We start from the raw sequence: 63,577 nt of genomic DNA, 5'->3' as shown, positions 1-63,577 counted from the left end.
ACACAAATATGAATATTTGTGAAGTATTATTTTATTATCATAAAGCAAAATTACAGAAATTTGAGGCTCTTTGCCTCAATCTTTAAACGTTCTTGCTCTTCAAAAATCTGCATGCCTCTCCTATCTAAAGGAGTAGCAACTCGAAAAGAAGAGTTAAGCAAAGATTTTAAATCTCCGTTCTCTCGCTTTACTGCTTCTATCTTCATGTTGGATTCCATAAGAAGCCTCTGAAGGATAGAAATTTTCTGGTGGAGTTTGTCAACCCCACCAGTCCTGGATTGCAGTCGCTGAGAATATGCGACAATGGCTGATGAGTATCGAGTACCGAGACTCACAAGCTCGTAGATAAGTTCATTATCTGACTTATTAGTCAGATCATTATTGGATTGCATTATAGCACCTACGGAAGAAGCATAAACAACTGGTAAACGAGGTGCAGAATACCTTATGTTTTGGCAATGAGAAGATTGCTGAGCTATTGCAAAGTGAGTAAGCAGAAAGAGATTGCAGAGTAAGAATGCAGACTAATTTCAGAAAAGTGAAGAAGATGAGATGAGAAAGAAGATGAACTGAATAATTCTTTTATAGAGAAAATTATGACGAATCATCTCTCGTGAATCATTTCTCTACAAGAGACAAGAGCAATGTAGTATCATAGCTGCGGTGCCTGACAATTACAGAAGAACAAAGTAGTGTCGTAGCTATGCGGCGCCTGACAACTACAGAAGACCTATAAAAATCATGCGCATCAGAGTTGTCTGGTCTAAAACAGAGGGCCACCGATTTAAAAAAAAAAACAGAGAGAGAGAGAGAGGATAACGGCTTAATTTTGATGAATTCTCTACTAACTTTGGTATTTACAGGAACACTTAAAGTATATCGCCTATGTTTTTCTAAAGAAGAGTTTCGGAAGATTATTTACTTGAAATTTTAGGTTTGGAGAGTGTGTCGATACAACTTGGCCAACCTTGTGGAAAGAAGTATAATATAATTGTTGATTAAAATAAGAGAGTTAAGGAATGTCATAATCTCAGAGGCAAATATATACGGGATAGACACCAGGTTAGTAAGCAACACATATTCCTTAACTTGTTATTTCTTACTTACTTCGATTTCGAGGACGAAATTTTTTTTTTTAGGAGGGGAGATTGTAACAGCCCGCTAGAAATTCAATTGTGAAATTTCTATTAACTTTAGGAATCTCGTGAAAACCTCATAAGTTTTCACGAATCCATTAATCGTATAGGTTTTTGTCTAACTATATAGTTAGTGTTATTATTTACTATGGTATCATAAGTGTATTTTTGATTATTGGAGATAGTTAGAAGTGTCAAAATGTATTATGGTTTGTGCCATTAGACTCGGAGGATTATTTAAAGTCTTATGGCGCAATAACATTTTTTTCATATTTTCGGACAAAACGTCTGTTCAAAACTGTAGATATTATTGGATAAAAAGAAATATCTTGAGGTAATTTTCGTGAATATTATTGGGTAAAAATATTTTGAGTTGATAGATATTATTAGATAAAAATATCTTAAGTTGATTTTTTTTAGATATTATTTGATAGAATATTATAAGATAATCATTTATAGATTTTTTTTGGGTAGGAGAAAACTACACTCAACTCTCAACTCCAGCCTCATCTCTTCCATATCTCATCCATAAGTATCTCCAGCCACCTCTCCTCACGAAATTATCTTCATTTACACTTTCCATTGAAAGAATATCAAACACTCTCTCTCGGACAGCTTTTAGGAGGCCTTTTGTACACCCATTTCGAAGCTTTTGTAAGTGTTTTATCATAAAGTCTCCTTCATATAAGTTGTTCCTTTTTGAGTCTAGTTTACATGGATATCTTATTTGCCCTATTTGAAGATCATTTGGTCAGTCCAATATTATGTAAACTATAGAAAGGTCATTCTGGGAGATAAACTGGAGAATATGTTATAGTTTGGAGTTTTTGACCAAGCTAATGGATAGATATTGATCCAAAATTTTTATGGAGTATTGTTAACATGTATATGTGGCTATTGGTTGATGATTTTTGCATGATTAAAGGTTTTGATGAAAGATTTTCTTAGATTTAGAAACTTAGAAACTGGAAGAAGAAAAACAGTTTCTGTTTTGAGAAAGTTTAACTCTTTGGTGGTCTAAACCTATTCTAATGACTTTAATAATTTTATTGGAGGATCTTAAGTATCTTATATACATGTTATATTATTATTTTGAAAATATTTGATGTTAGTGTCAAAGATATGAAATTTTATGCAAAGAGATATTCAAATAAGCCAAAGTGTGTATATTCTTGGCTAAATTTATGTTTTGGTTAATTTCTAACCATGTGATCTTGAATTAGAAGCTTATATATGTTTTAGGACATCTTTTTAAACCATGTGATGGTTTAGTTTGAAGATCATATATTTATAAGTCATAGATCAAGAGATTTATCACAACTAGTTGAGGAAAAAGTTTCTGTTTTTGGACTAAGTGTAAAACCAAAAACTCCAAATGTTATTTTGTGATTTTGGTGACTTTAGTTTAATGATTTAAAGCATGGTTGATGTTAGGATGATATTATGAATATGTTAGAAGTAAGATTTGATTTTTGAAATTCTTGGAGATGTTTTGATTTAAGGTCAAAACTTGTGATTCAAGTGTTTGGATCTTTTTACAAAAAAGTTTGGTGTTAATTATTATCTTTTTCTAAATGGATGTTTTAAATATGGTTTTGAACTTAAGATTGGAAGATGTTTGTTGCAAAATTTTGGTTTAAGCATGAGTTTTGAAGTTGGAAGGAATTGTAACAAAAATCAAGGGAAATGGCCTATGGATGTTTTGGCCATAGTGTGTTCTTCATAGTTGTGTTTTGTTTTAAATTTTTCTGAGTTGATTTTTAAATTTAGGACAAAATTTACATTAGAAATGTAAATTTTGGAAACTTTTGGAGTTAGTATGCAAAATCCTTAAGTTATGGGTAAAACGGTCATTTTCCCACATGTAGAGAGTAAAATGAAAATTTTACTCTTTAAGTTAGTATTTTTTTATATTTCAAATTTTTAGTGATTTAGTTCTAACTTTTAGAATCACTAATTACAGTTCCTCGTGATCGCACTTGAAGTTTTATAAGAAACACGGAGATTGAGGTAAGTTAGCTTCTAACTTACTAGCAGTCTACTGTGTATGTGTGCTAAGTAAAAAAACTACAGTGTATGTATGTGTGTTATCATATATGTCATGCCATGCCAAGTTATCACGTAATTGTCTATTATACAGAATTTATTCTGTCATCAATTTTTATCTGTTACATAATATATTCTGTTATGTATTACTGTACATTACAAGTACGTCATGCTAAGTATGCCATCTATTACATGTAACAGCCCGCTAGAAATTCAATTGTGAAATTTCTTTTGACCTTAAGAACCTCGTGAAAATTCCGTAAGTTTACACGAATCGACTAATCGCATAGGTTTTAACCTGTCAACATAGTTAGTGTTATTACTCACTATGGTGCCAGAAATGCGATTTTAATTATTTGAGATAGTTAGAAGTGTCAGAATACATTATAGTCTACACCACTAGGCTTAATTGAATATTTAGGATTTTTCAGTACGAAGTTTATTACGTTTATTTTTGGAGTGAATAGTAATCTCAGTAAACATACTAAACGCTATGTTTTCAAAATCACAGTGTGAAATGTCCAAATTAGGTTAGCGAAATTTTATTTGGATACTTGGCAAGATCTTAACCACACATAATAAATAGTATTAGATACTTAGTACAAAGAGAAACCATTAGATGGAATTGTGAAGGAAATCAAGGTGTGAGATCATGACACCTAAGCAAAATACACAATTGGAAAATATCTTAAGAACATAGATTTAAAATACACATGGAAAGATTTTAACCACCTTACTCTTCCAAGTCTACTCCACATTTAGAAAATATTTTAAGCTAATTTCGTGGATATTATTGGGTAAAAATATCTTGAGTTGATTTTTGTAGATATTATTAGGTAAGAGAGTCCTACACTCCACTCTCACTCCGGTAAGAGAGTCCTACACTTAACTCTCACTTTGGGTAAGAGAGTCTTACACTTAACTCTCACTCCAGCCTCATCTCTTCCATATCTTATCCACAAGTATCTCCAGCCACCCCTCTCCACGAAATTATCTTCATTTATGCTTTCCATTGAAAGAATATCAAACACTCTCTCTCGGACAGCTTTTAGGAGTTCTTTTGCACACCCATTTCGAAGCTTTTGTAAGTATTTTATCATAAAGTCTCCTTCATATAAGTTGTTCCTCTTTGAGTCTAGTTTTCATAGATGTATTTTTCGTATCATTCCATGGTCATTTGGTCAGTCAAAAGTATTTTTAACCATAGAAAGGTCATTCTGGGCGTGAATCTGGAGAGTATGTTATAGTTTGGAGTTTTTGACCAAGCTAATGGATAGATATTGGTCCGAAATTTTTATGGAGTATTGTTAACATGTATATATGACTATTGGTTGAGGATTTTTGCATGATTAAAGGTTTTGATGAAAGATTTTCTTAGATTTAGAAACTTAGAAACTGGAAGAGGAAAAACAGTTTCTGTTTTGAGAAAGTTTAACTCTTTGGTGGTCTAAACCTATTCTAATGACTTTGATAATTTTATTGGAAGATCCTAAACATCTTATATACATGTTATATTATTATTTTGAAGATATTTGATGTTAGTTTCAAAGATATGAAATTTTATGCAAAGAGATATTCAGATAAGCCAAAGTGTGGATATTCTTGGCTAAATTTATGTTTTGATTAATTTCTAACCATGTGATCTTGAATTAGAAGCTTGTATATGTTTTAGGACATCTTTTTAAACCATGTAATGGTTTGGTTTGAAGATCATATATTTATAAGTCATAGATCAAGAGATTTATCAAAACTAGTTGAGGAAAAAGTTTCTGTTTTTGGACTAAGTGTAAAACCAAAAACTCTAAATTTTATTTTGTGATTTTGGTGACTTTAGTTTGATGATTTAAAGCATGGTTGATGTTAGGATGATATTATGAATATGTTAGAAGTAAGATTTGATTTTTGAAATTCTTGGAGATGTTTTGATTTAAGGTCAAAACTTGTGATTCAAGTGCTTGGATCTTTTTACAAAAAAGTTTGGTGTTAATTATTAGCTTTTTCTAAATGGATGTTTTAAGTATGGTTTTGAACTTAGGATTGGAAGATGTTTGTTGCAAAATTTTGGTTTAAGCATGAGTTTTGAAGTTGGAAGGAATTGCAACAAAAATCAAGGGAAATGACTTATGGATGTTTCAGCCATAGTGTGTTCTTCATAGTTGTGTTTTGTTTTAAATTTTTCTGAGTTGATATTTAAGTTTAGGACAAAATTTACATGAGGAATGTAAATTTTGGAAACTTTTGGAATTAGTATGCAAAATCCTTAAGTTATGGGTAAAACGGTAATTTTCCTACATGCAGAGAGTAAAATAGAAATTTTACTCTTTAAGTTAGTATTTTCCATATTTCAATTTATTAGTGATTTAGTGCTAATTTTTAGAATCACTAATTACAGTTCTTCGTGATCGCGCTTAAGGTTTTATAAGAAACGCGGAGATCGAGGTAAGTTAGCTTTTAACTTACTAGCAGTCTATTGTGTATGTGTGCTAAGTAAAGGAACTACAGTGTATGTATGTGTGTTATCATATATGTCATGCCATGCCAAGTTATCACTTGATTGTCTATTATACAGAATTTATTCTGTCATCAATTTTTATCTGTTATATAATATATTCTGTTATGTATTACTGTACATGATAAGTACGTCATGCTAAGTATGCCATCTATTACATGTAAGTCAAGTCATGTAATATTCACTGTTGCAAGTATGTCATGTTAAATATGTTGTCTATTATATGTTATGCCATGTTACGAAATGTTTCTATCTCAAGTTGATCATGTATTCTAAGTTATGTTCAAGTCACGTTATGTTACGTCAGGACTTCAGTCCTTTCGTATTCCAGTCACATTTCATATTGAGTACATTATGTTATGTAGAATACATGGGGCCACAATAACTGTGGAGTATGTATTTAACTACAATTGTGATGCGTAAAATACATGGGGCCACAACAACTGTGGAGTATGTATTTTTCATGTTAAGTCAAGTTTGTGTAGAATACATGGGGCCACAACAACTGTGGAGTATGTATTTTTAAATGTTAAGTCAAGTTTGTGTAGAATACATGAGGCCACAACAACTGTGGAGTATGTATTTAACTACAATTGTGATGCGTAAAATACATGGGGCCACAACAACTGTGGAGTATGTATTTTTCATGTTAAGTCAAGTTTGTGTAGAATACATGGGGCCACAACAACTGTGGAGTATGTATTTTTAATGTTAAGTCAAGTTTGTGTAGAATACATGGGGCCACAACAACTGTGGAGTATGTATTTACACGTAGAATACATGGGGCCACAACAACTGTGGAGTATGTATTTTTCATGTTAATTCAAGTTTCAGAGCAAGTTCATGCTAAGTCAAGTTCAGTTCATGTTTCAATTTAAGTTATGTCAATTATGCTATGTTGTACGCTAAGTTATTCTTTAATTACTTATGAATTTGATTATGCATTTATGCTTTTACTGTCATCCATGCATCATTAGTCTGTGTGGAAGTTTTTTGTTAACTTGCTGAGATTTGTAATCAAATTTCACTGTGGTAGTCCCAACTACCATTCCCCCCGAATGGTAGATCTTGTTACAGGACCTGAAGGAGGATCAGAAGCTGATCAACTAGACACAGTCGACTGAATGACGGTGCGTCGTTAATGTTAATATAGTAGTTAAATTACTACTTGTACGATGGAGTTGCATCTCCAGTACTATTGGATCATAACTATTTTGGAATAGTGCTGTGATCTTAGTTATTCAATGGATCTTTATGTATGAAGTATGTTTTAAGTATTGAGATATTTTCAGTTTGGTGCATAGTATTGCTAAAGAAAAAAATTATCCGCTGCGAATATTGCATAATGTTAGATGCATGTTAGGATTATTGCATCTTATGTGTCATGAACGGGGGCAGGTAACCTTGTGTTTCATGTCTCGACGCTTCAAATGTCCGTCCGATCCCAAACGGAATTTAGGGGCGTCACATTACATGTATGTCAAGTCATGTAATATTCACTGTTACAAATATGTCATGTTAAATATGTTGTCTATTATATGTTATGCCATGTTATGAAATGTTTCTATCTCAAGTTGGTCATGTATTTCAAGTTATGTTCAAGTCACGTTATGTTACGTCAGGGCTTCAGTCCTTTTGTATTCCAGTCACGTTTCATCTTGAGTACATTATGTTTGTGTAGAATACATGGGGCCACAACAACTGTGGAGTATGTATTTAACTACAATTGTGATGCGTAGAATACATGGGGCCACAACAACTGTGGAGTATGTATTTACACGTAGAATACATGGGGCCACAACAACTGTGGAGTATGTATTTTTCATGTTAAGTCAAGTTTGTGTAGAATACATGGGGCCACAATAACTGTGGAGTATGTATTTATACGTATAATACATGTGGCCACAACAACTGTGGAATATGTATTTTTCATGTTAAGTCAAGTTTGCGTATAATACATGGGCCACAACAACTGTGGAGTATGTATTTACACGTAAAATACATGGGGCCACAACAAGTGTGGAGTATGTATTTTTCATGTTAATTCAAGTTTCAAAGCAAGTTCATGCTAAGTCAAGTTTCAGATCAAGTTCATGTCAAGTCAAGTTCAGTTCATGTTTCAATTTAAGTTATGTCAATTATGCTATGTTGTACTCCAAGTTATGCTTTAATTACTTATGAATTTGATTATGCATTTATGCTTTTACTGTCATCCATGCATCATTAGCTTGTGTGGAAGTTTTTTGTTAACTTACTGAGATTTGTAATCAAATCTCACTTTGGTAGTCCCAACTACCATTCCCCCCGAATGGTAGATCTTGTTACAGGACCTGAAGGAGAATCAGGAGCTAATCAACTAGACACAGTTGACTAAGTGACGGTGCGACATAAATGTTGATATAGTAATTAACGTAAATTACTACTTATACGATTGAGTTGCATCTCTACTACTTTTTGGATCATAACCATTTTGGACTAGTGTTGTGATCTTAGTTGTTCAATGGATTTTTATGTATAAAGTATGTTTTAAGCATTTGGGATATTTTCAATTTGGTGCATAGTATTGCTAAAGAAAAAATTTATCCGCTGCGAATATTGCATATTGTTAGATGCATGTTAGGAATATTGCATCTTATATGTCATGAACGGGGGCATGTAACCTTGTGTTGCATGTCTCGACGCTTCAAATATCCGTCCGATTCCAAACGGAATTTGGGGACGTCACATCACCTCTGCCTTCCATTCTTTCTCTCTCTCTCTTGCTCTCTCACTGAAAAGCCATTTGATTCTCTCACCGTAAACCCTCTCATTCTCTCATCCTGAAGCATCACGATTCACGAATCAACACCGAAAAAACATATTGTTTGAAGGATTTTTCAGCCCCAGTTTCGGTTTTCAAGTGGTGAGATTTATTTTCTCATAATTTTTCCTTTATTATTTATTTAACTTAAGTATGTCTAGTTTCGGTTTTGAGCCCCAGTTTCGGTTTGAGGTTCGAAATTAGGATTTTCTTAGTAACAAAGAACCAAGAAATTCCTACTAACAAGCATTCATTTTGAAGATTATTACTCAATTATTTTGCTGAGGATTAGGGTTTTATTTATTTTTATTCTTTTCCTAATTTTCATTTCGGTGGGAATATTTTCGTAATGATCTTTGTCTTTGTTTTTGTCGTAGGGTTTTGGCTTAGCTTCGATTTACCATTGTTCGCACATTTGGCACAGTCAACAGCTTGGTATTAAATTTGTTTGGTTTTCTATTGTTTGCTTACAGTTCTCTTTTTGTTGTAATCTAGAATAAAATTTGTGAATTAAATTAATTTGATTAATATCTAAATCTATGTCCATCTAACTCAGCAATTAAATAATTAAAAACTGAAAATAGGTTGGCTGGATTGGTAGATAAAATTTTTCAAACAAAAGGGTGATGGGTGTTTAGTAAATGAGTCTTCATAATCACGCATTTTTTTTATTTTGCATAATATTATCTTAGTACATGCAGAATAAGGTTTTGAATATTTATTTAGAACCTTTTGAGGGGCATATGCATTTGGCTATTAAAAAGCATTTTTTTTATATGTTATTTTAAGGGATTGATATTTTATTGATTACATTGTTTTATGTTGAGACGAAAGATTTTAGGTGGAGTTCGGATATTGATGACGTTGAGATAGTGACAAGTAGAAACTGTCCACAAGGCATTGTAAATGAAGCTATTGAGGATGAAACCGTGGAAGAGCAATGTGATGTGAGCATCGAAGATGGATTGGATGTGGGAGATGACGTTAATTTGGGAGATGGTGATGGAGATGGAGTGAATGAGGGAGATGGTGATGGAGATGGAGTGAATGTGAGAGATGGAGATGGAATCAATTTGATTTCCACCTCCAGTAGTGGAAATCTTGAACCGTTTGTTGGGAAGGAATTTGATGAGGTTGAGGACGCCCAAGGATTTTACAAGGCGTATGCAAGACGAGGTCTTCTGCCAGTGTTTGAAGTTGTATGGACTTTATATTCGCCAAACATCTTGTTAAATGATGGTTCACTTGAAAGTAGAGATTATGATTTGCATAAGAAACCCATATTAATAGATAAGTTTTGCCAGGTTCTTATTTCTTGGTTTTTTTAGTCATTCAGTACTCATTTCTGTACATGGTATCTTTACTTATTTTAACAGCTTAACTTCAAGTCCTCAAATCGGTACTGGAACTATGGTAAAAGGAGATAATTTTATATTGCTTTTTATTTTTTTATAGTGGGGTGGGTGACATTGTGTAGAGTAGAGGAGTTATTGGCCTGTTGGATAAGTCAAGTAGGACAATTTAGTGTGGAGGTTGATTCTGTTTCGTGTAATGTTGTGTGTGAGGAAGGCATACCAACGAAAGGCTTATACGCATTCTAGTTATTTACTTATCAAAATAATAGTAATTTTTCTTGTTTTTTATCTCATAACACAGGTTTTGTTTTTATTAATAAAAATGGACTTATATAAAAAGGCACCTATTTCTGTACATGATTTATCAATTTTTCGTCACCAAAGGAGATCCAATATATTATTTAGATGCACTATCCGGCAAGCAAAAGGACTCAAAAAACGTTAACTTCAAGCTTATCCATTAACATTACATCACTGGCTTTGTTTAGCCATAACAACATTAACTTCAAACAAACAACATCAAGCTCATTTACTTGAGCAGTTACATTCAGATTGATGGTCCCGAACACACACAGATCCTACCAACATTAGCATTGGGGCTGACATACATGATTATCGTTCAAATTATAAATAATTACAGCACAAAACACAATGGTACATAACCATAACAAGAATAATGTTCCCTTGTACTTCTTTTCCAAAAGTTTAAATTTTGCTTCTTCAACCATTACACACTCTTGGTTGATCCTGTCGTTCATTCTTTAAGCTAACTCCAATGTCATTTTGCAACAATGGTTTAGTTCTTGTTCAAAATCAACCCATTGAAAAAATGAGCATTGTCTCTTCATCTTATAGTTTGGACAATTTAAGAACCGTCTGCCAAAACTAGTATCTTTGACAGAGATCCTTAGTTTTGCTGGAATCCCACAATGGCAATGTGGTACTGCACCACTGTCATCATCATCATCATACTGCATCTTCATATTGATTAATAATAGACAGTCCAAGCAATAAGCATGCATATCAATATTTATTAACAGCCAATACACAGTCCAAGCAATAAGCATGCATATTAATATTTATTAACAGCCAATACACAGTCTAAGCAAAACTATTCAGATTTACACAATATATTGCCGAAATTATCTGCAGAACATTTAGTACATGCACTTTCTTATCATAAAATCCATTTTAAATATAACAATGTTAAAACATGAATATACATAATTCCAAACATCAGGCAAATATTATGACAGCAAATAATATACGAGTTTCGAGCTAAATATGTAACCATCAGGCATTGAAATTTACTCTTCAAACCTTTAAATGTAACAAATTATACAATAAATTCAATTCAGGTACTAAATAATGGCAGCTGCTACAATAGCCTTGGTTTATTAAGAAATATAAAATTCAGAACCGAAATGACTCAAACAGACTCAAACAGAACCGAAAATTTACCTTAATTTTGTTGTAAAATGGAAGCTGCGATTTTTTTTCCCTTTTTCCTTGTTGTAAAATGATGGAGGGTTAAAGTTTTTATAGGTTTCAGTTTTTTGGGGGAGGGACGGAGGGATTCGAATAATCACAGATCACGTATGCCTGCGACGTAGAGAGATCGGCGACTTAGAGAGATCGATTTCAAGCAGGCGTGGGTTCTGGGTTTCTGGGTTCTCGAAGGAGGAGTGGGTTCTGAATAGAGAGAGGGGAAAGCAGAGAGAGAGAGAAGGAGCAGATCACGTATGGCTGCTCACGTATGGCACGACTTAGAGAGATCGGCGACGTAGAGAGATCGGGGAAGGAGATGTGGGTTCTGAAGAGAGAGAGGACCAGCAGAGAGAGAGAGAAATCGTGTTGGGTAATCTATCCGTATGAGACGATAGATTGAGTGTGATGCGGTTTGTTGGGGAGAAGGAGTATCCCTTACGTGTCAGTTCGTAATTGGTCTCTGTTTATCTCACATTAAAGGAGTATCCGGTTTAAAGATTTTCTCTTTTTCTTTCATCTGTCAAGTCTTTCCTTCTCCACGAGTCTTTTTCCATGTTGAAACCCAAAAGGATGATAAATTTTCCAAGAACCATACACAGTACTACACAGGATGATTTACTTTTTTTTTTTTCCACGTCTAAATAACTAAGTGGAGCATAACATTAAAATTGCAAGATAGAATCTTTATTTGGTACCTGCACCTTATCAATGCCCTGTATAACTGGAGCAAAGTCATACATAGAAGCGAGTTTTTCGGTGCTTCGTCAGGAAACAAACACAGCAATCGAGCTCCTCACTTGGAAGGTACCGTCATCCCACGTTAAAGAAGCAGAGACTATAAACTTATCTATAGTTTCTTCGATTGTGAGCGTATACGGTAGCTTTTGTCGAAGAGATGTGAAAGATAAAATGCTAGGAGTTACTTTGATTATAAGTCCAAGTGGGGAGTTCAAAATAGCTTTATACGTAGACGTCGGTTATCCAACATTGGTGACAATCCGATTGAAAACACGATTGATGGATGTCAAGGGCGGCGTGGATAGAGCAAATGTAGGATAGTTTAGATCGTTCACGTTTCCATTAGTGGCATTAGAACAGCTACTATTGTCCCCAGTCAGAAGTTGTAATGATTTGGTATTATATCCTTGTCCGCACAAAAATTTTATGTAGTCAGCTGCATCAATATCATAGATTAAACTGGGATTTGGAGCCTTTGATTCTTTGAAGGATTTATATTGCCTGCATCGTATGCAAATTTAGCCTCTGGATTCTTTCCAGCACTCATGGGGTCAGCTGCCAGTAATACACCAAATGGGGAGGGAGTGAGAAGTGGTAATACATGACGAATTAAGATTGATGGGTTGTAAATAGCTGTATATTACCGGTGGTCATGAGAGCCGACTTGATAGCAGCAGGTGACCATTTGGGGTGCAAGGATTTGACGTAGGCAGCAGCTCCTGTAGCATGTGGGCAAGCCATGGAGGTGCCTGACAGAATATTGAATGACAATTTTCTATTATCACCTTCAATCCCAGAAATTGGGGAAATTGGTGACCATGCCGCTAGAATGTTGAGTCCAGGAGCTGCTAAATCCGGCTACAAAGAATTAAAAAAAATGCTAAATGTATTTAAAGAAAAATTTAGAAAATATTTACTTCTCCACATGTTAGTTATTAATATGCTGAAAATTATGAAATTTAAAATTTAAAATTTGAATTTAAAAAATAAACTAATAAAATAAATTTTGTAAAGAAAAAAGTAAGTATATGTAACACTACTCAAATGACAGCTTAAATCTTAACGATATATAAAGAAGAAATATTACAAGAGCGCAATGCAAATTAAACCATGATTATTATGAGGAAATTAATTATAACCTTGAAAATGTCGGGCGTAGCTATATTTGGACCCCTTGATGAGAAGTAGGGTATGTAAGGTGCAAATGCATCCTTCCGCTTGTTAGTCTTGAGAATAGTTGCAGTCAGGCTCCTATGCATATATAGCATATGCGCATTAGGATTATTTGTGGGGTTTGAGTTGGTTTGCGAGAGTTGATGCCTATTGGTTCTACCATATATAAGAAATGCATATATGGCCCCTGATTTGAGATATTTTGTGTCTATACCTTGTCGAATTTATGTAGAAGTAAACGTTGCTACCATCTTCGATGCCAAGGTAAGATGCGGGCAAGGGAAAAGAGTAGGCAACATCCCTGCGCCCTGGGCCTTTAATCACAGTTCCAACCCAACCGCACTTGCTTGAAATGCTCCCTCCCCACCAACCACATCCAAATCACAAAGTACAATTTTCCCTTTCACTAAATTCTGATCCAACGAATTTGGCAGACAATACCGGCAGTACTGTAGCATTAGTTCCACTGGCTGCTATATATTTGTGAGACGAAAAGAACATTACATTAAACTTCTAGTTTACTGGAGTTATTGGAACACAATCAAAAAGCTACTGGAATATGTATTCTTTTTTCGATCCTGTGCATGGTTACCTACTTACCTAGAATAGGAACCCTAAGAACCCGTTGTGGTGTTTGGTGCATCTCCGCCATAAACTATCGGATACATTTCATTCTTGAGGTCAAATGTATTAATTGAAACTCCCTACACATTGAGCAAAGTATATTAATAATTAATTAATTAACCGGCATTCAATGGGATTGAGAAAAAAACTGGATATATTCATACATACTCGAAACTATAGCTATGGGTAGCAGAGAACTAAGATAGGGCTTGATGATCACTTTATAATTATATACCTCATAGATGTTGTCGTTACCCAATTGGACCTCAGTGAAGAACTTTCGATCTATGGTGCTTGAAGCCACGAAAAGAGACCAGGGTGAAATTTTTGTGAGGGTTGCTAGACCTGGACCCCCATTACCAGCTGAGTTTGATGTCAATATTCCATTTCTCATAGCATGAAAGGCACCGATGGCAATTGCATTGTTAAAATAGCTATAATCAGTAGTTCCACCGAGTGAAATAGATATTAGGTCGACGCCATCGGCAATAGCATTATCAAAAGCTGCAAGAATGTAAGCATCGCTGCAGACATCGAGCCAACATATTTTGTACACAGCAATGCGTGCTAATGGAACCCCTCCTCGTGCTGTTCCCAAACGGGCCAAACCAATCCCACGCTTGCCATGTTAACAACGTTCCCAGCTGCTATGGATGCAGTATGTGTCTCGTGGCGGTTTGAATCTCGAGGAGATCTAATGTCATTTCCGAAAACATCTCCATTGCTACGGTAATATTGTGCTCCTATGATTTTACTGCCCAAGTGACAACGGCATTAATTGTAAATGATGCTCTTTGATTGACTCTTCCTATATATATGCGTGTGTACATGCATATAGGCAAAAAAACAAAAAAGTGAATGTAAGGATATATATAGTTGTTGCAAGTAAAGTTGGTTGAGAATTGGCAAACGCCCCTCCATTTGCTAGGCGCCTCCATTTGCTAGGCGGCGGACCAAATCCTTTGTCGCTAAAGCTATCAGACTCGGGCCAGATTCCATTGTCAAGAACTCCTATAATGATGTCGCTTTCAACGGTTGTTCTTTCAACTTGCTGCTGGAAGCCAAGGAAGTCCCATGACCTTGTTGTATGGAGCTTTTTCTGTTCGTTGGGAAAGACAGACACTACGCCTCCCATTCCCACATGTTCATTGTCATGACGTGCATTTTACTGTATTTATGCATGCATGATATAAAACACAGAGAGAGAGAGAGAGAGAGAGAGAGAGAGAGAGAGAGAGAGAGAGTTGAGGCTCACAGACCAGCCATTTTTTGAGCTTCTTCCCCGGTTAACTTCGCTGCAAATCCATTGAAACTCCTCTTGAAGTTATAAAGTAGAGATTTCGGTCCAGTGTTGCTGAATCCAATTATATTAATTTCACAAGTTAAAGCCCTATATGCATTTTCGTCTCGATCGAATAACTTTGATGGGATTAATTTCATCTCCCTTAGGTCATAATATTGAAAAGAGTAATAGTTGATATATGGATTCCTTTTTTGAAAAAAATGAGTGAGATCTATCCAAGAGATGAAAATTTTAAAGTATATTTTATATTAAGGAAAATAATAGTGTGACTATAAATATGTCCACTAAATATGTTTATTCATCTATTTTTATTCTTTTTATTTTTTTTGATTATTAAGGAAGTAAATATTAGTAAATTTATATCTATATTTTTTATTTTTTTCTTAATGATTAAGGATACGTAGAAAATGATTAAAGAAAAATAAAAAGAAACTTAAAAAACTTATTCGTAACAGTGTGCAAATTTGGTAGGAACACTTGATACTCACCCTGGTATTGTTCTTATATTAATTTACTTATTAAAAATAAAAGAAAACACTTATACACTTAGACTTATTTAGGTAGTAAAAATATCTTATTTTTTTTTATAATTAAATTTTTTTAAATTTTTACATAAAATATAATAAATAAATATTTTTTTAATTTTTAAAATAATAATAATAAAAAAATAATATTTTATTAATATTTTATTTTACTTCTAATTTTTATCTAAAATTATTATATATCAACTCACTGTCAAATGTCACTTCCATCGCCATCTATATTATTGAAAAATGAACAAAACAACTGACTTTTTTGTTTCTGCATTTAAATTTTAGTTGTCAAGAGGGCTTGTACATGATTGGACAGAACACGTGTATATGACTAATGCGACTAATTTTGTATCATAAAAATCCAAAGTTGAATTGTTTTGAGGATGGTTCCTTCAGCAATAGTAGTATGTCATTAAACATTTCTTATATGGAACGGACAACCACGTCGTGTCCACTATATATAAGATCATTTACAAATATCTAAAATAGGGGCAAATTAGTAATAAAAATATGTAGCGTTTTTAAGAAGAGTTTCGATCGCAGGATGTGTAAAGAAAATAAATGGATATGATTAATTGTAACAAATAATAAGTAGATTTCGTTCTTAATTTACGTCTAATTTGATTTTTTTTTCACTGGATATATATAAACCAAACTATATATTTCAAAGTATAGTTTTACCCAATAAAATGAATTAAAGAATTTGATATACATACCAATTTAAGTTAACTGATCTCTTAAAGTTTTATTATTTTTTAAAGTTAAAATCATTAAATTAAATAAAATTTAAATATTAGTATAAATGAATATTGTAATATTAATTAGATAATTTCGTAAATTTTTTATGACGATCGCTTCTCTCTAATAAATAAAGGTTATTTAAGTGTAAGCTTATAAAAAAAGAAACATATATTCCATTATCCTAATCACAAGAATTTCAAGCATTACATAGCACCTAAATGTGCCGTTGTACTGCTTTTTATCACCTGTCAATGACTTCTTGTAGCATGCTCGTGTGAAGGGATGATGTGGAAGCCTCGTCCCGCCGCCGTTCTCGTTCTCCCATGTAGACAGTATAAGCCTGCAGCATCCATGCATGCACATGAGTATCTTTTATATATATATATATATATATAGATATTTGGCCGGAATTTAAACGGTGAGATCAGCCATATGTGTGCGTACATAGATATTTAATGTTTACCTTTCGGTCATTCTTTGAAGCTGAGTGACCAACAAAGAGAATGGCCGCAAGGCTGAGGACGAGAAGCCGTGAAAGACTAGAAGTTTTGCTTGCCATTGGAGGTTCAGGCTCAGCTATGAATTTGGATAGATAGCGTGTACGTTTTATCCTATGTATAAACTCATCCAATCGTTGGAAACATTAAAAAAAAAAAAAGAAAAAAAAAAAGAAAAAGAAAAAAAAAACTCATCCAACCTTTTGAATGAGGATATGTATCCCTTTTGTTTGGCTTGAAATGAGTGATACAAAGTTAAACCAAATATTACAATCAAGCATTAATTCATTACGTCCCAATCACATCCTCTTAATTTTCTCGATCTCTTTTTCCTAGAAGATGTCATGTCTATACGCGCTAATTTGTTCAATGTTTCTGTTGCAAAAAGGCTCCATTACATATGGTATGTAATGGTATCCACACACATTTATATGGCAACAGCGATGTTTGCCACTAATATCTTATATATGGACGATCATTTCCGTAAGAGACAATCATCATGAAGCGATTAGCTGTTCTTCAAGGGAATAATAATGGATATGAGTAAGTATGATCAACAGCCACGATTTCGGCCCAATCACTATGACTATTTATATATAAATATATATATGTATATGTATTATGTATATATAGAAGTTCATATATAGCCGTATACGAATTTTTCAGATTGTGAATTTGAACACATGGAATCAGACTATATAATATGGCTTCTTGAAAGGAAGCTTTTGATTAACGCTTGCTTGTCCTTTTTAATATATTTCATTTACTTTTTATTTTGAATTATTATATGTTCCCGTTGATTATACGGTATAAATTACTAACAAGAAGTGCCAATATATAATGCTATGCCGGTTGAGATTTCAATGGTGTAAAGGTTGGAACATTCGGCCCTGGTTTAGAGAGAGAATCTCCACCTTCTCTCCAGAAATCCAGCCAAAACAGAAACCAGCTTAGGGGGGATGGGGTCCTCGGTTCAATCCTCCCTCCCTCCCTCCCTCTTTATTTTGCTTTAATGGTTTTTAATTAGGTTTGTTTTATCTTTTGTTTTTGGTGTTTGAATAAGCTTTTGGTGAAGGTCTAATGGTGGAGCTATATCATCATGGCTCATGCTCCTAGGCCAAAACCCTTGATAGTTCACCCCTAAACCCCTCTCTCCAGTCGTAAATCGAGTCGATGTGCTGCTGGCGACGCACATTCTAGGTGCAAGTGGTAGAGAGGACTTGGGTAGTCGAAGGAAGGCTGGGATGGCCTTTGGTCTATTGGGGTGAGTGGCGGGGTGGTGCAAATAGGCTCTTGCAGACATGCAACCCGTTCCAGAGGTTGCCCTTGCTGAAGGGAGCAAGGTGGATTGTGCGGTGTGTGGTTAGCAGATGTTCTATTTTCAGAGCTTCAAACAGTGGTGGCGTGGGTTGGCCTTACAGCGTAGAGGGTTGCTCCCATGGTGGTCATTATGGTCGTTAAAGTGGCTTTAGGCACTGCAGGAATGTGGGGGAGGTACATAAGTGGTGCGGAAGCGTGGGCTGACTAGAACGATGGGAGCAGGTGAGCAGAAAAAACCTTAGGGTGCGGCGTGGGCTGACCTAAAAGCTTATCATGATGAGAGCCGAGTGTTTTTTACAGTGGTTATTGTAAAGTTTTTACTTTGTTTTATAGAATAATAAAAGAAAAAACTCTATGGACTATGGTCCATAGTGTTCGCTGATTTGTTTTTGACGGTATATGGGATTATGTCACTATATCCTCAGATAGAGATGTGCTGTCTCTCAACATTAGGATTTGTAGAGATTTGCAGCAGGTATGACCATATCAGTCATGGCTGTGTACTGAATTACTACTAAGATTATAGTTGACTTATAATGTATATTTCAGGTCCAGTTATAAAGTTCCGTTTATTAATAAATGGTGATAAACTATTATTTCAAAAAAATAAAAGGGGGTTGGACGGTCGCCTTTCAACTTTAGCAACCCAAATTCCTCATCTAGAGCCTCGACCAGATCGTACATCTCTTTGACAAGAAAATGTTGAGAATCAAATCGATCCATGAAGATATTTGTTTTTTAGAAAAAAGTTGCGTTGTTAATACTTATTGTTTCGATCCAATAATAAAACGATTGATTGGGTCAAAAAGATCAAGGAATAAAAATTATGGGTTTCCATTCAACATGTACTACGTATTGATCAGTCATCATTGTCGTGGCATTAGCATATATATATATACTAGGTAGAAGTAACGTGCAATGCACGTTTATCTAATTTAATGAAATAATTATTTAAAAAAAAAAAGGTATATATTTCATAAAAAAATTGATTTCAATCAATAATTTAAAGCATATGGAAAAAAATATGAAATCTAGCAAATATTTAGGGTAATGATAGTTAAATATAGAATAATAATTACATACTTGTATAGATTAAAATATAAAAATATTAGTTCAAAATAAGACATAATCTAATACATATGTATAATATTGATAGTTTTAGCAAAGTTTCATGTGATGAGTTTAATACAAGCCCAACAAAAACATTAGTTCAAAACATAACATAGTCCAACACATGTGATAAGTTTAATACAAGCCTAATAAAAATATCAGTTCAAAATATGAGTCTTTTGATGTTTTTACTCTGATCCATCATTCTGTGTCATCCTGTACAGCATCAATAAAGAAGACATTGAAATTCTTGTACTGCTTTTGGTTGAGTCGATCGAGATCTACTAAAAGTTCAATCTTCCATTCTTTCTGTGAAACTTGTGCCACAATATTTTCTATATATGACAAATGTTCCTACAAAGGAAATTTTTAATTATAATTGCATAATTAATAAAAATTTGAATACCTTATATGCTAAAAATTTATGTCTTCTAAATTAACACAAATTTTTGAATGCAATGTTTTTAATTAAATTACTAAGCATGTTATAAATAAAAATAAAACTGACATAATAGATAAGTATATAAAAATCAATTTCAATGATTTTTGTTATAATTTACTTTTAAAAGTTTTTTTAATATAAAAATCAATGTATTTATAGATAATGTATTAAATATGTTAAAAATTTTGAGATAGACTTTTCTACTCACAACAATAAAGCAAATAGAAAATAAGAAGACGTACATCTCCAGTATGTTTCATAAGATCAACTGCTGAACAACAAAATGCTTCTTCTACAATTTCACCAAACATAACAGCAGATAATCTTCATGTATCATCGTCGAGTTCAACATATGCTCGGCAACTATAAATTTGTTGGAAATATCATTTTAAGTTAAAATCAATAAAAACTATACATTAAATCTATTACATAAATTATCAAACAAAAAAATTGAAAGATACATACCGTGGTTGGAAATGCTTTGGTGTTTGCAATAGTAACAAAGGAATATATCATTGTAATCATATCCAGTTCCTTTATTACAGCCAATACATGACATGTAAAAAAATATCTGGCGCAAATCAACCACAATTATTTTCGCCTTTATCTAAAATTTTGTTTTCTGCATCACATTAGAAATAATTTTTTAAAAGAATTGATTGTATAAATATTTGAATTTGTTACTGAGAATAAGATTTTACTGCCATGGGTTGCAAACTTTTGATGAACTCAGCAACATCACAATTCTTGATTATTTTTTAAAATTTTTTTAATAATAAAGAAAGTAACTACTAATGACTTTGTTTTTTTTTTAATATTTAAAGATGTTTAAAAAGATATAATTGCATACAAGAGAAAAACCACGAAGGATATATTTAAAGATGTTTACTAACAAGGGGTTTGTTGGTATTTTAAATAAAAAATTACAAAATATAAGGAAAAAAAAAACTAATTGTTTGTTGGTGGTTTTAAATAAATACATCTTCTACTTTTAGAAACTTTATTTATTTATTTGGGTCTATTATATGCTATTATTTTGCCAGAAATTAAGTACTCTTGTTATTTTATAAAGTACCAATTTCATTTTTTGTTTTAATGGGTTTTGTTATTATACAGAGAAACATATGGGTTGTTATTTCGAGCGTGTGTAGTGATGGATGTAATCAGAAATCTATTTTTCTTTTTCTTGGAGTTTATGTGACTGTTTTAATTGTGGAGGTTTGTTATTTTTATTAAGTGGGTTCAAGATTTTCATACACTTCTTTTCCTATGTTTAGCTCTGGTTTTATCATTTTAGTATGCATCTGTATCTATAGCTATATATATATATTATACTTTTATTATCTATATTTCTATCTCTGTTGTATTTTCTTTATTCTGAAAAAGAGACCCATTTATTCTCAGTAACTCTCTTGTGACTGCTCTCTATATATTTTACTCATCATCCATACACTACATATTTAATAAAGAAAAAAATAAAATAAAAAATTATATATAATATGTGGTGTGAAAATAATGAATAAAATTTTTATTTGAACTATGCGCCAAGTAGTTCATGTCCACGCCAACTGAAATTTGTGTTTTTAGGCAGTAACGAACTGAATTATTATATATTATATATATTTAGAATAAATATATTTGAATTATTTCATTTTATTATTATTATTTTAAATGAAAAAATAGTTAAAATGTATAAATTTGAATTGTGATTTAAATTATTTAATAGTATAGTTTATACTTAATTTTAAAAATTTTAATTTAATTAAATAATATTTCTTAATATGCACAACATATTATTTATATTTTTTATTTTTTAATTTTTTTTATTTCTCTTTTTTTAATTTTTATTTTAGATTAAGAAAGGCAAAGCATGAGAGAAGAGATAAAGTGAAAAGCGTAGTAAGCTTTGACATTTCAAAAGCAGTATATTTTTTCTTTGATTTCTCTAAGATTCTCTCTGGCTTTATGAAAGATATGCATTTGGGTCAGTTTCTTTCCTTTCAGTTTTCACGCATGGGTTAAAGACAACAAGCCTTTTTTTTTTTTTTTTCATTTTAGATTTTACGGAAGCAACGCTGTAAGTTTAATTTTTTTTTTGGAGTCTTTTGTTTTGAATGGACATGCAGCGTGAGGGGTTCTTTGGTCTTTTATGGTCATAGACACATGCACGTGGGTTGTTTTTAGAACCCTAGCTAACTTTTTGAGCTTTCGTCCCTTCCCAGCCCCCTTTCATTCGTCCCCCAACGTGATTCCAACAAGATCAACTCATCTCTCACAGCCGATTTCCCCACCCCTCCCACTTGCAGTGCCGATTTCACTACGCCCTCCCTCTCACGCAGTCTTCTCTTTAAATGGGTAAATTTTTGATTTATGCATTTCACATACGAGTTTCTGTTGGATTTTAGGGTTTGATTTATGGGTTTATTTTTGCATTTCATGTGATTCTTAGGATTCTCTCTTCCTTTAATGGTCTAGGGGTTTGTTTTTTTCTTCATACACTTTGATAGGTTGTGCCGTTGAAGTAACGGGCCGGAAACTGCACTAAAGATTTTAATGGTGTGAGTGGTCTCTATCTTTCTTTCAGTGTTCTATTTGCCCCCAGTTTTCTACTGTCTCCCCATTTGGGTTTCTTTGGGTTTTCCTATGAAAAGATAATATCTTGAGTTTTTGATTTCTTTGTCTAACGGTCATGGGAGATATTTTATGAGGTTTCAGCACATGGCTTTTTGATTTTGGACAAAGGCTTTGGAGATAATGGGGTAATGAAGTTGGGTTAGTGTTTTGGTCAACTTTGGTTGACTCTTGTTTGGTCTTTGCTATCTAATGTATTGATCTTGCGATTCTCAGGCTAAGTTTCTTTACATGGGTATTCGATTTTAAATGTTAGTTTTGGGATATTACGAAGTAACTTTACTGAATAATTAGATTAACTTCGTGTTTTATGTTTTGAAGGTAGTTAAATAGCATACAGTCCAAAACGGTAAGAAGAATTGATAAGGAGTTGGTCAATGATGCTCGAATTGTTTTTCTGTCGATGGGATCTTTTGGTGTAAGGTTATATGTGTGACCCAAAGTAATATGGCAAATTTGTGAAGCTTTTAAGGGTGACTGATCAGAAGGTGCTTGGTTTAATATGCGATTATCGGGGGTTCATGAATTCTTTTTTGAAAATTTATTCTTGTAATCTCTAGCCTTTAGTTTTACATCTTTTTTGTTAGTTATTTATAGTCTTTTAGGATTTTGGAACTTGTGTGCAAAGCACAAAAATTGCCTGAATGTTTATGATAGTTTTATGGTATAAAACTAAAAGTAAAAAATCTATATATCGACTGAATGAGCTAAAAGTAAAAAACTCTGTGTGTATTTTTTTTTTTTTTTGTAGTGTTTTAGTTCTGTGAGCATGTGGGAAAGGATTAGGGTCTGTTTTGGCTTTTTTTAAAACATGGGGTTTTATTTATTTATTTGGATCTATTATATGCTGTTATTTTGCCAAAAATTAAGTAGTCTTGTTATTTTATAAAGTACCAATTTCATTTTTTGTTATTCCAACCAAAAAACCAGATTTATTTCTTCTGTTTTGTTTTCCTTATTTTTACATGCATATGGTTCTAAGATGGCTTGTTAGTATTTTTTCGTTTTGAAACTTATTAGTTTTTTTTTTTTTTTTGTAGGGCTAGGGTTTCTCACCTAAGAAATCAGCAATCCTGGAATTAGCCATGGATATGTATCAGAGGGTCGAAAAATACAAGCCCGAGTCTCAGATATGTTTTGCTTCTTCTTATTACTGTTTGGCTCTTGGAATTATATAAATATTTATTTAATTTCTAGAGTTGTGGGTTTATGGGTGACTCCTATAAATTGAGCATGTTGTTTGATCTGGTTTGACTGTGATTACTTCATCTGGTTTGACTGTGATTAGTTCATCTGGTTTTTTTTAATTGTGGGGTTTTATTTATTTATTTGGGTATGTTATATGCTGTTGGCTCTTGGAATTATATGGCTTCTTGGGTTAAATGGATTAGGGTCTGTCTTGGGTTTTGGGTCTGTGATTAGTTCATCTGGTTTAACTGCTGTTCCATTTTTTTTTTGTAGTTTTTTTTTAATTTTTTTTAATTTCCAATGACACAACATCACACTACTTCACACTACTTTTCTTTTCTTAACCTATTCACTGTAATCTCTAGCCTTTAGTTTTATATCTTTTTTGTTAGTTATTTATAGTCTTTCAGGATTTTGAAACTTGTGTACAAAGCACAAAAATTGCCTGCATGTTTATGATAGTTTTATGGTATAAAACTAAAAGTAAAAAAATCTATATATCGACTGAATGAGCTAAAAGTAAAAAATTTGGGTGTTTTTTTTTTTTTTGTAGTGTTTTAGTTCTGTGAGCATGTGGGAAAGGATTAGGGTCTGTTTTGGGTTTTTTAAAACATGGGGTTTTATTTATTTATTTGGATCTATTATATGCTGTTATTTTGCCAAAAATTAAGTAGTCTTGTTATTTTATAAAGTACCAATTTCATTTTTTGTTATTCCAACCAAAAAACCAGATTTATTTCTTCTGTTTTGTTCTCCTTATTTTTACATGCATATGGTTCTAAGATGGGTTGTTAGTATTTTTTCGTTTTGAAACTTGTTAGTATTTTTTTTTTTGTAGGGCTAGGGTTTTTCAGCTAAGAAATCAGCAATCCTGGAATTAGCCATGGATATGTATTAGAGGGTCGTAAAATACAAGCCCGAGTCTCAGATATGTTTTGCTTCTTCTTATTACTGTTTGGCTCTTGGAATTATATAAATATTTATTTAATTTCTAGAGTTGTGGGTTTATGAGTGACTCCTATAAATTGAGCATGTTGTTTGATCTGGTTTGACTGTGATTACTTCATCTCGTTTAACTGTGATTAGTTCATCTGATTTTTTTTAATTATGGGGTTTTATTTATTTATTTGGGTATGTTATATGCTGTTGGCTCTTGGAATTATATGGCTTCTTGGGTTAAATGGATTAGGGTCTGTCTTGGGTTTTGGGTCTGTGATTAGTTCATCTGGTTTAATTGCTGTTCTATTTTTTTGCAGTTTTTTTTTAATTTTTTTAATTTCCAATGACACAACATCACACTACTTCACACTACTTTTCTTTTCTTAACCTATTCACTATCAAGATAGCCAACAAAAACATAATACATTATTATTGGAGCAAATTTTTATTTTTAGATCCTCACCCTAGGATGTTTATCTAATTCTGTTTTTGCTCCTAGCTTTAGATATATCACTGACAAAACATCACAGTTTTCTTTTCTTAACTTATTCACTGTCAAGATAGCTCACAAAAGAAAGAGTACACTTTTATTTTTAGATCTTTGATAAATACATTATTATTGGAACACATTTTTATTTTTAAATCCTCACCCTAGGATGTTTATCTAATTCTGTTTTTGCTCCTAGCTTTAGATATATCACTGACAAAACATCACATTTTTCTTTTCTTAACATATTCACTGTCAAGATAGCTCACAAAAGAAAGAGTACACTTTTATTTTTAGATCTTTGATAAATCTGACAATAGCAAATGAAAGGGATCGAAAAGTGGAAGATAACAAAATAAGTAAACCACAAGATAGACTTACAAAGGTAAAAATCAGAAATGTAAAACTCTGAAAGTCCCCAACCAAGAAAACCTGAAAAGAAATCACCATTAGAAACGAACAGAAAACATTAAGCACTGCAGGAAACAATGAAAAAGAAGAAGAAGAAAGAAATGCTAGTAGGGTAAGGTAACAATGAAAGAAAGAAGAAAGAAAAGCTAGTAGGGTAAAGAAAATAACCCAAGAACTAAATGTGCAGCTCTGAAAGAAAGCACCAAACGACATAAGCAGGGTGAACAAAATTGATCTTCATAGACCCTTTTAAGGTGCAATGGCTTCCTGAACTATCCTCCTAGGAACTCCCATCGCATGCAGCAGACCACTGCAAAACCAATCAACCCACTGGAAAACCACTGCATATGCAGCATCAGACCACTGCATAGGCATTTTTTATTTCTTGCGTTTTATTTGTAGAAAACTGGCAGCATCAGACCACTGTATATGCATTTTTTATTTCTTGCATTTTATTTATCAGGATTAACTATATTTTTTTTTTAAAAAAATTTCCTGCAGTAATGAATGCAATTTTATTTATTCACTTATATGTAGATGTAGAACTGACCTCCTAGGGCATGCCATCATATGGATCTTTATCCTGATTAACTATACTTTTTAATGTTTTTATGATTCTTTATTTCTTGCATTTTTATTTATTAGGATTAAATATTTGTGATTTTTTCATATGGCACTTGTTTTTTCTTCTTAGGTAGTGAGCACTGTTTTCTTTGTCGTGATTAATCATATGAGATTTGTTTTTCTTTTACACACTAAGCAATTTTTTCTTCTTTATCCTGAATGGGCAGGATTTTTTTATTTGTTTTTAAGATTTTAATTATTTTTTTATCTAGATTAAGAATATTCTTTTTTAATGATTTTTGTGATTCCATATGTTACAGATGTAAAAGTCACAATTACCTATACGCATGCAAAACTCACAATTAACTACAGCCATGCACTGACCAACTGAAGGAGGTTCTATACGCATGCACTGATAACTGACAAGAGGGGACAAGAGCAGGCCTTGGTACCAATGCAACCGGCGTATTTAGACTGCACAACTAATGAATTTAAGACTTTTGCACGGATGAAATGCACAAATTAAAGCAAAGAGTGAAGACATAAAACACGGAAACGGAATGGGATTGCACTGTTCATTACTGTAGCAGAAGCATAGATGCTTTTTATTATAGATAGATATAATAGGTATACGAGACTTAATTTGACGCATCTAATTAATTTTTAAAAATACATGAGTCTTAGCCAACTACAATCACACAAAACTAAGAGATCACTAGACTCGTTTGTTTTAACAGATGAGATGAGATGAGTTAAAATTAAAGTTAAAAGTTGAATAAAATAATATTAAAATATATTTTTTAATATTATTTTTATTTTAAAATTTGAAAAAGTTAAATTGTTTAATTTATTTTTGTTATGAGATTTGAAAAAATTAAATTGTTTATTTAATTTTATATAGGAACTTAAAAAATTGTAATGATGAGATGAGTTGAATTAAGATTGTTTGTAAAAATAGACCAGACTGTAGGATACACTTGTTTTTAACAGACAGACCGCATAACTTGGCTATCTAAAATTTATGTAAATCATTACTACTTTTTTTTTCCCATGTCTAAATAATTGAGTGGAGTAGAACATTAAAATTGCAAGATAGAATCTTTATTTGGTACATGCACCTTATCAATGCCAATTCTAACTGGAGCAAAGTCTTAGATAGCAAGTTTTCCAGAGCTTCGTCAGGGAAAAAAAACAGCAATCGGGCTCCTCACTTGGAAGGTACCGTCATCCCACGTTAAAGAAGCAGTGACTATAAACTTATCTATAGTTCCTTTGATCGTGAGCGTATACGGTAGCTTTTGTCCAAGAGATGTGAAAGATAGAATACTAGGAGTCACTTTGATTCTAAGTCCAAGTGGGTAGTTCAAAATAGCTTTATACGTAGAAGTCGGTGATCCAACATTGGTGACAATCCGATTGAAAACACGATTGATGGATGTCAAGGGCGGCGTTGATAGGGCAAATGCAGGATAGTTTAGATCGTTCACGGTTCCATTAATGGCGTCTGAACAACTACTATTGTCCCCAGTCAGAAGTTGTAATGATTTTGTATTATATCCTTGTCCGCACAGACATTTTATGTAGTCAACTGCATCAATATCATAGATTAAACCAGGATTTGGAGCCTTTGAAGGATTTATATTGCCTGCACCGTATGCAAATTCAGCCTCCGGATTTTTTCCAGCACTCATGGGGTCAGCTGCCAGTAATACGCCAAATGGGGAGGGAGTGAGAGGTGGTAATGCATGACAAATTAAGATTGATGGGTTGGATATAGATATATATTACCCGTAGTCATGAGAGCTGACTTGATAGCAGCAGGTGACCACTTGGGGTGCAAGGATTTGACGTAGGCAGCAGCTCCTGTGGCATGTGGGCAAGCCATGGAGGTGCCAGACAGAATATTGAATGATAGTTTTCTATTATCACCTTCAACCTCGGAAATTGGGGAGATTGGTGACCATGCTGCTAGAATGTTGAGTCCAGGAGCTGCTAAATCTGGCTACAACAGAATTAAAGAGGGTCTTAAATCTTAATGATATATAATGAAGAAATATTGCAAGAGCGCAACTCAAATTAATTACGAGGAAATTAATTATAACCTTGAGAATGTTGGACGTAGCTACATTTGGACCCCTTGATGAGAAGGGGGGTATGTAAGGTGCAAATGCATCCTTACGCTCGTTGGTCTTGAGAATAGTCGCAGTCGGGCTCCTACACATCATATATAGCATATGCGCATTAGGATTATTTGTGGGGTTTGAGGTGATTTTCGACAGTCGATGCCTATTGGTTTGACCATATATAACAAATGATTGTATAGCCCCTAATTTGAGATATTTTGCATCTATACCTTGTTGAATTTAAGTAGATGTAGACGTTGGTACCATCTTCGATGCCAAGGTAAGATGCGGGCAAGGGAAAAGAGTAGGCAACATCCTTGCGCCCTGGGCCTATAATCACAGTTCCAACCGCGCTTGCTTGAAATGCTCCTTCCCCATCAACGACCAAATCACAAAGTACAATTTTTCCTTTCACTAAATTCTGATCCAACGAATCTGGCTGACAATACCTGTAGTATTGTAGCATTAGTTCCACTGACTGCTATATATTTGTGAGATGAAAAGAGCATTACATTCACCTTCTAGTTTGCTAGAGTTATTGGGACACAATCAAAAGGCTACTAGGATATGTATTCTTTTTTCGATCCTATGCATGGTTACCTACTTACCTGGAATAGGAACCCTGAGAACCCGCTGTGGTGTTTGGTGCATCTCCGCCATAAATCATCGGATACATTTTATTCTTGAGGTCAAATGTATTAATTGAAATTCCCTACACATGGAGCAAAGTATATTCATACTTAATTCATTAACGTGCATTGGATGGGATTAAGAAAACGGCTGGAGATATTCATACATACTTGAAAATATAGCTATGGGTAGCAGAGGACTAAGATGGGGCTTGATCATTTTATAATTATATACCTCATAGATCTTGTCGTTACCCAATTGGACCTCAGTGAAGAACTTTCGATCAATGGCGCTTGCAGCCACGGAGAGAGACCAGGGCGAAATGTTTGTGAGGGTTGCTAGACCTGGACCCCTGTTACCAGCTGAGTTTGATGTCAATATTCCATTTTTCATAGCATGAAAAGCACCGATGGCAATTGAATTTTTAAAATAGCTATCAGCAGTTCCACCGATTGAAATAGATATTAGGTCGACGCCATCAGCAATAGCATCATCAAAAGCTGCAAGAATGTCAGCATCACTACAGCCATTAAGCCAACATACTTTGTACACAGCAATGCGTGCTGATGGAACCCCTCCTCGTGCTGTTCCCGAACCGAGCCCCTGTACGCTTGCCATGTTAACAACATTCCCAGCTGCTATGGATGCAGTATGTGTCCCGTGGCCGTCTGAATCTCGAGGAGATCTAATGTCATTTTCTGAAAAAACTCCATTGCTATGGTAATATCGTGCTCCTACGATTTTACTGCCCAAGCGACAATGCCATTAATTGAAAATGGTTCTCCTTGACTGACTATTTCTATATATATGTGTGTGTACATGCATATAGGTAAAAAAACAAAAAAGTTGTTATAAAGATATACTTGTTGCAAGTAAAGTTGGTTGAGGCTCGGCAGGTGCCCTTCCATTTGCTAGGCGGTGGACCAAATCCTTTGTCGCTGAAGCTATCAGACTCGGGCCAGATTCCACTGTCAAGAACTCCTATAATGATGTCACTTTCAACTGTTGTTCTTTCAACTTGCTGTGAGAAGCCAAGGAAGTCCCATGACCTTGTTGTGTGGAGCTTATTCTGTTTGTTGGGGAAGATAGACACTACGCCTTCCATTCCTACATGTTCATTGTCACAACGTTCGTTTTATTGTATTTATGCATGCATGATATAAAACATGGAGAGAGAGAGAGAGAGAGAGAGAGAGAGAGGCTCACAGACCAGCCATTCTTCGAGCTTCTTCCTTGGTTAGCTTCGCTGCAAATCCATTGAAACTCCTCTTGTAGCTATAAAGTAGAGATTCCGGTCCAGTATTGCTGAATCCAATTATATAGATTTGACCAGTTAAAGGCCTAGATGCATTTCCATCCCAATGAATAGTTTTGATGGGATTAATTTCATCTCCCTTTGGCCATAATATTGAAAAGAGTAATACTTGATATATAGATTTTTTTTAATTAAAAAAAAAATGAGTGAGATCTATTAATAAAAGATCACATTTTTAAAGTAGATTTTATATTAAGGAAAATAATAGTATAACCATCAAATATGTCCATTAAATGTGTTTATTCATTTATTTTTATTTTTTCTACTTTTTTTTAAAAGAAAATTTCTTATTCCTTAAGGTAGTGACTATTAGTGAATTTTTTCTTAATAGTTAATTGATGTTTAAAAAATAATTAAAGAAAGCTAAAAAACTCATATTTACTAGTGTACACATTTGGTGGATACACTTGGTAGTCACCCTAGCATTGTCCTTATATTAATTCACTTCTAAAACAAAAAAATACAAAATACTTGCACACTTAAACTCATTTGGATGGTTAAAATATATTCTTTCATCTCATTATTATAATTTTTAAATTTTTTATATAAAATAATATATTTTATTTAATTTTTAACTTTAACATAAATTTATCCCATATCAAATCGATGCCTCTCAAATGGCACGTCCATCTCCATCAACGTCATTTTTTAATATCTAATGAAAAAAGAACCAGAAGAACTGACTTTTTTGTTTCTACATTTGAATTTTAGTTGTCAAAGAGGCCTTGTACATGATTGGACAGAGCATGTGTATATGATTAATGCGACTAATTTTGTATCATAAAAATTCAAAGTTGAATTGTTTCGAAGATGCTTCGTTCAGCAATAGTAGTCTGTCATTAAACGTACCATTTTTTATATGGCGGGACAACCGCGTGCCCACTATATATAAGATCACTTATAAATGAAAAATCTTTGGCCACTGCTGATCTCTCTCTCTCTGTTTTTTTTAATGACTAAGAAAAAATTATTTAATATTATTATAAATTATTTATATATTTTTGAAATATTTAAAAGTATTAAAAAATAATTTAAAAAATAAAAATAATTTTTTTTTTTTTTGCCTAGCGGGCCACTAGCAGTGGTTCTAGTACCATCCTTTATAAATATTTAAAATAGGGGCAAAATGGTAATAAAAATGTATAGCCTTTTTAAATTAGAAAAAATCTTCTTGTCATCCTCACACTTCACACACCACACTTATTTTAATTTTTTTTTTCATTTTTTCTATAATAAATATATAGTGTGTAGATGATAAATAGAATAATTTAATTAGTTTAATAAGAATAAAATAAAATAAAAAATAATATTTTAATATATAAAGTGTGTGGTGTGGGATGCTATGTAGCATTCCTCTTTTAATTAAGCAGAGTTTCAATCGCTGAACGAATGTGTTAAAAAAAATAAATGGATATGATTAATTGTAACAAATAATAAGTAGATTTCGTTCTTTACGTCTAATTTGAATTTTTTTTTTTTTTCACTGGATATATATAAATTAGCAAACTATATATTTCAAAGTATAGTTTTATCCAATAAAATGAATTAAAGAATTTGATATACATACCAATTTAAGTTAACTGATCTCTGAAAAATTTATTATATTTTAAGTTAAAATCATTGAATTAAATAAAATTTAAATATTAGTATAAATGAATATTGTAATATTAGATAATTTGGTAAATTTTTTAATACGGTCGCTGCAAATCGTTTTCTGATCTCCCTACTTAGCTTATAAAAAAAGAAATATATAATATTCCATTATCGTAATCACAAGAATTAATCACAAGAATTTCAAGCATTACATAGCACCTAAATGTGCCGTTGTACTGCGTTTTATCACCTGTCAATGACTTCTTGTAGCATGCTCGTGTGAAGGGATGATGTGGAAACCTCGTCCTGCCGCCGTCCTCGTTCTCCCATATAGACAATATAAGCCTGCAGCATCCATGCATGCACATGAGTATTTTTTATATAAAGATATTTGGCCGGAATTTAAACGGTGAGATCGGCCATATGTGGCGTATATAGATATTTAATGTTTACCTTTCGATCATTCTGTGAAGCTGAGTGACCAACAAAGAGAATGGTCGCGAGGCTGAGGAGGAGAAGCCATGAAAGACTAGAAGTTTTGCTTGCCATTGGAGGTTCAGGCTCAGCTATGAACTTGGCTAGACAGCATGTACGCGGTTTTATCGTATATATAAACTCACGGCCTACTGTTGGAAACAAAAAAAAACACAGAAGGTACCGCGTTGATCTAGAAGACTTTGATAGTTGGGGCTGTGATCAGAGTAGTGGAAAGGTCTACACGAACATGATCGGTCTTCCACTACTCGTGAAGAACGAATTAAAGTGGAGTGGTTGATTTGTCCAAATCCGAAGCGATCATTATCCAAGACAGCCTGTCTCTTGGCCAAAACGCAAAATAGTCGTATGAGTCTATGAGATAAATCGTACCTTATGTTTATATAATTACCCTATGTAAGATTTGTGCACATTAGATAAATAAGATTGGAAGACTCGGTCGATCTACTCAACTGATCATCAAGTGCATGGTCGGCGTGGATTGATGATCTAGCAAGTTATAAGCCTATTATCTGATCTAATTTTTTTTTTTTAATTATAAGATAGCGATTGTGTATACTTACAAACGGTGGAGTAGAAGGTCAAAACAGGCCGGCCTCAGATCAACCAAGTTTGGGACGCATGAAGTTACATTATAATGGAAACAATGGAAATGCAGTTCATGGAGCCCGCACGATTTCTACGGTTTGGAATTCATGTTTAGTTTCTTCAATCTGTCCAAAACACCCAATATGGGTCATGTCTCTGCTTCCTGTTTTTAGACTTTTCGAAAAGCATACTAGAAGCCTGACCATATTCATGTGCGTCTTGACTCTTAACTGGGTAATTCCTTTTGTATAAAAAAGATAAATAAATGCTATATATCAAAGAATATTAAAATTCCCTCCCACCAGTTTACTAAAACTTGTTCCCATTGAATAAACAAATACATAAAGATATATATATATATATATATAGTCTTAATTTTAATCTTCCTAATATACGTGACATTATAAGAATGATTATCACGTCAAGGAATCATTTGAACAGTAAACTTTAAATGATTCTATAATATTATTCTTAATTAAATCTCTCGATAATATTATATCGGAGTTCAACCAATACACAACTGGATGATTTCAATATATTTCTAATAAGAAAAAGAAAATTAGTTCTAAACAAAATAGAAAAAGTACTTATTTCATGATCATAATCTACCTAAGTTCTTATTTCGTTTGAACTTTGAGACGTTGAAAAGTCGTGCTGCGTCATATTCAACTACGAGTATGATGGGATGCTTGAAGCATGGATCGACATCACACCAGTAGTTTTCTCTTCAACGCTACTACATTATTTATTTTGCCGCTCATATCAGCAAGGCAACATCCATCGTCCCTTTCGTGCATTAATTCCACGAGTAAACGCTCTTGTACCGCGGTAAGTGAAAGCCAGTGTAAAATCAGTATTTTATTATTATTTTTTATTTACATATTTTTTATTTTTATGAGTAGTCAATTAAAACGGCACGTCATAGACAGCAGATCGAGTAGTTGTTTTTCGTAATTCCGATCCAGATGTCTGGAGGGTCCCATTAGCAGTACGTACTTTATTATTTATTGAATACATAGCGTCCTTAAATAGTTCAACTTCTACTGCAATTCATCTAAAATTATTGGCGTTCTTGGCTTGTATTCATTCAATACCCATTCTAAGGGAAAGTTCAATGGATCGAAGAATAATATTGCAGCAGACCTTGACTTTTGTGGTTTTTTTTTTATAATATTTATTTACAAAAAATAAAATAAAAAATTCAATTTTTTCAAATTCTAATATAAAAATAATATTAAAATAATATTTTATTTAATTTTTAACTTTAATCTCAAATCATTTTATCTCATTTTTTAAAACAAACAAAAATTAGTGAGTTCAAATAAAATAAATAAAGATAAAAATTAAATAAAATATTATTTTTTAATATTATTATTGTTTAGATATTTGAAAAAATTAAATTGTTTATTATATTTTGTATAAAAATTTAAAAAAATTATAATGATGAGATAAAATAAAACACTTCTTATATCCAAACGAAATCAGTCTCGTTTGTTTTCATAAAAGTTGAAAATTAAATAAAATATTATTAAAATATATATTTTTTAATATTATCATTATTTTAAATTTTAAAAAAGTTTATTTTATTTTATATAAAAATTTAAAAAAAATATAATAATTAAATAAAATAAAACTAGATGAGTTGAGTCACTTGATAAATTTTGTAAAAAACAAACGAGACAAGATACAGCTAGAACAAACAAACACGTTCGAAAAGTAGAACAAGAAAAAAGGCCATCATGATCTTTCTTTTCCTGCTTTGGACTTGCTTTCATGACTAGCGTACCATATAGCTAGAAGTTAGAACACGGACAATTTCGTGGCAATTTCATCCTAGTTTCCATACAATTTAATAAAAAGGTTACGCGTTTTCCACAACTGCATTCACTATTTTTAGTACTTTCAGGAATTTCATTCTAGATTGAAAAGTGATACTATTAATACATATATAAATTATATTACGGTAGATGTATTTTATAATAAATATAATTATATAATTTAACATATTATATCAAATTATATTAATTTATAAATTAGTGACGAGGAATACGAGTAATTAATTATGGTTTGAATATAAAGACTCATGTACGTTTCTAGCTAGATGCTGATAGATGAGGTTGAAATTTCCGTTTGATTGCTTGTTTGGACTATTCGAACTAATTGTTATGGTAAAAAAGTTTAAGTGTCTGCTTGAATGCAGTCAGTCATGAAGAGTAGAAGTAGACCACCAATATCCATCGACCTTTAATATCAGATTGTTAATTGCTCGGAAGCTACGGCGAATTTGGGGTGAGAGTGACTGATTTTTATGCTTCATTTGTGAATTCATTTTGTACTTAGTTCACAAGTCAAGGTCTTGTAAATTGTAATACCCTGGGTTAATTAATTGAAACAAAACCAAGTTATATATGAATCTATTCCGATTATTTGATCTGTTATTTATAAGTTAGTGTATAAACACGATATTTGTTAAGAATTCACGACGTATAGTTAAAAAAAATTAAAACACTAATATTTGTTAGTTGATATGGTGCGTTTAGTGTGCCGATAAACCGATATGCAAATATCTTCTTCTATTTATTTTTTTTTTTTTATCATTTTCCTACAACGATCAAGGTAGTCATGATGATGGGATTGCAAAAATACTTTAGTTAGATGAAGTTTCATTTCATTTTCATTCAATTTAGCTTTGAGGACATTTTTCATGCATGTGGTTCATGGGCAAGCACGTGACACAAGAGGGGGAAAAGACACAGAGCATTCATGTGTTCCTCTTAGCTTCACTTTTATGGTCTTCATGCATTTAATGGAGAAAATAAAAGTAGTGCGAACTCTAAAAATGACCCTTCGTATATATATAAGTATATAGTAGTATTCTAAAAGTATATAATTTTAATACTATTATATATAAGTATATATAAGGATATATAAGTTTCTACATATATAATTATAAGTATTATAAGTATATATATATAAGTACAACTATATATAAGTATAAGCACAACTATATATAAGTATATAGTAGTATTCTAAAAGTATATTATAATACTATTATATATAAATATATATACGTAGTATATAATTAAGTATAAATAATATTAGTATATTATAAGTATACTATTAATATACTTATATAATATATAGTAGTAGATAAGTATATATATAAATCAATTCCATTGCTAAGCAATCAGTCCAACTTTCCAATAATAATAGCCCTCCACTAACAAGCCACCACCTCAAAAATCACACTAAATTCACGCTAGACTCGTGTGCATGGGATAACAATGCAAAATTACTTCAACTTACCCAAGTTCTTCTAGAACAAACGTGTGCTTCTAGCGGCTAGTAGAACATGATAATGTGTGCTTCCAGAACCAACTTCGAGCAGACCTCCACTGCCAGCATCCATCCCCACCAGTTCGCCGAGTATCTGTTGTCCTCCTAGGCCCCCAGGCTGATTTCTCCCCACGAGTGAGTTGCCCATGCCAAATCTGGTCTCTTCCTAATTGTTAACCCCTCTCAGCAACATTTTTAGTCTCTCTGATGGTTGGTAAAGTCTGTTTCTATATCATTTCAACACCATAATGGACTAGATTAATATGTCCAAGATTTTCAAACACCAAAATGAAACCATTATCTTGGATGAAATGGTTCAGACTTATTCATAGCAGCACTTAATTACATAAGATGATTATAGGTTGTACACCCAGTTTTTTATAATAGCTGGATTCTCAAAAATTAAAATTAAAAAAAAAAAAAAAAACTCACCACATGATAAGAATATTGGTTCTCACACTGAAGACCTACCGTTTCATTTATCTTTGTAGTCGAAGTACATCTGTTGTTACTATCTTCATGAACTGGGCTATTAGCATCCAGCACTTTAAGCTCATCAATTATAGGTTGTAACGTGAATGTCTTGGTTGTATTGCGAGAGGGGCGTGCAAGGGTCAGTGCAAAACTTCAAGAGGGAGTGTGACGCTATGAGAAGGGAGGGAGGTCGTGGCTAGGAGAGGAAAACCAGAGGGGGGATCGAGGCTAAGGATGGCCAAAGAAGGGGGGTGCAACGCTGAGAGAAAAACTAGAGGGGGGTGCGAAACGGGAAGGAGGGGTGCGATTCTAATGCAGTGCATCCACAACATTATTGTGGTAGAATGCTTATGTGTCACAAATTTATTGGTGGGTTGTTATCTCCCTAAAATAAACCCAACCGGTCTGCAGGTTTTCTCTATATAAATATAAGTATATAATTAAGTATAAATAACAATATATATTATATAATACTTATAAATATATATATAAGTAAATAAGTCTAAATTTAATTATAAGAATATATATAAATATGGTAATTTATACATTCAAACGGGTAATTATTACGTTCGAATGTATAACTTAATCATTAAATACGTTCGAATGTAATAACTACCTGTTCTAACGTATAAGAATTTAATATTAGGCTTCAGGACCATCCATCTCCACTTCCTTCTTTCTCTTCGTCACTCCCAAATGCTACCACACGCCGCCACACACTGCCGTCAACAACATCTTCAACCACCAAAGTTCAACCCGCAACAGGTAAGCCACATTCTTTGAACTAATGATAAAATTTGTCCATTTATCGGATGTAAATATTAAATGGGGTAAAATGGGAGTTTTTTTCAAAACCCCATTTTCCACCATAGATTGCTCGAAATGTCTATGAAAATGGGATTTTAGACTAAATCTCACATCCTATTCTTGTTGTATGTGGAAAATCGAAAGAAACCAATTCCTTTTGATTTTGGTAATGGCTGAGTCGACTCAGCCATTGTTGAGCTCGAACAAGGGATCGCCACGTCTCTAAAACATTTGAACGGCACATGAATGGTTAACATTCCAAATAATAGAAGACAGTTCGAATGTTAAACCATTACTGTTCAAATGGTATACATAATCGTTTGAACGTGTAATTAAGCATTTAAACAGAAAATGAATGGTTAATGTTGGAACCAAGTCTATACTATTTGAACAGTAAACTAGTACCGTTCGAATAGACTATATAATAGTTTGAACGTCTAATTAAGCATTTGAACAGTACATTTCTTATTTTAAATTTTTTATAGAGTTGAATAGATAATGTAACATATATTCTATTGTTAGATATAATTATAATTTATCTATTTATAATTATCATATTTATAATCGTTGTCCTTAATTTTATAAATTAAATTTAGGTAAATTTCAATGGCTTCTAAGGAAAAGAAGTGGGCCAAGTCAGGACAATCCTCTAGTGAAGAAGTCCGAGAGAGGACTTTTTTGTTAGAGCAACAAGTGAAGATTGATGATTTTAAGGATCTTCAGTGGGAGAGACGTTCTTTGGCATTTGTCTTTCTCGATCGTGGTTGGACACCGATCATTGACCAGAAGGACGAAGAGATGGACAAGATCGTTGCCTACATCGATATTATATCTAAATTCTATAGAGAACTTGGTGGTGCCGGCCAGGATCATGACACATACACCTTCTCCATCCAGGGTGTCTCAGTACGATTTTCAACTGATATAGTCATCGAGTTTCTTGGTGTCCTCGACTGCCCACTGTATATCCCCGCATGGTGCCTAGGAAGTCTACACCTGCAAGTGATGAGGAGACTGCTAAGGAAGAGGATACTATTGTATCAAATAAGAACGATGACCTCGCTGATCATAAGGTTCGTTAGTCGATTGTGGGTCTAGATACTCCTTCCTATGATGGGAGCAAGAGCATCAAACAACTGGACTTATCCAGTCTTTTCAAGATATGAATATTATAATAGCCAACAACATCGATCCGCGACTGCACAAGACTGAAGTTACCATAGATCGGACACGATTTATGTTACGGGTCGCTTGTGGGGTGCCTATCGACCTAGTGAGATATATCTTTACTAGGATTTGATCAAAGGCCACCTATATTATGATAGATACATTGTCGTTTAGGGTCCAGCTCACATGCTTTCTTTTAGCAAAGGTAGTCAGGCAAGATGTGTTTGAGCGTGCTCGAGAGCTAATTGGACCGATAAACTCCAGGACCTTGTCTCGTGGTATTGGACACTCCAGATTTCGTATTCCTACACCCACTACAAAGGCAATCTACACTCAAGGAGATGCACATGGCATATCGGGTGAGGCATCTGCACAGGGCGCATCACGCACTACAAATCGTGAGAAGATTGTAGATATCGTGCGCGCATAGAGATCAGAGGTCATTGATGTAGTCTAGGTAGCCCTCGCAGAGACAGAGTCGAAGCTCATATCTCGATTAATAGATATTGAGACATGTCTTGGTGGAGTCGAGGCGGTGCTACAAAATCTGGGCCAATAGTGTAGATCTTATATTTGCATTTTTTTTTATTTTTTGTATGGACAATCATGACTAGTTGTGTTTTGTATAATTAATTTAAATATTCATCGTCTTTTCATTTTATAAATTAGTTATATATTGAGACTATACTCTATCTATATTATTTAAATGCTATATTTATTATAGAAAATTAATTATTTACCTAAATTAATAAGGAAAGTTTTGGAAATTAAAAATGGAAACAATTCAAACACTGTTTAAACGTACCACTCGAAGCCTTCGAACGTATTTCCTACTCCCGCCATTCTTTTATTCACCTAACCTGCCAAAAGTTTGTTCGAACCAATAAATTACATTTGAACGGTAACTTCAAACTTCCAAATTCAACGTTCAAACGATTACTAAAATTTTTGCTATAATTTTGTAACTTAACTCTCCAATTTAATGTTTAACGGTTTCAGAAAATCGTTTGAACTCTCACATTATCTTGGTGAGAACACATAAGTACCAATTCGAACGATATTTCAATTAGGAACAATTATTTTTGTCCCAATATATTTCGTTCAAATCAAAACTTAAATGTTTGAACAGATAAAGACATCCGTCAATTTTTCAGGATGAAATCCGATTTTCATCCCAAAAAAACATATTTTGGGACGATTTTCATTTCGTCCCAAAAATTTTTCATCCCAAAAGCTAAAATTTGTTATAGTGTCATGGGCTCAATTTTTTTTCCCGCCAATGGACTACATATATGCTTGACTATGTCATATTTGGGCTAGCAACGGAATTGCAAATGTCCCCAACTTTCATATATATAAAGCGTGCCCTGCCCAAAAAGAAAAGAGAGGAGATGGGATTTACACCATTGGATTCAGATTGCGTTTCTTTTTTCTGTTGTATATCCTCGCATCAGATCGGAAAAAAATAGAATTGGCCAGATTAGGTACCTTTGAATGAGGATATATATCCCTTTTGTTTGGTTTGAAATGAGTGATAGATGTTGAAGTTAAACCAAATATTACAATCAAACAATTCATTACATCCCAATCACGTCCCCTTTATTTTCTCTCTTTTTCCTAGAAGATGTCATGCCTATACGCGCTAATTTGTTCAATGTCTCTGTTACGAAAAGACTCCATTACATATGGTATCCACACACACATATACATGGCAACAGCGACGTTTGCCACTAATATCTTGTATATGAACGATCATTTCCATAAGAGACAATCATCATGAAGCGATTGGCTGTTCTTCAAGGGAAAAATAATGGATATGATTAAGTATGAACAGCCACAATTTCGACTCCATCACTATGACTATGTATATATAAATATATATAAATATGTATGTATATATAATATAGAAGTTTATATATATATATATATATAGCCGTATACGAATTTTTTAGATTGTGAATCTGAACGCATGGAATTAGACTATATAATATGGCTTCTTGAGAGGAAGCTTTTGTTTAACGCTTGCCTGTCCCTTTTTATATATTTCATTTACTTTTTATTCTCAATTATTATATGTTCCCGTTGATTATACGGTATAAATTACTAATAAGAAGTGCCAATATATAATGCCATGCCAGTTGAGATTTCAATGGTGTAAAGGTTGGACGGTCTCCTTTCAACTTTAGCAACCCAAATTCCTCCTCCCGAGTCTCGACCAGATCGTACATCTCTTTGAATAGAAAATATACGTTGAGAATCAAATATTCGATCCATGAAGATATTTGTTTTTCATTTTTTAGAAAAAAGTTGCGTTGTTAGTACTTATTGTTTCAATCCAATAATAGAACGATCGATTGGGTCAAAAAGATTGAGGAATAAAATTTGTGGGTTTGCATTCATCATGTACTACATATTGATCAGTCATCGTTGTCGTGGCATTAGCATATATACATATATATATATATATATATATATAGTTATAGTTGGTATACGAGACTTAATTTGATGCGTATAATTAGTTTTTAAAGATACATGAGTCTCGGCCAACTAGAATCACACAAAACCAAGAGATCCCTTTTTTTTAATAGACAGACTGCATAACTTGCCTATTTAAAATTTATATAAATCATTACAATTTTTTTAATTTTCCCACGTCTAAATAACTTAAGTGGAGTAGAACATTAAAATTGCAAGATAGAATCTTTATTTGGTACATGCACCTGATCAATGCCCTGTATAACTGGAGCAAAGTCTTGCACAGAAGCGAGTTTTCTGGTACTTCGTTAGGGGACAAACACAGCAATCGGGCTCCTCACTTGGAAGGTAGAGTCATCCCACGTTAAAGAAGCAGAGACTATAAACTTATCTATAGTTCCTTCGATCGTGAGCGTATACGGTAGCTTTTGTCCAAGAGATGTGAAAGATAGAATGCTAGGAGTTACTTTGATTGTAAGTCCAAGCGGGGAGTTCAAAATAGCTCTATACGTAGACGTCGGTGATCCAACATTGGTGACAATCCGATTGAAAACACGATTGATGGATGTCAAGGGCGGCGTGGATAGAGCAAATGCAGGATAGTTTAGATCGTTCACGGTTCCATTAGTGACATCAGAACAGCTACTATTGTCCCCAGTCAGAAGTTGTAATGATTTGGTATTATATCCTTGTCTGCATAGAAATTTTATGTAGTCAGCTGCGTCAATGTCATAGATTAACCCAGGATTTGGAGCCTTTGAAGGATTTATATTGCCTGCACCGTATGCAAATTCAGCCTCCGGATTCTTTCCAGCACTCATAGGGTCAGCTGCCAGTAATACGCCAAATAGGGAGGAAGTGAGAGGTGGTAATGCATGACAAATTAAGATTAATGGGTTGTATATAGCTATATATTACCAGTAGTCATGAGAGCCGACTTGATAGCAGCAGGTGACCATTTAGGGTGCAAGGATTTAACGTAGGCAGCAGCTCCTGTAGCATGTGGGCAAGCCATGGAGGTGCCCGACAGAATATTGAATGACAGGTTTCTTTTATCAACTTCAACCTCGGAAATTGGGGAAATTGGTGACCATGCTGCTAGAATGTTGAGTCCAGGAGCTGCTAAATCCGGCTACAACAGAATTAAAACGGATCTTAAATCTTAATGATATATAATGAAGAAATATTACAAGAGCGCAACTCAAATTAATTATGAGGAAATTAATTATAACCTTGAGAATGTTGGACGTAGCTACATTTGGACCCCTTGATGAGAAGGGGGGTATGTAAGGTGCAAATGCATCCTTACGCTCGTTAGTCTTGAGAATAGTTGCAGTCGGGCTCCTACACATCATATATAGCATATGCGCATTAGGAATATTTGTGGGGTTTAAGGTGATTTTCGACAATCAATGCCTATTGGTTTGACCATTTATAACAAATGCATATATAGCCCCTAATTTGAGATATTTTGCATCTATACCTTGTTGAATTTAAGTAGATGTAGATGTTGGTACCATCTTCGATGCCAAGGTAAGATGCGGGCAAGGGAAAAGAGTAGGCAACATCCCTACGCCCTGGGCTTTTAATCACAGTTCCAATCGCACCAGCTAGAAATGCTCCTTCCCCATCCCCCAGCAAATCACAAAGTACAATTTTCCCTTTCACTAAATTCTGATCCAACGTACCTGCATCGCAATACCTGCAGTACTGTAGCATAAGTTCACTGACTGCTATATATTGTGATACGAAAAGAACATTACATTCACTTTCTAATTTACTGGAGTTATTGGAACACAAGCAAAAGGCTACTGGGATATGTATTCTTTTTTCGATTCTGTGCATGTTTACCTACTTACCTGGAATCGGAACCCTGAAAACCAGCTGTGGTGTTTGGTGCATCTCCGCCATAAACTATCGGATACATTTCATTCTTGAGGTCAAATGTATTAATTGAAATTCCCTACACATGGAGTAAAGTATATTAATAAATAATTCATTAATGGGCATTCGATGGGATTAAGAAAACAACTGGATATATTCATACATACTCGAAACTATAGCTATGGGTAGTAGAGAACTAAGATGAAGGGGGCTTGATCACTTTATAATTATATACCTCATAGATCTTGTCATTACCCAATTGGACCAAAGTGAAGAACTTTCGATCTATGGCACTTGCTGCCACGGAAAGAGACCAGGGCGAAATATTTGTGAGGGTTGCTAGACCTGGACCCCTATTACCAGCTGAGTTTGATGTCAATATTCCATTTCTCATAGCATGAAAGGCACCGATGGAAATTGTATTTTTAAAATAGCTATCAGCAGTTCCGCCGACTGAAATAGATATTAGGTCGACGCCATCAGCAATAGCATCATCAAAAGCTGCAAGAATGTCAACATCACTGCAACCATTAAGCCAACATATTTTGTACACAGCAATGCGTGCTGATGGAACCCCTCCTCGTGCTATTCCTGAACCAAGCCCTTGTACGCTTGCCATGTTAACAACATTCCCAGCTGCTATGGATGCGGTATGTGTCCCGTGACCGTCTGAATCTCGAGGAGATCTAATGTCATTTTCGAAAAAATCTCCATTGCTACGGTAATATTGTGCTCCTATGATTTTACTGCCCAAGCACAACGCCATTAATTATAAATGTTGCTCTTTGAATGACTCTTCCTATATATATGCGTGTGTAGGTGCATATAGGTAAAAAAACAAAAAAGTTGTTGTAAAGATATACTTGTTGCAAGTAAAGTTGGTTGAGGCTCGGCAGGTGCCCTTCCATTTGCTAGGCGGCGGACCAAATCCTTTGTCACTAAAGCTATCAGACTCGGGCCAGATTCCAGTGTCGAGAACTCCTATAGTGATGTCGCTTTCAATAGCTGTTCTTTCAACTTGCTGCGGGAAGCCAAGGAAGTCCCATGACCTTGTTGTATGGAGCTTTTTCTGTTTGTTGGGGAAGACAGACACTACGCCTTCCATTCCTACATGGTCATTGTCAAAGCGCTTGTTTTACTATATTTATGCATGCATGATATAAAATAGAGAGAGAGAGAGAGAGAGAGAGAGATGAGGCTCACAAACCAGCCATTTTTTGAGCTTCTTCCTCAGTTAGCTTCGCTGCAAAGCCATTGAAACTTCTCTTGTAGCTATAGAGTAGATATTCCGCTCCGGTATTGCTAAATCCAATTATATAGATTTGAGAAGTTAAAGGCCTATATAGACGCATTTCCGTCCCGATCAAATAGCTTTGATGGGATTAATTTCATCTCCCTTTGATTACGATATTGAAAAGAGTAATACTAAATATGTTGATGGTGTAAGTGTGACACATTCCTTTACGAAAAGAATAAAGCATATTATTTAAAAAAAAAAAAATTGTTAATATATATCATATTTACTCACCTTTAAAAAAAATACACGATATTTATACTCTCAATTAGTGCATATATCATTTCTAACCTAAGAACTTTTTGTTTCTGCATTAAATTTTAGTTGTCAAAGAGGCCTTCATGTACATGATTGGACATAGAACGTGTATTTGATTTTTTGTATCATAAAAATTCAAAGTTTAATTATTTTGAAGATAGTTCCTTCAGCAACAGTACTAATATGTCATTAAACATTTCTTATATGGCACGGACAACCACGTGTCCACTATATATAAGATCATTTATAAATATCTAATTAAAATAGGGGAAAAATGGTAATAAAAAATATATCGTGTTTTTAAGAAGAGTTTCGATCGCGCGCAGGATGTGTTAAGAAAATAAATGGATATGATTAATTGTAACAAATAATAAGTAGATTTCGTTCTTAATTTACGTCTAATTTTTTTTTTTTTTTTCACTGGATATAAACCAGACTATATATTTCAAAGTATAGTTTTACTTTTACTCTTACCTAATAAAATGAATTAAAGAATTTGAGATACATACCAATTTAAGTTAACTCTATTAAAATTTTATTATTTTTTAAGTTAAAATCCATTAAAATTAAATAAAATTTAAATATTATATAATTTCGTAAATTTTTTAATACGGTTGCTGCAAATCCTTAATTTCTGTCCCATAAATAAAGGTTATTTAAGTCTTGGCTTATAAAAAAGAAATATATATTCCATTATATCGCAATCACAAGAATTTCAAAAAAAGAAATATATATTCCATTATATCGTAATCACAAGAATTTCAAGCATTACATAGCACGTTATATCTAAATGTGCCGTTGTACTACTGCTGTTTTTCACCTGTCAACGACTTCTTGTAGCATGCTCGTGTGAAGGGATGATGTGGAAGCCTCGTCCTGCCGCCTCTCTCCCATATAGACAATATAAGCCTGCAGCATCCATGCATGCACATTATGAGTATCTTTTATACATAGATATTTGGCCGGAATTTAAACAGTAGTAATTGATCAGCTCGATCGTTTCCGTAGAAAACATATATAAGCTGAGATCAGCCATATGTGTGTCAGTGTGTGTATATGGATAATTTATGTTTACCTTTCGGTCATTCTGTGCAGCTGAGTGACCAACAAAGAGAATGGTTGCGAGGCTGAGGAGAAGCCATGAAAGACTAGAAGTTTTGCTTGCCATTGGAGGTTCAGGCTCAGCTATGAACTTGGCTAGATAGCGTGTACGTTTTATCCTATATATGTATATAAACTCATCCAACCGTTGGAAACAAAAACAAAACACAAAAGGTACGTACGTTGATCTAGATAAGTTTAATTTTTAAGGCTGTGATCAGAGTATTGGAAAGGTCTACACGAACATGATCAGTACTACTAGTGAAGAACGAATTAAAGTCGAGGGGTTGATTTGTCCAACTCCGATAACTGAAGACAAAAGGCGATCATTGATTCATTATCCACAACAGCCTGTCTCGTGGTCCAGACGCAAAATACAAATGACAGCTTGTCGATCGTATGAGATAAATCGAGCGTACCTTATGTTTACATAACTCTATATAAGATTGTATATTGACGATCTACTCAACTGATCATCAAGCTGTGGTCGGCGTGGATTGACGATCTAGCAAGCTAGAAGCCTATTATCTGATCTAATTTTTTTTATTATAAGATATAGCGACTGAGTACGTACCAGAAACGCTGGAGTGCAAGAAAAATAGGCCTAGCTAAGATCAACCAAGTTTAGGACGCATGAAGTTACATTATAATGGAAAAAATGGAAATGCTAAACATTATTCAATGGCATGGGACTCCAAAATAGTCGAAAAGTAATTTTGAAAGTGCGCGGGACGAACAATTTCGAGGAAGCATTAAGAGATCCTTGAGTACGTAGTTCAAAATAAGAGTATCTGCCTCATATGTAAGAAGTACTGTACGTTCGAGTGTTCGATGAAATGTTGATACCCCTTCATATAATAAATTTAATATGCCGAATGCCATGGGAAGTGATAATTAAAACTAATGTTCTCCAACGTTTAGGCAGAACAAAACTTCAAACTGCATCGCACTTCATTAAATATTCCCCTCTTATCTATGGCGGCCTGATCCTCGCGCGTGATTATTTTTTTCTCTGTTTGTCCAAGTTCGGAGTTCACTGCTTCCTTAAGATATGAGGAATCAAGGACCGACTCAATGCCTTGCAATAAAATATCTACTGCTAATATTCAACAAAAAATCGAATATATATTATATTTATTCATTCAATAAAAGGCTACATACTAACCAAATTCATGCTCAAAAGTAACTTTGCACCTCCTCAAAACAACACATATATACATATACACCTTCCCGTAACTTCATTAAACAAAAATATGAAATTTTATTTGAATATTATTGGGACAGATATACGAGTATGCTTCGCCACTCTATATCAGCGTCGATCGAGTTCCAAATTATGAGACTCGGTATTCTGGATTTATGTTTCAGAGGTCGTAGTAAACGGCACTCCCATAGGTCTGGTTTCAATTCATGGGGCCCACACTTTCATAGATATACATATAGAGCATGCCCTACCCAAAAAGAAAGAAGAGGAGATGGGATTCACACCATTGCATTCAGATTGCGTTTCTTTTTTTTATTGTATATCCTCGTATTAGATCGGAAAAAAATAGAATTGGCCGGCCTATTGTGTACCTTGGAATGAGGATATGTGTCCCTTTTGTTTGGTTTGAAATGAGTGATACATGTTGAAGTTGGACCCAAATATTACAATCAATCAATGCATTACGTCCCAATCACATCCTTCTCTCTCTCTCTCACATGTGATTTGTACGCGCTTTGTGTATTGTTCTGTTGTCTAAAGGCTCCACTCCATAAAGAATCCACGTAAACACACATAAGGCAACAGTGACACTTGCCATTGGCGGACGGTCATTTCCATAAAAGACAATCATTGTCAAACGATAATTGGCTGTTCTTCTAGGGAACGATAATGGGTATGATGAAATATAAAAAAAAAAATTAATATTTTCACATAAATCTTATATGTATTTACTTTTCTAAAATAATTACAATATTTACTTACTTTCTGTAAATTTTATTTTATAAATAGTATAAAGATGTCAGTGTGAGTTTTCATTTTCATTTTTTCATTTTCTTTTGAGATCAAACACAACAAAGATAAATTAATATTGGGACAACAAAATAGATTAGCTAAAAGTTAAATCCATTGAGGATTTAGCTATTAGACAATAAAAATTAAGTGCAATAGATTAGCTAAATTCCAAAATATTGGACTTTAGCTACATTAACTAGTTCTAAATTCCAAATTGATATTTTACTATACTTTCTCTTTCTTCTTCTTCTTCTCATTCCAGTATATACTCTATGTTAGTTCTCTTGCTACAAAATTATTTTGCATGAATAAATTCATTTTGCTAAGTCCGTTATTGAGATATACTTGATGTTACTGAGATGAATTTATTTACACGAATAAATCATTTTGTTAGTGCACATACATCTCGATGTTACTGGTACATACATGAATTTATTTTTCTACAAATGACCATTAATTTAGAGTTTGTTCGTTTTTTAATTAGGCATTTGTGGTTATTAGCATTAAATAATATGATAAAATTAAATAAATTAATAATTTTTTAAATTAATAGTATTTTATTATATAATGAATAAATAAATAATCCAATGTTAGAGATTTGATGTAAATAGAATAATTAAAATTAAATTCATCTCATATTATTTTATTATTATATAATAAAAAAATAGCTATTCTAATATGAGAACTGGAATAGCTAAAATCAAATTTATCTCACATTAGTTAAAAGTGTTCTTTTAAGTTTAGCTAATCGGTACTCTTGTCCTCTTATTTAAAATAATAATAATAAGCTTGAAAAATCTGTTTCTCCGTTTCACACAAAAAAAAAAAAAAAAAAATAGATAATTTCATAAGCAGATGTAGTACTATGTCCTACCAAATAAAAAACCACCACTTTTTATCAATAAAGTTTAGTGACAATACAGTTTTTCGCCAAAAACAATGTGTAAAATCTATTTTTGATCTTAAGAATGTTTCTCCAAACATTAAATACTTAGGTCTATCCTTATCACTCAATGGGTCAAAAAAAATCCACTTTCAGGAAATTTTTCAAAAATTAGAGGGTTGAAAAGCAAAATTACTCTCTCAAGCCGGACGCACCACTCTTATTAAAGCTATTGCTAGTGCTATGCCCTCTTACATTATGTCAACAATTGCCATTCCAAGAGGTATAGTGTAACAACCCGCTAGAAATTCAATTGTGGAATTTCTTTTGACCTTAAGAACCTCGTGAAAATTCCGTAAGTTTACACCAATCGACTAATCGCATAGATTTTAGCCTGTCAACATAGTTAGTGTTATCACTCACTATGGTGCCAGAAATGCGATTTTAATTATTTGAGATAGTTAGAAGTGTCAGAATACATTATAGTCTACACCACTAGGCTTAATTGAATATTTAGGATTTTTCAGTACTAAGTTTATTACGTTTATTTTTGGAGTGAATAGTAATCTCGGTAAACGTACTAAACGCAGTGTTTTCAAAATCACAGTATGAAATGTCCAAATTAGGTTAGCGAAATTTTATTTGGATACTTGGCAAGATCTTAACCACACATAATGAATAGTATTAGATACTTAGCACAAAGAGAAACCATTAGATGGAATTGTGAAGGAAATCAAGGTGTGAGATCATGACACCTAAGCAAAATACACATTTGGAAAATATCTTAAGAACATAGATTTAAAATACACATGGAAAGATTTTAACCACCTTACTCTTCCAATTCTACTCCACATTTAGAAAATATTTTAAGCTAATTTCGTGGATATTATTGGGTAAAAATATCTTGAGTTGAATTTTGTAGATATTATTAGGTAAGAGAGTCCTACACTCCACTCTCACTCCGGTAAGAGAGTCCTACACTTAACTCTCACTTCGGGTAAGAGAGTCCTACACTTAACTCTCACTCCAGCCTCATCTCTTCCATATCTTATCCACAAGTATCTCCAGCCACCCCTCCCCACGAAATTATCTTCATTTATGCTTTCCATTGAAAGAATACCAAACACTCTCTCTCGGACAGCTTTTTGGAGTTCTTTTGCACACCCATTTCGAAGCTTTTTTCCTCGTGATCGCACTTGAAGTTTTATAAGAAACGCGGAGATCGAGGTAAGTTAGCTTTTAATTTACTAGCAGTCTACTGTGTATGTATGCTAAGTAAAAGAACTACAGTGTATGTATGTATGTTATCATATGTGTCATGCCATGTCAAGTTATCATGTAATTGTCTATTATACATAATTTATTCTGTCATCAATTTTTATCTGTTACATAATATATTCTGTTATGTATTACTGTACATTACAAGTACGTCATGCTAAGTATGTCATCTATTACATGTAAGTCAAGTCATGTAATATTCACTGTTGCAAGTATGTCATGTTAAATATGTTGTCTATTATATGTTATGCCATGTTACGAAATGTTTCTATCTCAAGTTGGTCATGTATTCTAAGTTATGTTCAAGTCACGTTATGTTACGTCAGGACTTCAGTCCTTTCGTATTCCAGTCACATTTCATCTTGAGTACATTATGATGTGTAGAATACATGGGGCCACAACAACTGTGGAGTATGTATTTAACTACAAATGTGATGCGTAAAATACATGGGGCCACAACAACTGTGGAATATGTATTTTTTATGTTAAGTCAAGTTTGTGTAGAATACATGAGGCCACAATAACTGTGGAGTATGTATTTACACATAGAATACATGGGGCCACAACAACTGTGGAGCATGTATTTTTAATGTTAAGTCAAGTTTATGTAGAATACATGAGGCCACAACAACTGTGGAGTATGTATTTAACTGCATTGTGATGTGTAGAATGCATGGGGCCACAACAACTGTGGAGTATGTATTTTTCATGTTAAGTCAAGTTTGTATAGAATACATGGGGCCACAACAACTGTGGAGTATGTATTTTTCATGTTAAGTCAAGTTTGTGTAGAATACATGGGGCCACAACAACTGTGGAGTATGTATTTTCATGTTAATTCAAGTTTCAGAGCAAGTTAATGCTAAGTCAAGTTGCAAGTCAAGTTCAGTTCATGTTTCAATTTAAGTTATGTCAATTATGCTATGTTGTACTCCAAGTTATGCTTTAATTTCTTATGAATTTGATTATGCATTTATGCTTTTACTGACATCTATGCATCATTAGCTTGTGTGGAAGTTTTTTGTTAACTTACTGAGATTTGTAATCAAATCTCACTTTGGTAGTCCCAACTACCATTCCCCCCGAATGGTAGATCTTGTTACAGGACCTGAAGGAGAATCAGGAGCTGATCAACTAGACACAGTTGACTAAGTGACGGTGCGACATAAATGTTGATATAGTAATTAACGTAAATTACTACTTGTACGATTGAGTTGCATCTCTACTACTTTTTGGATCATAACCATTTTGGACTAGTGTTGTGATCTTAGTTGTTCAATGGATTTTTATGTATGAAGTATGTTTTAAGCATTTGGGATATTTTCAATTTGGTGCATAGTATTACTAAAGAAAAAATTTATCCGCTGCGAATATTGCATATTGTTAGATGCATGTTAGAATTATTGCATCTTATATGTCATGAACGGAGGCAGGTAACCTTGTGTTGCATGTCTCGACGCTTCAAATGTCCGTCCGATCCCAAACGGAATTTGGGGGCGTCACATATAGCTAGCAATTTAGACCGTGCCTTCATGAGATTTTGGTGGGGTTTTCCGGATGGAAAATCTCTTAATCTCACACTCAAATCCTAGAATTCTATTTGTAGACCAAAATATATGAGTGATCTAAGTATCAGAAGGATGTCTGATTTTAATCAAGCTTTACTCACAAAAATTGGTTGGAAGATACTTACAGGAGAAAATACCATCTGGCGAAAAGTTCTTATTGGAAAGTATCTAAACAGATCATCCTTCTTCAATACAAATCAAAAGCCTAATGACTCATGGATTTGGAAGGGTATCCTCAAACAAAAGAAATTCCTAAAAAAAGGGCTCTGTTACCAAATAAACAATAGGGTTGATACGGGGTTTGGATTGATCATTGGATTCCAAATAACTTAAATTTTAAACCAACTCCAAAGGACACAAATGTTCCAATAGATCTTTTTCTTCGAGTATCAGAATTAACAATAGAAGAACCTAGAAGATAGAACACTATCCTACTACAAGTCCTCTTCCAACAAAATACTATTGGTGAGATTGAAAAGATCTCCCTTACTCAATATGACTTTCAAAATATTCTTAATAAATCTGTCTGGATTCATCGTAAATCTGGTGTGTTTAATGTTAAATCAGCCTATGCTAACATTAGCATTTCCCACATTCAGGATAGAATAGAGAACAATAATACTCAAGAAGAAATGTTGCCCAGATGACTAACAAAAGAGGGGGGTGAATTGAGTTGTATTAAAAAAAATAACAATTATAAATCAAATATATAATATAAAATATAAACAAAATATGAAATAACAATAAATATAAAGAGTAAGGGTAAGAGAGAAGCAAACTCAGTATGTTAACGAGATTCGGTCCCACTGCCTACGTCCTCACCTCAAGCTACCCCTTGAGGATTCCCAAATTCACTATTCAACCTCTTTCAGGTGGAGATAGAAACCTATTACACATTTGAACAATACCGCTACAAATGATCCGTGTAGAACACCCTCTACACTTGCAATCACCTTACACGTGGTGATTCAACTATTCCCCGTGTAGAATACTTTCTACACACACAAGGGTTATACACACCATTTTTCTGAAACAAGAGCTGATAGTGGGTAGGTTATCAGAAAACATTCCTCAATGAGTGAAATAAGAACAATACAGTGCAAACTATATCTCTCAAAATGAACAAGGATTAAGGCTCAATGCTTAGAGAAGAGAGAATGAAGGCTTTGAATGAATGTTGTATGCTCTTGGTGTTGTAAATGTGAAGCTCTCAAATGATCTATTTATAGGCATATGAGACTTCATATTCAAATTTAAAAAGATTCACATGTCAAAGACAATATTATTCACTTTTTCAAAAAATTCAAATAAAATGTTCTTCTTTTTCAATTGTCAAAGACAACGTTATTCACTTTTTCAAAAAAATCAAACCTAATCTTTTACTTTTGGCATATGACAAAATGAGCACACTTTCCTTTTCAAAAAAATTCAAACCTAATCTTTTACTTTTTGTATATGACAAAATGAGCACACTTTACTTTTCAAATTTTTCAAACAAAATCATCTACCTTTTGTATAAGTCTAAAAAAGCATCAATCACTTTTGAAAATATTCAAATAAAACATACACATGTGAAAGATGACAATCAATCATCTTTAATATTTTCAAAGTTCAACATTTTAATCAAGGCATGCACATGCAAAAGATGACAATCAATAATCTTTCAAAATTTTCAAATTTAATTTTCAAAAATATTCATGCAAATGTGGAAAATGTATTTTAATGCTTTATGATAAAATATTAATTTTGAGCATTAATCCTAATTTCGAATTTTGAAGAGATTTACAACATTACTCTATAATTTTAATGTGAACTTGTTCCCTTCTTGCTCATGCTTGTTTCCTTGATGTGCTTGACTCCATTGTGTAGACAACTTGAGCTTGAGACTTCTTTATTCTTTGAATTCATTTGTTATCATCAAAATCCATGTGTAAATATATAATTACACAAAATTTGAAATCTTGGGTTCAACAAGAAATGTGAAAAAAATTGTGGAAGTTAAAGATTCAGGATAAGCTTAAGTTATTATGTTGGAAAATCTTAAACAACATCATCTCAACACGATACAGAATAAAGAATTTAGTCCGGATGAATCCTGAAGATATTGACTGTCCGGTTTGTAACACAGGAGAAGAAACCCAATCTCACCGCTTTTTGAATTGTAGTTTCACAAGAATTTTGTGGCGACACTCTCCCTGGCCATTGAATATTTCCTATTATGCCCAAGATGACACAAACAAGTGGATTAAGTGTATTCTAGACCCAGTTAACATAGGAATTCCAAAACTAGATGAACATCACTTCTAGATTTTTGCTATTTTTGCTATATGGTTCCTTAGAAACAAGGTCCTTCATGAAGCTTTAAATCCTGATTTACCTGAATTTGTTTCTTCCACCAAAAGAATGTTTAAAGAACATTGTGATGCTTAGGGCAATAATCAAATTAATCCCAGCAACTCATCAAAGCCTCTCCCAGTGGATCATTGCATTCTTATCTTTGATGTTGCGGTCAGAAAAAAAGAAAGTACAGCAGCAGCTATCTGTAGAGCACCAGATGGTTCCATTATCTTTGTAATTACAAAGCACATTTGCAACACAAATCCTAATCAGGGTGAGGCTACAGCAATGCTAATAGGAATCCAAGAAGCAAAGGAGCACCAAATTCAAAAATTATTGATTACAGGGGACTCACTAAACACATTAAAAGCTGTCAAAAATCAAAAGTATGTCCCAGATTGGACTGCACAACCAATCATTCAAGATATGAAGGTTGCTCTCAAAGGATTTCAAAATTGGGAGCTTAGAAAAATACATCGAAATAAAAATCGACGTGCACATTCCATTGTGCAGTGGGCTACCTCCAAATTTATATTTGAAAACATTCCCCTCATTGTAATCCCTCCATCCTTGTTAGATTTTTATAGTGAAAAAGACCCACCTGTAATGTTTTAGTTTGTAAATATTGTATGTACAAATACTTTCATATTTCTAATAGTAGATGAAGTTGTTTAAAAAAAAAAAAAAAACCATCACTTTTCTCTTCTTCTTCCTTTTTTCTATCCTTTAAAAAAAAAAAAAAAAAAAAAAAAAAACGCCTCTTTTCAAAAGACTCTTTTATCTTTGGCACTATTCGTTTTCTATTCTCTATAAAATTTAATAATAAAAAAATTATATTTATCATTCCTACTTACTATACACGATATATTTTTATATTTTATTTTTTATTTTTTTTTACCAAACGTATGATTTATGGATGATAAATAGAAAATTTATTAGTTTATGAAGAATAAAATCAAAATAAATTCAAGAAAATTGAAAAAATAAAAATAAATAAATAAAATATAGTATATGGTTTGTGAGAATGATAAATAACAAAAATTTTAATAAAAAAATCCCGCATGCTTGTAGAACAATATGCATGTTTCATCGATCTCCACGCAGTTTTTCCATTTTTTTCTTCGTTCCTTACAGTCCAGACTCTCTCTCTCTCTCTCATCATATTTAAGCTTCGTTTATTTTTACAAATTATCTAATTTTATCTCATTTAATCATTATAATTTTTTTAAAATTTTAAATAAAATATATAATAAATAATTTAACTTTTTTAAATTTCAAAACAAAAATAATATTATAATAATATTTTTATTCAACTTTCATCTCATCTCATCTATTTAATCAAACAATGCGTATCCAATCAAATCCACACCCACAATCTGCAATGACATGAGAATAGCGCTATAACGCCCCAAGTCCATTTCTCAAAATTCAATTATATATTTAGATCAATAGGGGAGGTTTGGATAGTTAAAATCTTTTAACTCATTTCATCTTATCTAATTATTATAAATTTTTAAAATTTATACATAAAATATAATAAATAATTCAATTTTTTTAAATTTTAAAACAATAATAATATTCTAAAATAATATTTTATTTAACTTTCAATTTTTATTTCAGTTCATTTCATCTCAACTTACTATCTAAACATCTCGTTACTCACACCTCACTGTCCCACGCGTGCATGACAAAATCAATATGGAATCAAAGCAAAAAATATTAATACTGTCTTGGAAAGAAAAAGTGCTACTTATTTTTGTTATTGTTGAAATGATTGTGACCACGTCTCACTACCGTCACGACTAAGAATAGATCAGGAGTCACGCCTAGCTCATACAATTACAAGACTTCAAAACTCTTCAATTATTAAAATCTGACTTCATTGGATACCAGGCACTTAAATTCATAAAATAATTAGGAATAGTATTTCAAATAAATTCATAAAATTGTTTTTGAATAGAAGGATTTTAGATTTAGATATGAATTTAAAATTTTAATATCATATAGTAATTAACCTCCATTAAGACAAGAGAATGCCCACTATGAATGCAGAGACACCCAGCTTTCTATGCTTTTTGAATCAAAGAATTATTATTATAAGAAATATGAGATAGAGAGAGTGATTGCTACAAAAAGTCTTTTGAACTTTTTCGTAGCACAACGTGTGGAATGGAAAAAGAGAATATTGAAACAATTTCTTTTCGTTCAACTTGCCCGCTGCCCACTGAATGAAGTCGGTCAAAGGAACAGAAGGAAAACATTTTCCATGTCCTATAGCCTCTGCGCCCGCATAAGAGATAGCTAGGGGCATTGGGTTCAGACATATCCCTTTTATTTAATTACAAATAACAATTCACCCATTCATTAACTATCCATGAAGAAATAAATTAGTTTTGAATAAATATTTATTAATAGTATAATAATACAATTACAACTATTTTTACAATCTTTTTATATAATTTGAGAGTATTTATGTAAAATAATATTACTTTTATAGGTTATTTTACAAAAAGACACATAATTTAAAACATGATTATGTGAAGAGTTATGAAAATAGTTTGTATATTGAGATATTGAATATAGAGGTTCTAATATATTTATATATATTTATATTTATGTGTGTGTAATGAAGGGATTGGATAAGACAAAATAGAAAAGCAGGGAGTCAAAGAAAAAGAGAACAAAAAAATGAAAAAAGAGAGAAATGCAAGTTAAACACGTAAGAGGAGTTTACATAAAACTGCCATTCTTAATTTACCACTCTCAAGAGCCTCAATAAAAGAAATCAGAAACTGGTTATATAAATATGTAACCAGTGAAAGTATACGGTGATCAGGTGATAATGCAGTGCACACATGTCATTCATCTAAACAATAATTGGAGGAAATGACCAAATGGGGAGCATTTTGAGTTGGCATCTAGCCTTCTGGTCTCTGTGACCATGTGAATCATTCATCATCAACGACTCTAGATATATATTGCAATCATGCATTTAACATGTATATACATATCACTGTAACTTTGCACTAGAGCTGGTGGATGTCACATGAGTTGCCAACCAGAATCCTAATAATCCTAAGATCCGCATGCAATGAAGAAAAGTTAGTCGTTGAGAATGATTATTAATGCAGGAAACAGATCAGTGAACAGTGAGGGCCAAGTTACAAGGCCTCCATTCCACGTGGGCAGCAATATTAATGTCTGAGACGCGTAGGAAGCTGGAGTCGCTGGACAACTCAAAACCATACGCACTGGTCATTTGTGCTTGCTTTCAAGTATTCCTTGGTTAAACAGGCAGGCAGGCACTACTTTGCAAATATTATAATTTATAGTGCAAGGAAGCTAGCTAGGCGATATGGGCAGCAATATATCTTGTGATCATCTGAAACACCAATCCTAACGTTTGGGAATCTGATATGGGGGCCATGCCATAAGAGCATCTAAATAATTAAAAAAAACCTCATCTAATCAAGATTAATTAGTCGTTGAGAATGATAGCTGAAAACGAATCAGTAGTAAAGTACTAAATGAGTTCGGGCCAAGTGCAAGGCCTTTATTCAGTATTGGAGATTTCTGCCTTCTTTTTAACTCCATGCATGGCAATTAAACCAGCCGCACTAGTACTTGTAAATATTATCGTGTAACGCGTCATGGGCATATATATTTTGACCCACTAATCCGAAAGTTTGGGAATCTTCTCTTGGTGCAATATATATAAAAGCAGCTTAGCAAGTAACCTCTATATTTAACTTGGGACGAGGCTGTTATGTGGGTGACTATCGACTCTTTTTTTTATTTTTATTTTAAAAAAAATAACCTCTATATTTCCAAGATACTATATAGCTCACGTTACAGTATGGTGCTTATTTTATATATATATATATATTTATATTTATGTGTGTGTGTAATGAAGGGATTGGATAAGACAAAATAAAAAAGCAGGGAGTCAAAGAAAAAGAGAAAAAAAAAATGAAAAAAGAGAGAAATGCAAGTTAAACACGTAAGAGGAGTTTACATAAAACTGTCATTCTTAATTTACCACTCTCAAGAGCCTCAATAAAAGAAATCAGATCGGTTGAAAGATGAGATCTCTTCTAAGCAACTTCGTGAGAGACTTTCTTCAATCTCCAGATAGAAAACATCAGCTTTATTATTATATAGACAAGAAGGTTCATCAATCCCCATTTGTATAGTGAGTTATAAGAGACCATAAAAGACTATATAATATCTCATTATAATGAATTTGTGCTCCAAACAACTTGTGAATATAGGCTCTATGTTGAATCATATAAATTTGTATATCTCTATTTCTATTTGATTGTATGGACATATATATGGCCACCGTGCTGCTGTTTTAGATCGTCATCGTGGATTCCAAATGACACCGATCAAAGTTCGATTCGTTACTGTGTGCCAAAAGTGACTATTTCTCCATTTTAGACTTATTCGTACGAAATGGTGAGCTAGAAAATAAATAAATAATTTAGTTATAAAAAGTTTCTACAAAATCAAACCTACAAATTAATATGATTTGATATAGTATGTTAGATTGTAAAATATCTTTTATTAAAAATATATTTATCATATTATGTAAAGCGAAGACAACTCCATTTAATTTTGATTTGTTTATTCATTTCTTTTTCTCTATTTAAAAAAATATATATTTTTTCACCTACCAACGGCGAGATATTTGTAGTTATATATGTATCATAAACTATGAAAAATGATACAGTATACTCTACGGCTACTAAAATTGACAAGTAAAATATTAGTTCAATATTAACCGAAGAAATAGATAAAAATAGATCACGTGGTACAATCTTATCAATCAAAATTAATACATGGTATTGAAAGACATTATTATTTTTAAGTCCTCGTTCGGTTACACAAATAAAATGAGATAAGATAAAAAAAAATTTGTACATAAATAATAATAAGATAATATATTAATAGTAATGAATTGTTTGAATTAAAATTTTTATGGGGTTTTGGGACGGAAAGAAAAACAATTGAATAAAAAGATTATAAAGTTAAAAGATTATTAAAATATAATTTTTAATACAATTATTTTTTATTTAAAAAAGTTGAATTGTTTTTTATGTTTTATTTAGAAATTTGGAAAACTTGTAATGATTAAATAAAAATTTTGAAAATCTGAAATTGAAAAATATTTGTATTTAAATGTTGTTTAGATATTGAAATGAGATGATATGAAATGAGATGGTTTCAAAAGTTTGTAAAACCAAACCAGGCCTTAGTAGTTTGGAGATGCAATATATTAATTTTATTAGTTTGAAAGGAATAATCTATACGTATACCATACTTTCATTTTATTATGTGAGATATGACACATTTATTATTATTGAATAATAAAAAATTATCTAATAAAAGATCATACAATAATAATAAACATGTCACATATAATAAAAATAAGATGATAGTGTGGTTTATAAAATTTTACGTATATTTATATTAATTTATTTCATTATTATAACAAATGATTTGATTACACAAAATCAAACTATTTCATCTCATAAAATCATTATAATTTTCTTAAATTATAAAATATAATAAACAATTATACTTTTTTAAAATTTAAAATAAAATTAATATTAAAAAATTATATTATAATAATATTTTATTTAAATTTTAATAAAATATTTCATCCAATTTATCTTACGTAATAAACGAGGGGTGAATCTTTTTCTTAGCCAATCCAAAAGTCATCACGATTCATTAGTTTTCATCCCATCATTTCTTTTCCTTAAGAGCCAAATCAAAAGTCGTCATGTGCAAAAAGACGTCAAGTCAAAAGGATAAAACTCAGAGCGTAATATATAACACTCTCTCTTTCAACATTAAAAAGGTAGGAAGTTCGCATTAAATTACAGTTGATCCTAAGACACGACGACAGACCTAAGGTAATTTGATGTACATGACTAATGTTGTGGAATTAACTTACGAGTCTTTTTCCAATTTCTGTGTCATTTCTTCCTTTTGGGATTGCTAAATGCTAACGTTATTGGTTGAATTTTACATGACATTAGTATGTCAAAATTGAGAATTCGACTCATTTAAATGAATAGAGTTAATATTGACTCATATATACTTCATATATATTCGACTTGACACGATCATAACTTAACGTATAGATTGAGATTCAACATGAATTTTTGTTACAATTCATGACGAATGTGATACAAACCCATTATTAATGTAAAATTAACACATTAATTAGAGCTAAAGATCAATCTAATTCCTTTAATTAAGTTGACGTACTAAATTATGTTGAGTCGGCCTATGTAACACGGAAGATCACAAGCAGATCAACTATCAGCCTCATCGTGATATTACTCTCATGACAAGTATTTATCACCGCTTTGATCATTTTATATATGAGAACGTAACCGTTACGACTTGCCTAGCTTTCTATGGGTATCTGTAATAAATGCTGATGTTCAGAAGTAATTGCTCTTATTTAATTCGCAAAATCTTTTGCATTTGAGATAATGAGGAACCTACTCCCACTAACCAAAGACAAGAATCCCCCCATCTGTAAAGCAGTAAAAAGGAAGCGCACTACTCACACTCGCTCTCCTTCTCGTTGACTAGCTGATCTTCTATATCTATTTGCAGTAGCAATCTTTTATTTAGCTAGAGCAGCCATATCTTTTCGTTAGCGCAAAAAGATGGAGCTGGAGATGGAGAAGAACAGAAGAGGTTTAGTACAAGAAGAAGAAAGCGATGGAGAGAAATGGGTGCATGATTCATCTGTGGATCATAAAGGAAGAGTTCCTCTCCGTGCTTCAACCGGTACCTGGAAGGCCTCCTTCTTTATCATCGGTAAGTATGCGCGTGTTTATATTTTATACATACATAGCTAATTAACATTGTTAATCAGTTAAGCTTTCCTTGATTCTCTACTCTTTGCTCTGTTATTTAATTCCAAATATCTCTCATCCACTTTATATAGAATCCGATCTCTCATGAAACTTCATAAGAAGAAATCAAAAGGGTCTTCTCTGATTTTACAGATGAGAAATAATATTTGCAGTCGTAATTGTGTAAGTAGCGTGCAGTCATTTAAAAAAAATGAATTAATATAAAATTTATATAAAAAAATTAATTTTTTAATCATAAACTTTATTTTTTTTTAAATGATTACATAATATTTATAATTTTACGATATAAGTGTAACATTAATCTTTACAAATTTAACGATGAGTCTTTCTTTCCACCTTCCTTATTTTATATTTTTTGTCAACGTGGCGGCATTATTAATTTCATCACAAATACTGCAATGGGACGGCAACCTCATCCTCTGGTGGTGCTTCAGTTGCTGTCTGCCTAGGCGTACGAGATTACTTGCTGGGCTTTTAATTTTTTTTATAAGCTATGTTTTTTAATTGGCTCAACAAACAAACCCGGCCTACCTACACCCCACGCGGCACGCCACCTAATTTTTCTTTAGATACTGATGGATTGTGGTGGATTCAGATCATGAATGTCAACTCTGGTCCAGGTACCCTCTTTTTAATCTTTTCCGATTCGAGGCCGTTTGGTTGGGTGTTGAGCACTTTTCAATTTTCTTCATTATTATTAATTATTTTATTATTATTATTTACTTATTTATTACTTATTATTTTTTACTTATTTTTTTATTATTATTTATTATTTTTTTATTATTTTTTATTAATATTCACAATTCTTTTCAACATTTTTTAACACTTAAATCCAACATGATCTTTCGATCCAGGATCGTGTCGACTGTGGTCTAGATTTTATTTATCGTTGTCTGCTACCTGTAACATTGCTTTAAACAAAGAAAACAAGATGTCACGAGTCAAACTAACATACAGTACTAAACGAGGTTGCCTTTCAATCATTGGCAGTTTGGCATGTTTGAGCTGCAGCTTGCAGCTCCTTTTAGTGGTATCGTAGGGCAAGTTTCATATTAAATGATCGAGCTTTGTCACGGACCGGTCACTGTTTATGGCTGGTGATTGATCCGGAGCACACATTACATATATATATATATATATATATTTTTTTTTAAATAACAAAATCCCTTTTCCCCCTCCCCTCCCCCACATGATTCCCTCTCTCCTCGCCCGATTCCCTTTCTCAGCTCACAACCTCACCCAGTTTTGTCTTACACCACCTGCAGTGCCACTAGCCACCACCATTCGACTTCCCATCACGCCGACTAACTCCAACCACCTTCAAACCTCTACAGAAGTCTCAACGCATAGCACCATTTCAATCCGAAATGGGTTCTCTTACACGGTTTGCTGCTACTACCGCTGCTGTCGTCAGCCTCTAGCCCCACTGTCGAGCACCCCCTAGCCCACGGCTTCCAGCCTCCCTCACCCATGGCTTCTAGACTCGAAATGGGTTCTACCCCTTACCCTGCCGTATGCCGCCACCCACAGCTTTCAGCCTCCACCTAGAGCCTCCCTCAGCCACCACCAACTCTACCGCATCTCTCTCAGCCCCCTTCATACTCAGCCATGCCTCTCATTTGGCCTAGATGGGCGACGGGGGTACGAGTGGGGGAGAGGATGGCGATGCAGGTTACGGGTGGGGGCGAGGATGGCGATGCCGGGTGGGGGTGGGGGAGAGGATGCCGACACGGGTGGTGGGGGTGGGGGTAGAGGAGGGGCAGGGGCTGGGGCGGGGGGCTTGAGTGACACACGGGATAGAGAGATGGAGGAAAAAGACTATGAAACGTGTGAAATGAGAGGGAACGGTGTGGAACGTTGGTTTTGTTGTGGAGGTGTTTTAGTCATTTTGCTCAATGACACTTAGGGTGTGATCCGGATGATCTTAAATAATGGCTGCTTCCAATATTTTCTCTAATTGATCACAATAGTGAAGAGAGGAGAGTCTACTTGTCTTCTACGCCAATGCTTTTTCTTTAAAGACCAGAATCTAGAGGGAAATAAGTTACACCCATCATCTTTCTATTCCATATGTTACAAATTTATAACTTTTTAATTAAAAAGTATGTGTTATATAGATTATAAGTAGAAGAATTTAATTAATTTAATAGAAATATAATATAATATAATATGTGATGTGTGAGATGATTATAACAAAGCTAAAGGAGAAATAATTTAGTCACCTTTTTTTAATTCTTTTTATTTCTCCTAGCTAGTCCAAAGAAACCGTGGGCAAGACGCGGGTAAACTGCAAAGGTGGGTCATTACCTCCAAATGAAATTATAAATTATATTTGGATGGTATCTCTGCCCTGTGTACGTCTATGTTGTTGACCTGGGTCCTTCCACAAAGCGCATGACATGTTCCTACAATTTTTGTTTCTTGGTTTATTAATATTATTGATTATGTCAATGGTTATGCTGTGTTCTAAATCTGGTCCGGGCAGTGATCGAGTTTGGGGAGAGGTTGATCTACTTTGGCATAGCAACAAATCTCATCTCATACCTCACAAGAGTGATCCATCAAGACCTCCAAACAGCAGTCAAGAATGTAAACTGCTGGGTTGGAGTAACAACATTGATGCCTCTACTTGGAGGGCTCCTTGCAGATGCCTACACTGGCCGATTCACAATGGTCCTGTTTTCCTCCCTCGTATATCTAATGGTACTATATATTGTCACCAATTCCTTCTAATTATTATGATAAAAGTAATTATAGAGATATAGCCATATATAATGGCTAGGTCCCTAGCTTGAGAATGGTACTTATTTTTGTGTTAAATACTACCAAAATCAGGGCCTATGCCTGTTTACAATGTCTCAATTCGTCCCAAGTCTAAAGCCATACAGCGAAAGGACGTCTCAGCGGCCTAGAAAGATTCATGAAGTGGTATTTTTCCTTGGCTTGTATTTTCTCTCTATCGGAACTGGAGGACACAAGCCCTGCTTAGAAAGCTTTGGAGCCGATCAATTCGATGATGATCACTCGGAAGAAAGGAA

General features: G+C 33.3%; 4 protein-coding genes, 1 long non-coding RNA gene and 1 pseudogene across 6 annotated transcripts in view; 3 read left to right on the top strand and 3 right to left on the bottom strand.

Moving 5' to 3' along the window:
* The first annotated feature begins 6,765 nt into the window (after window positions 1–6,765).
* Window positions 6,766–10,058, top strand: LOC122303729. The gene is made up of 3 exons (XM_043115641.1): window positions 6,766–6,821; window positions 8,869–8,926; window positions 9,326–10,058. The coding sequence occupies exons 1-3, from the start codon at window positions 6,816–6,818 to the stop codon at window positions 9,817–9,819; spliced, it is 558 nt and encodes a 185-aa protein (XP_042971575.1). The 5' UTR covers window positions 6,766–6,815; the 3' UTR covers window positions 9,820–10,058.
* A 2,033-nt stretch (window positions 10,059–12,091) lies between these two features.
* LOC122291606 lies at window positions 12,092–17,174 on the bottom strand (annotated as a pseudogene).
* Window positions 17,175–21,720: 4,546 nt separating this feature from the next.
* Window positions 21,721–26,709, top strand: LOC122291615. Its single transcript, XR_006236717.1, has 2 exons — window positions 21,721–22,170; window positions 26,356–26,709. It is a non-coding gene; the product is annotated as an uncharacterized LOC122291615 (long non-coding RNA).
* Window positions 26,710–27,114: 405 nt separating this feature from the next.
* LOC122291591 (cucumisin-like) lies at window positions 27,115–32,436 on the bottom strand. Of its 2 annotated transcripts, none has more exons than XM_043099393.1 (10): window positions 32,150–32,436; window positions 31,947–32,041; window positions 29,999–30,129; window positions 29,652–29,895; window positions 29,023–29,533; window positions 28,767–28,870; window positions 28,389–28,607; window positions 28,138–28,249; window positions 27,824–28,037; window positions 27,115–27,734 (listed from the first exon to the last, which is right to left on the bottom strand). In XM_043099393.1, the coding sequence occupies exons 1-10, from the start codon at window positions 32,243–32,245 to the stop codon at window positions 27,214–27,216; spliced, it is 2,247 nt and encodes a 748-aa protein (XP_042955327.1). In that variant the 5' UTR covers window positions 32,246–32,436; the 3' UTR covers window positions 27,115–27,213. The 2 variants fall into 2 exon arrangements, with proteins under 2 accessions (XP_042955327.1, XP_042955329.1); XM_043099395.1 differs by having other exon boundaries at window positions 29,999–30,093; window positions 32,150–32,434.
* An 8,680-nt stretch (window positions 32,437–41,116) lies between these two features.
* LOC122291598 (cucumisin-like) lies at window positions 41,117–45,717 on the bottom strand. The gene is made up of 10 exons (XM_043099405.1): window positions 45,550–45,717; window positions 45,295–45,383; window positions 44,130–44,224; window positions 43,786–44,029; window positions 43,158–43,668; window positions 42,898–43,001; window positions 42,522–42,740; window positions 42,271–42,382; window positions 41,957–42,170; window positions 41,117–41,867 (listed from the first exon to the last, which is right to left on the bottom strand). The coding sequence occupies exons 1-10, from the start codon at window positions 45,640–45,642 to the stop codon at window positions 41,347–41,349; spliced, it is 2,202 nt and encodes a 733-aa protein (XP_042955339.1). The 5' UTR covers window positions 45,643–45,717; the 3' UTR covers window positions 41,117–41,346.
* A 14,437-nt stretch (window positions 45,718–60,154) lies between these two features.
* The window catches only part of LOC122291589 (protein NRT1/ PTR FAMILY 5.6-like), a 4,874-nt gene continuing 1,451 nt past the window's right edge, over window positions 60,155–63,577 (top strand). The window contains exons 1-3 of the mRNA XM_043099380.1: window positions 60,155–60,480; window positions 63,025–63,242; window positions 63,375–63,577. The exon at window positions 63,375–63,577 is cut by the window's right edge and continues 342 nt beyond it. Coding sequence (XP_042955314.1) covers window positions 60,327–60,480; window positions 63,025–63,242; window positions 63,375–63,577 — 575 coding nt within the window. The 5' untranslated portion in view covers window positions 60,155–60,326. The remainder of the gene's footprint in view (window positions 60,481–63,024; window positions 63,243–63,374) is intronic.

This window comes from Carya illinoinensis, chromosome 1, assembly GCF_018687715.1.
Source record: "Carya illinoinensis cultivar Pawnee chromosome 1, C.illinoinensisPawnee_v1, whole genome shotgun sequence".
NCBI lineage: Eukaryota > Viridiplantae > Streptophyta > Magnoliopsida > Fagales > Juglandaceae > Carya > Carya illinoinensis.
This window is presented reverse-complemented; position numbering and strand designations above follow the sequence as displayed.

What these genes read in the sequence shown, in the direction of transcription:
- LOC122291591 (XM_043099393.1), bottom strand. Translation starts at nt 32,245, where the DNA reads ATGGCAAGCAAAACTTCTAGTCTTTCATGGCTTCTCCTCCTCAGCCTC. An exon ending in AGAAGCTCGAAGAATGGCTG is followed by an intron (nt 29,896 to 29,998) that starts GTCTGTGAGCCT and finishes ATGAACATGTAG; the next exon opens with GAATGGAAGGCGTAGTGTCT. An exon ending in ATCTACTTAAATTCAACAAG is followed by an intron (nt 28,250 to 28,388) that starts GTATAGATGCAA and finishes TATGATGTGTAG; the next exon opens with GAGCCCGACTGCGACTATTC.
- LOC122303729 (XM_043115641.1), top strand. An exon ending in TTGGCACAGTCAACAGCTTG is followed by an intron (nt 8,927 to 9,325) that starts GTATTAAATTTG and finishes TTGAGACGAAAG; the next exon opens with ATTTTAGGTGGAGTTCGGAT.
- LOC122291598 (XM_043099405.1), bottom strand. Translation starts at nt 45,642, where the DNA reads ATGGCAAGCAAAACTTCTAGTCTTTCATGGCTTCTCCTCAGCCTCGCA. An exon ending in GTAATGACAAGATCTATGAG is followed by an intron (nt 43,002 to 43,157) that starts GTATATAATTAT and finishes CTCCATGTGTAG; the next exon opens with GGAATTTCAATTAATACATT. An exon ending in ATCTACTTAAATTCAACAAG is followed by an intron (nt 42,383 to 42,521) that starts GTATAGATGCAA and finishes TATGATGTGTAG; the next exon opens with GAGCCCGACTGCAACTATTC.